Genomic DNA, 60,948 nt, shown 5'->3' on the forward strand with positions numbered 1-60,948 from the left:
AGCTACTTCTCTTTGCCTCTGTTAAAGCCAGCAGACCAGAACAGATCTGTATATGATTGGAAAGAGGTGAGCGGTTTGGGGAGGGTCTGGAACATGTTGCCAGATTCTTTGTCAGTAAATGCAGCCGAACATGACATATATATATATATATTTGCACAGCTCTACACTGCATTAATGGCCTCAAAGCCTTACAGCAGCTGGTAAAACAGTAAATTCAGTTTTTATTGAATGGCACCTTTTGACACTTTAAGATTTCTCTGCAGCTTACATCTAAACAACTTTCTATTTTAAGGAAGGTCAATAAAATTTAGATTTAATATAGCAAGCTGAAAAGGTTTAAGCTAAAAAGAGTTAAAATAAAGACTTTTGTACACCAAGGACACTTACCATTTACATGTTTTTACTCTCAAAATACGAGATGCCTGATTTAGTTTGAAGGATGTTTTTGGTAATACTGAACTTGACTCATCCCAAGATGTCAACTACCACAGTTCTTCCCAATTCCATCATGTGAAATGTAAATCTCTCTTATTTAGACAGAAAAATGTTCTGGATGTTGAAAGCCTGGCAGTACTAAAAGTTACAAGTACATTTTAAACATTTTTAGTTTCACCTTTATTTACAGTTTAGGCACTAAACCTGTTTGGATTTGGATAAACATCATGGTTTGAAAAAAATATTGGGTTATAAAATCAAGAAAACAAATTGTTCTTGCAAGCCATGACATCTTTTAGCTGCAGCCCGGTGAAATCAGCTGATCTCAGTGCCGGTCTACATCAGCTGATATCGATCTATGTCTCAGATAGGCACATCTGCATTAAGCTGTTTTAGCTTGCCCACTGTTGCGCCAATCCATGTCAATTCAAGCTTCTCCTTCTAGCTCTGTCTCTGACTTAATCAGTGTCAGCAATCCATTTTCTTCCAGTTATCTAATTCAGACCATATCCCAGATGCCATAGGACAAGAAGTAAGGTACCTCCTGAACCACCTGGGTATCACAAGGTTAAGACAAAACTCCCACCTCCCAACCCAACATAATGCCCAACACACAGGAAGCTGGAGTACCCAGAGAGAACCCAAGCAGAGAATATGCAAAGAAAGATTCCCGACTGGATTCAAACCCAGGACCTTTTTGCTGTGACAACAATGCTGACCAGTGCACCACCTCACCATCTGTCTGTGACATGTCTGTAGTTAATAATGCCTCTCTTCAGTGTTTGGCTTTTCATGTATGCACATGTTAGAGTAGGGAGTTCCCAGAACCACAGCATAATGCCAAATGCAAATTAGAGACAACACAGATGCCAAAGCACATCTGCATACATTTGAAACACTAGCACCTTTTTAAACAAAAACTACAGTCTTTGACACCCTGGAAATGATAATAGGCTGGAACATACGGAAAGCCTGAATAACCACGGTGAGGTCTGCTTTAGATCAGCTCTGGCAGAAATTAGTCAGGCTTCTAACGTTGCTGCATTTATCAGTCTTAATCCTTTTAAAAAGAAACAATGACTATGTATATATGTTACCCTTTTAGTACTGCATTTAAATGTCATTTATGACTCCACCTTACCTTTGATAAATTGCACACATGGAACACATCTAAACCTGAATCCTGGCTGAAACCCTGCAAGCTTTCTCAAGGATTACAAATACTAATAATGTTCTATAACTTAATGTAGCACTATCCAGGTTTTTAAAGTCATTCGCTGGCCTCAGCCCTGTCCTCACTGACTCAACAGCAGGTCTGCTGCACACCTAGGAATCTCTCTCTCTCATTCTATTACCGTGCAGTAAATAAACTTGCAATTTAAGAAGGGTCACGTGGATAGCATTGAAACACAGCAATGAAATGTTGCACAGGAAGCCTGCCTTTTTCATTCTTATTTCTTCCTTTATTTTACTCTGCTGTAAAAAAAAGTTACATTTACCATTGTTATGCTTTATGCTGGTTGCCCTTAATTTCTAACTGTGTTGTGTTCACACACACACACACACACATTTGATCATTTGCGTGTATGGGATTACAGCAGTGTAAATGTGAGATAGTGTGTACAGTAGAAGGTCAGGTGGCATCATGTGAGGCCCACAGACTGGGCAGACTCAGAGGAATGCTGTTTTTGTGTGTTGTGAGACCACCTGCTCTTTGTTCAGAAACCTGGCTGAGAGGAGTCCTATTGTATCCCCCTACAGATAATAGTGCTGGTTTTAGCAGCTCAACTTTTATATATATGGATTACGTATGGGTTTGATTTTACAAATGCAAAATGAGATAAATTAGCATAGTGTATCCTAGTGTAAAGTCGTCACATTTCGGGCCAATAAGAATTGAACAGAAACTTTGTGTTTGAATGATCTCTGTGAGCACTGGGAACACAAACATCAGGACTCATTAATTATTATGTGCATAGAAATGTTCTTAATTTGTGTATATAACAAGTGGCAAAAGGGATTTCAGAGCAGGTGAGCAAGGCCATCATTGGGTTGAAAAAAAAAAAACATCAAAGAAACTTTAAAAGCTGCTAGTAATGCCAAACTAGCAATCTGGTTCATTCTTAAAAAGAACGACTGTACAGGCCAGCTCAGCAACACCAAAGGTCCTTAAAAACCTGAAGACAATTAAAGTGCGTGATGACAGAATTATTACCGTGGTTACAAAAAAACAACTTCACAGCAAGTGAAGAACACTCTCGAAGAGGTAGTCTTATCATTGTCTACAACATGAGATCAGTGGAAATACAGAAGGTTTAGAAATAGGTGCAAACCACTGGTTACACTAAGTTCTGTAAGATCTACAAGAATCTGCACGGTTAGGAAAAAAACATGGAATCAAGATGTACTTGAACTACAAAAAATTCAAAGAGAAAAATATGGAGAAGAAGAAAAACAGCTCATGATCCAAACATAACACATCTATCAGACATGGTGGAGACAATGTTACGACATGGGTGTGGTATGGCTGCCAGTGATACTGGACCACTGTTGATTATTGATGATGTGAGTGTTGAATGAATTATGAAGTGTTCACCGCTCAGATTCAGCTGATCAGACAGAACCTCACAGTGCAAACAGATAATGACCCAATGCAAGCGTTGAAAGAATTATACAAGGCAAATAAATTGGATATTCCTCAATGGCAAGGTCAGTGATCTGATCTCAGTCCAGTGATTTAAAGTTGTTAAATTCAAAACTGAAGACAGAAGGACCCACAAACAGGCAACGACTGAAGGTGGCTGCCATAAAGGCCTAGCAGACCATCTCAATGGAGGAAACAGCATGTGGTGATGCCCATGAATCTAGACTTCAGGGAGCCATTGACTGGAAAGAATTTTCATCCAAGTGTTGAAAACAGTTATTATTTCAAAAATAATAATAAAAGCATTTTATTTGAAAAACTGCACAAAGTATTTAGACTTAAATATTTTACCTTTATCTTTTCTAATATAGTAAATAAAAGCATCAATAATAGCCATGAACGTTAATCTAGTAACTCTGATGCAATTGAACTTTAAAATAACATTTGACAGTAATTCTACCAAAACAGAAACAAAGCCCAACAAATTGGCAGCTTTTTCAGTGAAACAGAGCGCAGTAATGGTCTTTAAACTGCAAGAAACCTGCTGAAGTTATTGGACAAACACCCCTAAGTGATACAGCCCATTGGTAAGAAATGAGGCTTAAAGCATGACCGGCCATCAATTTCAGGGTTATTTTATATATTTAGCCAATGTGTAAAATCAGCTGTGTTAAATATTGATGTCTTATGTAAGTAAATATTGCTTTAATTTGCTTAGCATTTAATAAATGTATGTATATTTGCATTTTCTGTGAAATCTGGGCTTCGTTATTGGTAAGAAAACATTGGTTTATCCCAGACTTATGGGTTTAGAATTTCTGTATCTTCACAATGTGTGGATGCTCATTGCCCAACAGTGTACTACAGTGCCAGCCCAGTGAAAACTAAACTGTACAGTATTATATAATGATTAAAAAAGTGCAACATGCTGCAACAAAAACCCCACATGAGCCCTGAGCTGTTATAATAAATCATTCTTTACAGATGTAGTAGAATATAATAGAGTGTAATACCTTATGGCTAAAGGGCCATGCAACAGCATGAGAGTTTATGGGATATTGTTTACTTTACATCAACTTCATAGACAGGATTTTTAGATTATAAAGTATACAGGTGATTACCAACTGTCGTAATGCATGGAAAAAGTGCTTTGGGCTGGTGGGCGCTTAAAAGCTTCCTTCATATACTGCAAGTCACATAAACTTTATATTGCAGGGAACACTTTTATAAACAATGTTACTCAGTTTTAATTCTGTCTTTTAGTACAATGTGAAAAAAATAATTAGTGTGCTTTTGAAACTTACATCAGCTGTACAAACCATTACAGTAAATATCCAGTCTGCAGTTTGTCAAATCTTATGTTATTACAAGTGAACACAGTGTCGAGTTTTTAAATCAGCCACTCACAGAGCATTTAGCATCCAACAATGAAGTAATACTGAAAAAAAAAGGAGCGCAGGCTTAATGTTCACGATGATGGATGACACAGCTTAGGCGTGTTTTTAAGAGGCTTGTTGTAACATTGCACAGCAATTACTGAGCGAACGGTTTCCTGTGCATTTGACGAAATACAAGAAAAAAAAAAACGAAAACATGCATTCAAAACAAAAACGTTTGAAAGAAGGGAGCGTATACGTGATTTGCAGATAAGGAGCTAAAGCTTGCAAACACGCAGTCCTTCCAGCGGGAGGTTAAATACATTTTCCAAAATACGCTTCGAAACATCAACACGTTTGCTCTGGTAGAGGAGGAAAGCCATGAGCAAAGCTGTGTGACGCAGAGGTCAGCGGAGGATCTGTTTGTGTTCAACACAGCCCGCTCATATCATGAGTGAGCTGTCTGATGCTATATCAGTTATGCAGGCATCAGCATGCGCACACGCATACACACATACAGTGAGTTTGAAGTTCAGTAGCCATGAAGTCCAGTGTATTATTAAAGTTATCTCTTGACTCTTCCAGGTATATCATTACTGCCCTTAAGTCATAACAAATCAGGCCTTACTGATGCACTGTATATGCACTGTGTATATGTTCAGTCCTGAGTGTCCATGTGAGGATTCAGGGGGAGTTAGCAATCATAGTATATGAAAATATCTAATTTCTCTTGAGTGAATAAGTCCAACATCTAAGTGTTTTTCTGTGTGTGGTTTATTTGTGAAGACTCATCTGAATTTAAGGCCTTGGAAGTGAGTGAGGGCATTTATGGAAAGTATTCTGTATTACTGATTTACTCATAATTTTACTGAATCTTCCATCAGTAATATTTTTTCATGAAGCTGATTCTGGGACACTTCTGACAGGTGCTGTGTTGTGCCTGGGGGAATCACAAGTACCATCTTGTGTAGCCACGACAAGGCAGCATGTTTTAATGCTTTGTTTCTTGTTCTGTTTAATCTCAAAAAGCCCCTAAAAACAGTCGATGATCACTGTCGGCCTCTCTCGGTTTTTATTACCGCTAATCATTTTAAAGCTCAGTTTTTAAAACATGATGCAACTACAGCCCAACCCATGCAGCAGTATATTAATGACTAACCTCATATTATGAATGGATGGATTATGGATTATCTCAGTTGTTCTCCTGACTGAAGTTTGGTCCATTTCCAGCATCCTGCCATGCGATTGCATTTGTCCCTAACCTTCGGGAACCCTCAAGTTAACTTTTATCGAGTGGAAAAAGTTAACGTTCATCCTCCAGCTTCACTGTTTATATTATGCTAACTTAGCTGTGTTGCTAGCGATCACGTAGCAGATCAGCTAGCCAAACCTCAGTAACTCTACAAAAGTCACTGCTGTTTAGTTTTCTGTCTTCATTTATGTCGGAAGTGATAGCAGAGCTGTACGCCTTAACTTTTTTCAGAAATGCCTCAGTCAGAACATGGTATATTATATTTATATGGAAACTAGTGAGCTAACTCCCTGCTAACGTCTAACTCCGTTAAATTTCATAAATTTGGTTTTCATGGATGCTTGTATTTTAAACTTAATTGTTACACCTGGTAGAGCAGCGACATTGATCATTTTATTACAGATGAAAGATTTTAGACAGTTTTTTTTTTTTAAACTCTCAGTGATGCCGCAGTGATTGTGTGACTTAGGGACCTGCAGCAGAGTTTAGGCCCAGGCACAGCTAATGACGTCAGACTTAGGCTACGTCCACACGTACCCGGGTATTTTTGAAAACGCAGATTTTTCTATGCGTTTGCACCTTTCGTCCACACGTAAACGGCGTTTTCGGTCACTGAAAACGGAGATTTTTAAAAACTCCGGCCAGGGTGGATATTTTTGAAAACTCCGTTTTTGCATTTACGTGTGGACGAGAAAAACGGAGAAAACGCAGAAAATGCAGCGTCAAAGGTGTGCGCCTTTTTTGATGTCACACTGTGCGCCACGTTATTGTTTCGGTGAAATGAATTTCTACAATACTGTTACTGTTAATTGTACTCTCTGCAGTGTTTAAATGCTTACATATACACACACAGTTACTGTCCCTCCACACATAGGACTCGGTTCTGCTTCTATGCCCCATCTTTGTTTACTATTTCCCACCGAGGCTTCTAGACTTCTGATTGGCCAATATTTCTACACGGTTAGGAATATATCGCCACCTGTTGCTTTGGCATGTTCCTAGCAGCGTTTTCCTTCATTTCTGCGTTTACGTGTGGACGGGATTATTTTTTAAAACGAAAACGGAAAATCTCAGTTTTCAAAAATACCCGTGTACGTGTGGATGTAGCCTTAAAGACCGGATAGGAATTATTATGGGGCAAACAGAAGTATTTATTAAGGTGGGAGTAAGTGGCTTGAAAATGAAATAAGTTTAAAAGGAATAGTAATACAAATAAATATTCCTCTAGTTTTCTTATTTGCAAGAGAATCTTCCCAGAGTCTTCTAGAGAGCAAGCTAATTTAGAAAAATAGAAAAAGTAGGGTGGTGCTGGTGGACTAGTTTTGGCATTTTAATAATGGATTGCATTTATATAGCGCTTTTCGGGACCCCTCAAAGCGCTTTACAATACCACTATTCATTCACTCTCACATTCACACACTGGTGAAGACAAGCTACAGTTGTAGCCACAGCTGCCCTGGGGCAGACTGCCAGAGGCGAGGCTGCCATATCGCGCCACCGACCCCTCTGGCCATCACCAGTAGGCGGTAGGTGAAGTGTCTTGCCCAAGGACACAACGACCGAGACTGTCCGAGCCGGGGCTCGAACCGGCAACCTTCCAATTACAAGCCAAACACCCAACTCTTGAGCCACGATCGCCCCTGGCATGTTTAGCTGAAAAGAGTAAAGAAAATACATGTAGCTGGACCAACTGATATATGAGCGCAGTATTTCTGTGAAGTGACACACACATGCTTAACAACTTGAGCTAAATGTGTTAGAACAAAACTGCAAAAAGAGACATGCAAATTTCAGACTGTAGACAGTGTGTTTAAAATGACAGAAAAAAGCCTTTAAGACCTTCCATGTGCTAGACTGCTGTACACCGTGACCTTTTGAGAACTTCAGCTATCTGAAGACCTGAGACGTGAGAACAATAACATTCAAGTGTCAAAACAAAACAGGGTCAGGAAGGCAAACGTTGTTACCAAAGACCTGAGACTAGACAAGAGTCTGTCCTAAAAGCATACATTTAACTGAAGAGGCTGATCTTTGACTTGCAGAGAAGATTTTTGAATCGATTTACTTATGACTTGACTTGGATCTAATATTGTGAGCGCTAATGTTGTGATGTAGTGTTTGAGACTCTGTGTGAGGCATTCAACAGAGGAAGCATTTCAGGTCCAAGGAGTTGCCTGATTTCTTTTCAAGCCTCACCTGATCATGGGGTCCATTATGGCTTGGTGAGGCCTCCTTATACGCCATCATCAGGCCTTTGCTTCTGTAAAAGCAGCAAGAATATGCGACTCAACGTCAGCTTGCATTACCTCCTATTAGCTTCAGAAAGTCGGTGTGACACTGAAGGTTGTGAAGTCTGAAACGTCATGGTGGTAGCAGGAGGCATTAGGCTAGACGCACATAGGGGGAGGGTGGATTATGTCTCACCGACCCTGCATTCCGAGGTTAGAGAGCAGAGAGAGGAGGGGGGGAGAAGGTGACGGGTAATGGGGACCAGGGCGGAAAGAAAAGAAGCCGTCGGTAATTAAAGAGGGAGGAAAAGAGACGGAAGATGAAAGGTAGAAAGGAGAGGATCCAAAGAGAAAGGGAATAAAGTTTTTGATGAAATGGCACCTGGCAGGTCTTGGCAGCTACTCGAAAAACTTTTACAGCTACAGTGAACGAGGCAGCTCCCTCTGCTGAATGCACCGAGAATAAACGGACAAAAATAGACGCACTGTGCCTTTAGTCGCCAGAAAATGACCCCCTGTCACCAGGTCATGTGGTCTGTGGCTGCAGGATGGCAACAAGTATCTAGTGTGAAATCAAGAAAGAATACGCAGAACTTTGAACTTTTCTATAATGTGAATAAAAATGTAAACACAGCGCAGTAGTTGCAAATAAGGTGATTCTAGACAAAGATTATAATGTACTCATGCTTTGATATAAATATTAGTGCAACTTTTACTTAGAGTTATGTTTTCTGATAATGGTTACCTTATCTGAGACCTTGTCTACAGGGCATCCTACATGCTTGCAGTGCCACAGTCTTTTCTAAAGATTTTGTTTATTTCTATTAAAAAAGAAATAAAGAAAAAAAAATGTTAGAAAAGTCCACAACGTGTTGGCAAAAACAGACCATCCATTAGCCTCATTATCGTGAATCAGTAGGCACTGTTACTGTTTCTGTGATGTCAGATAGCAGACATGTTTAATAGCATGCGCTTTTAGATACAAGCATCTTCCGCTGTGACATGAAGCGTCTGCAGTGTGAAGATATTTAACCAATAAAAACCTTGAAAGCAGAAAGCAGGGGGATGACAGCTTTTGCTGTGTCCGGGGCTGCTGAGGACATAAATGAACTTAAATTATAACAATAATTTGCATGCATGTGAATAATAACATGCATCGGCCATCAACCTTCAAATGCAAAAGCTGCTAGTTCAGTAACAACATGCTCCTGAAGGGACTGAATAATAGACTTGAATTCATCTATCAAATATAGTGGCTAACCCTGAAACTCTTCTTAGAGTCCGAGGTATGACAGGACCAACACTTCAGCACTAAAAAGCTTTTAAAATGACAAAGAAGCTAAGGAAGGAGAAGTGAAGAATCAATGTGTGCATGGAAACAACTCAGCAGTCATTGCATTTCTATAGCAACCATCAAAAACAGCTTTCCCTCGATCTGCTGATAGAAAGCCTCGGAGCTTCTCCAGATGGTTTCCAGAGCATTAAAAGAGATAAAAGCCTAGACTGGGCTTTTTTTTTTTTGTTGCTTTGTTGTTTTAGTGTGTGCACAAATGTGTGTGTTTGTGCGTGTACAAGTGGTTTGCTCTCCCAAGCCATCCATGAAGCAATTTGGTCATTATGTTGGCTTATTATTATGGGTTTCTGAGGGTGACCTAGTGCAAAATATGCATGGGTCTGTCCGCACACTTATTGCACACGCTGCAAACACTCAGAAAAGACAGAAAGGCTAACAGAGATACAGATGGGAAAGAGTTGTATAGAGAAAAAAACACAGCTAGCAGGAAGGAAACGTGGACAGGCTGACAAAAACAGAGAAAAAAAAACAAGAAAAGAAAACAATCTGTGATTCATCAGCACGTCAGCTGATTGGTAAAGGGAAAAGAAATTGAAAAAAAACCTAAGAGTGGATTGATATATATATACTGCACGCAAGAAAATGTGGTAGAAACATTTTAGGTTATTTCGAGTGCACAGACTGTGATGCAGGGGCACTGTAACCATGTCAAACTCGCATGTGTTGTGATTGCAATATGTAAAGGTAAAACAGTCTCAGCTGCTCTGTAGTGTTCAGTCTACTTTAATTGCCATAAAGCTTTTTGGTTTCTGTTAAAGTTGCACAAGCTTCATAATGATTACAGTGTGCTGAAATGGTGACTTCCAAACTTTCAACCTCCTAGAAGTTTATGATAAGTAAAATACAAATACTGTATTTGGAACAATACTATTATGACTCTGGCTGCATGTTTTTGTTGGATTCCGGCTCTAATTAGGTTGTTTTCTCCTCTCATTTATGTCTCTGACCTCGTGAAGCTTAAAAAGTTCGGGCCAAAACTCTGCACTTGCTCAACATTTTGAAACTTCAGCAAATTACAGTGCAAAGATGAGACATGCATAATTTCTGATATCACATAAAGCTTCCTGTGTTACTTGCTCGATGAGAGCCGGTGTCTCTGCGAAACGCCACAGCCCTGACAGCTCTCGGCATTGTGGGTGAGTAGAGAGCAGCGGCGGCTGATATGAGTTTGGGTCACGGTTTGCGGTTGCTGCAGCAGATAAATCGTGGTTAATTGTTTTAGTGACAGGAAGGCATTAGAGAACCATCTCTCTGCAAAAACTGGTAGCTTTTGCAGAGAGATGCCCTGCAATGCAGCTGCAAGAAGGGAATAACGGGAATAAAGCAGCAAATGCATTGCACTTATCTTTGTTGTGGGGAAGATGTCTGGACCATGCAAGACTTTTTTCACTTTTCTCTGCATTTACCTGACTGAACCAGAGGCAGTGCGCATTAACATGTTGAAAAGCAGAACTGAGGTCAAACTGGACTTGAAATCAATTATTTTTTGATCCCAAACTGACTTAAAAACATAGAAATCATATATAACTCTCTCAGTTACTCAGTTTGACGTAGTTTGACGAAAGCTGTGCATTCACGTCTGCACACATCTATTCTGTATGCCCATTTATCAATACTTCAATCTCATCTCCAGAACGCAATCTGCTACTTCGCTCATATGCATTTCAGCTAGACTTGTAAGAACTTCAGATAAGACTTTTCACATGTGAAGACTAAGACAGTATGACTCTCAATGTGTTGATAACACTCAGTGAGAAACAAAAAGACAGAGATCGAAAACTGAGCTAATTTTAGTTCTGTGCTCATTATCCGATACCACTATTTCTCTTCCACAGTAGTTGGAGCACTGCTATGGCAACAAAGGCTTTAATGACTTAAGTGAATGCTTGCATTTGTCTTTGAGTGTGTGTGTGTGTGTGTGTGTGTGTGTGTGTGTGTGTGTGTGTGTGTGTTTGCCCCTTTATGGTACTCTGCTAAGAAGTAAACAGAACTGTCTGCTAGTTGTGTGACCATCTTAAAAGAATCACAGACAAGCTTTCTCTTTCTCTTTCTCTTCCTCACACACACACACACACACACACACACACACACACACGCATTTGCATGAGACAAAAATTGGTCTTGTGGTGTTGAAGATGATTTGGTGCAAAGCACAAAACCTTCAGCACCATATCAAGCAGGACTGTGCTCAAACCACAATGCATAGCAACACTGTGTTTTAATATCAGCTTCTCAGAACAAAAAGTGAAACAAATGCACTCTTTCTAACACGATAATAACAAAGCCTTCTTTCATATCTCTTCTAAACATTCAGCTGTTCACTGTTAATGAGCCAAAATAGCTTCTGTGTTCTAGTCACACTCCCAGAGGACCAAAACTAAAAAAAACATAGATCCAAATATCAATATTATAAGTGGAAATTCAAAAGGACACACATAAAATCATGCAATATAAATGAGCTGAACAATATTCAGGACTTTTACAAGAGTTCAATTACTTGCTGTGCCCCTTTATGTCTATCAGAACGTGATGAGCAAAAAGATTTGCACACTGTATAAATCATGTGCCTCAGTGCTATTTCTGTCATTGCGACATATTTCCAAATGTGCAATTGAAAGAAAACAGGAATCAGTTAAACAAAAGTTTCTCCACCCAGACCAGAAATGTGGACATCAGACAAAAATGCCTTTGGCTTACTATTAAAAATGCAACTTTGCCCAAGGGTTACCCTGATGTTGCAACATCAAACATCAGCAACTTTATATATCAAGCAAAGTTTTGTTATGTTAAACTATTAAAAGTGTGACAGAGATGTTTATCACTATCCTTATTTTACATTTTAAAAAGTGATAGATAGATAGGAAAATGCATCATGAAAACTAGAATCTGAAAATGGTGCAGATTCTTTTATTTGTTGGATTATATGCTATGATTAAAAAAAATCTAATGAAGAATCGTCAAATTCATTTTACTTTTAGGCTACATACACTACATACACTTTGATATTGCACACTTAATCCCAGGAATATCTGAATATTAGAAAAATATGTTCAGTTTCAACAGTAAATCTCATGTTTTCTGCATAACAGGAAAGTTCAACTCCAGTAAAGGAAAGAAATCTGTCACCACAACTCTCGGGCCTTAAATCTTAGGAAATAAATGTGTAACATTACAGAAATAGTTCTGGTAACTCATTGCTCAGACTGCCCTATTAGTACAAAACATAATTTTTTTTGTCAATTCACAGAAAATGTCCTATTTTTAAATTGCTGTGGACTAAAAAACAACAACAACAATGGAAATTTCTATAGTAGTAAAAAAATAAATAATTCAGGACAATTCCTCTTAATTGTTTTTTGTTTTAGTTTTTTTACTATGGCGTCATATGAGTGTCCGTGTGAAAGGTCGTTATCATGGAAAAAACTGTAAAACTTTTGAAAATACAATTAAAAGTCTAAAAACTATAACCTTCATATTCAACACGTTCTCACTCCCAAAGCGTAACATTTTACGCTCTGTGACAAATCGTCAGTATATCACGCTTTCAGGCACCCAACACGTCCCTTTATTGCGAGATCGGAAAAATGAGGAAACATGAGAACCATTTGGAATGAATCTACACATGTACGTTTATTTTACTTAAATCGCTTTGGAAAACACTAACGTCATTAGAGTGGCGGTTATGGTTAGGGCTGGAATACATGGCTGGAATGTCTATTACTGCAGGACCGTTGTTCTACTGGACTTCATCCACAAACCGGCGCGTAGCATAGGAACGCAGAAGGTCACTTTTTGCGTTCCCATGAAGCGCCTCGGGACGTGACAAATCATCGGTATATAACGAAGTGAGAACGGCCTGTCTTATTTTCCGAAGCTGTCCAGTGGACTTTATTAGAGTCTTTGCAGGGCTGATCTTAGCCCCTGGACCTTATGTTTGACACCCTTGATCAGAGCCATTCAAGCTGAGCTGAAACTGATACAGGACCATTTTTTTGAAGTGGGAAACAGCACGGTGCCAACCAAGCAGAACCATTTTTTATTGATTTTATTAACAGGTGAAACATCACGGAGTGTAAAGGATTCTATTAGAGCTGCTCAGTTATCAGTGCTGATAACTTTTGGTTCATGAGGTTCTCAGTCATGAGGCAGAGCAGGTTAATTGTAAGGTCAGTTTCACATGTCAAAGTATCCTCGAACAAGATACCAAATCCCCAAAACTCCCCTTGACATGCGTTACTTAATGTGTGTGATGTCAAAGTGTCATATAAAAATGCACACTCACTGGTCCACCTGTTTACCATGAAGTACACGTGTTAAATGGACGATTAAACTACTTTTAAAACATTGACGACTGTATTTAAAAATCATACTCTGACATTACTAAGAGCAGTTACATGCTGACGATGAGGTCATCTAATCTTCTTCAGTTTGTCAAAACAGACCCCAGGTTATTACAGTTACTGTACAAAAAATACTCTTCTTCTGTGACTAATTTCCAATTCATTGTCTCAGAGTGAGAGCAGAGCATTGGTAAGGAGGGAGTTGTTAATCATGCATAAAACTCTGTATAGTCCAACAGATGTTGATACAGTGGGGTGGTTGTGTTTCAGGGATCAGTCCAGAGTTCTATCTACAGTGGGATCCTGGCCACATGCACACGTTTCTCTCAGGCTTTGTTTTGACAGAGCACATGACTGAATGTGCAGCAAGAAGCTATTCCAGTGCTTGGGGCTCGCAGCAGCTCCGCTGCCCGCTTAAAAATAGCAACAGGCGTTCCCTGCAAGCAGAAGGGAGAAAGCTCTGTGTGTCTGTCAAAGTCCAACCAACATATTTTTGTGATTGTGTGTAAGTTAGCATGTGACTAATAAGCATCTGTCAGCATAATGTGTGTGTGTGTGTGTGTGTGTGTGTGTGTGTGTGTGTGTGTGTGTGTGTGTGTGTGTGTCTGTGTCTGTGTGCGTTTGAAGAGTGCTCTTAAATTAGGGCGGGTTAATTGTGGCTGGAAACTGGAAAAAGTTCAACATTATAATTCTGGTCCTGATCCTGGTTTATTTCTGGCATTGCATAGCCAAGGCGTGCCATCTAGTCTAATTAAGAAATGCACACACAACCACACACACACACAATCGTGCCTTTTAATAAAATCCAGACCTTGCTTTGCTGGTTATTGCAGGGTTAGTGAAGCCACACTAGGGTGAAATCCCATCAAATTCCAACAGAGATCTACGGAGCCGTTCCTTCTCTGTCCAGTCAAATCGTTTTCCTCACATATAAACTATTATAAAAGTGCTCTGTCTATTCTGTACTTTAGTGTAAATTGTCTGGCTGAGAGTTTGGCAGGGTCTTGGCAGTGTGCTGTTCTTTTTTATTATTTAATAAAGCACATAACAAAAGAGATGAAAAAGAAGACTCAATCCTGCACTTCATTTCCATTTAATTTCAATTCAAATTTATTTGACAGGAACAATTTACAGCCATAACAAAACATTAATCTCCCTTGAGAAAAGGTGCAGATTTAGCTATAAGCTAAATCTAGCAAACAAAAATGAGATGCTGAAATTGTTAATGATGACAAATCTGGTTTATCAAAATTCACCTTTTTACATCACATGAGAAAGAACAAAAGTGTATACTGGATTTCAAATAAGAAGCTTATTATCAGCCATTCCCTGATAGCTTTAAGGGATCTACCTTGCATTGTTTGCAGTGAGTTTATATTTTATAATACTTCTAATCCACTGCAACTTGGAGAAAAATATGGCACTCTCTTTGTGTACTTGACCATTTATTTCATTAGTATAGATACTTTTCAGATAATGCTAATTTGAAAATGTTGCTAACACATTACTGGATTAGTCTAGTTATGCCGTATGACCTATTAGCAAGTCTATATCATAAATATAACACTGTAATCTTACTGTAGCTACAATACTTCAGCTAATACCTTATCGACACTTTCCAAGGTGAAGATTTCAATTCTTCAACCAGTGACTGATTAGCACTTACATAAGCCCTGATTCACATTCATATTCAGCACACAGTCTTTTGCTGTTTTCAGTGACCTTTGACCTGATGTTCCTCAACCTCAAAAGGAAACTCAGTCTGTTATATTTTCCTCTGGGGAACACTTAACTATCCGTAAATGTGAAACTTTCAAGGCCCAGAGGAACCCTCCTCCGATTTCATTTTTCATTATGAGTTTAGGATCCTGGACATAGGAATGCAGACTTTGACCTCCTGACCTTTAACCCCTGCCGAGGCTGATAAGACTCGGCTGGTAGTGATAGGGGCTCACACACTGATCCCGGCTTATGCTGTGAAAGCATGCGCTGATTGACGTGACTCTCACACACAAGCAGTGTGCACAAATCCATCCAAACTCTGGGAGACGGACTTTACAATCTCACACACACACACACACACACACACATACGCCTCTGATGATAAAAGGATGGGGCTGCTGACTGAAGTGTACATAAACACAGTTGAAAGTGTCTGATTGATTAGTGCTTCCTTCTCTGCTGCCTGTCTGACTCCTCCAGCAGAGAGCAACCAGTGTCATGAATCCCTGAGTGACTCTCTGTCTCCTCCTGTCTCCCGGCTGAGCTTCCAGACACATTATTCACAATCTAATGTGAGTCAGCACTGTTCACTGCCCTTCAAAAGAAGATGCTCAGATCTTTTATGCAAATTAGTATCGAGCTGGGTACCAGTTCAGGAATGTTTTCTATCTATTGTTGTTGTTATTAACTCAATTAAAGCATATCAGATGACAATTAAAATCGTTAGAAGTGGAAGGAAATGATGGATACCTGCAGTGTGTATAGTGTTGTATAGTTTCTGCATAAACAGAACACACAGCCGCTGCATTAAAACAATGTGGATGGAGAACTGAAATACAGCAAACAAAGTTGTCAGATTAAAAAAGAAATGACACAAATTGCTGTTAACACTCAAATGTGACCAGAGGAGCTATTATACTGAAGTGAGAGAGATTTTCTAATGAGTTTGTATTATTCGCTCCACCTCATCAAGCTGTCAGACAAGTCGCTGGCAGGGCTGATGGGGTCAGCACTTCAAGTCCTGCTGAGAGGGCTCAGCTGATGGACCGGATGGGAACAGATATTAAATGCCTGATGAGCGACAGTGTTGGCTTGCAGGGGGGTGGGGCAGACTGACTGCAATTCTAGCTGGTAGAATAAGAACGGGTGGTAACCCAAGTTAACTATCTAACTATCCATAGTCTAGCATGCAAAGATAATACATTTTCAGTGGCACAGAGACCCTCACGCTCAAGAATAACTAGCAAATAGGGTTTGACATCAAGTTCTGGACAATTCTGACATGGACAAAGACACGTGCTTGTACATGCTGTTTTCCAGCAGATCTGCCCAAAAAGTTGTTCTGCTTGCTCTTTACTGGCAATCCGCTCGTCATATACAGGTTTTAAGAAAACGTGCAGCAACCTGAAAAAGTCGTGCACTGAATAATCTCATGCACATTATCTCTGGCCAGCTGATCCTCTGCACCAAGGTCAAACTGCTTGAGTGCAATTCTTGCTTTAGGCTCTCATATTTTGGGAGTGCCATAACTTACGGGGGTAAACATGACCACTTTTTTACTTAAACAGTTCACATTTTAGAAATTATCCAGAATCTTATCTGCTGTCTTTGATTGTACATTATCCTTTCTTTGTGTTGCTGTGCAAACGGGTCAAACGTGATCGTGTTTACTTTGGGAAAATATGCTGCTCAGCTGATTTAAGGGTGACCTCTGCGCATACCCGTCATAGTCATTTCCCAGAGGGATTTGTTACTACATTTTTCCCTAAAAAAATACTAAAAAAAGACATGTTGAAGTGATGTTTCCCGTGTCGTTTAGATGACAAAGTTTCAAAACATTACAGTCAGAAACTGCCAAAAATAGATGCAACATTTCTTGGCAGCTTCGTGATATATTGTATCAACAATTCTGAAGTAACTCCTTTTCCTCTTCTTGACTGAGAAAGAAAAGAATCAGATATGGATTTTACACTGAAGCATTTTTTTTCACTGTTTATGGAAGAATATGGCTGCAAAGTGCAGTTAAAAGATTACCTTTGTTTGAAGATGTCATTGCTCAGTGGATGGGGTCGTGAGGGTCAGCCTGCAGGGATCTGAGCCTGTAGCTCCAGTATGTGCTTCCGAAACAGACTGCTGAGTAAGTGCAATGGTTTCATTACTTTAAGAGTGGAAGAGCAGTAATTGATAGAGCTAATATTTTTATTAAACATGTATGATTAAAGTGTTATTGGTTGTATTACTGGTGTGCATCAAACTGTGCAGACCATGAATTTGCAGCGATCCTGGAATAATAAGAACAGTACGGTTTTCCACTCTATGGATTAATCAACACTTTGGAAGCTTCAGTATAACTATCAGACATTTTTATATTACACTGTGAAATGTGTGCAGAGGACAGGCTGTCTCAAGTGAGGATCAAAAGTTCTCCAAGTTCAGTATAATTTATAAATATTTAATCTTTGACCCAGACCGCGGGCGTGAATGTGCACAACTCTCCTACTTTGGAGAAGCCTGTGGAAAGGTTCTGCTGGTGCCTGATGCTGCAAGTATGTAAAACACTCAAATTAAACAGTGCTATAAACATCTGGAAAAAGGTGATTTTTAGCCTCCTTTGGCATTTTAGCCAAAACTGATCATTCACTGCCTACAGGTGGTATCCTGAAGCTGCAATTTAATTGAAAAAATAATGTGTAAAGCACATAAAACTGAAGAGAACAGTGAATTAGAGGCGTGTGGATTGATCCAAATATCCATCAATATCCATGCAGGTATTGGTATCAGAGCTATACCAGCACAATAGGACACAATCATATTTTTTTATCCTCTAATTTTAGCATGTCATCCACAAATTGTGTTAAATTATTTTATTTCTTTAATGAACAAATATAACTCAATCATTCACAATGAAAAGTGTCTGAACCTTTTTGCACTGATCGACACATCTGCGTTTTTATAGCCCCTGTCACATTTATACAACAGGCACTGACCAGTGATGCTTTAGAGACAGACACACAAAAACGACAGTTTTTTTATTTCTCAAATACATGAAAAGCTGAAAGGTGTATTTCTTGTGTTAACTCATTATTGTGGACATAAAAATCACTGTGATTTAATAGTCATTAAAATGTGTTCAGAATGATTCACCTCATAAATTATGGCACTCTGCTGTCCCCTACATGAGCTACCTCTATACGTTAAAAACACATCAGTGTCGGTATTGATATCGGCGATGCTGGAGACTCGGTACCTATAAAAGCAGTTCTGTGTGCGCCTCTGACAGCACAATGCGTGCTGTAATCCGTTCCGATTTTATCCATCATTCAATAAAAAGCGGGTTTTAAAACTTCACCAGCGTTTTGAGGCTATAGTTTGCGTTCTCCAGAGCGAGAATTTTCGAGATGCTAGGAGCAGCAGATGGGTGGGGTGAAACGCGACGTGCAAATTTTCAGGTAGGCTTCATCTGAAACAGCTGCATACCTCGAATAGCTCACACTAGAGAATGTCACTCACACCCTGGAGACGTTTAAAAGAGGAACACACGCGCCTTTTCTAAGTTTGGAGGAATGTGATGAAGCCAACTTACTTAAATTAGCTGACTTTAAGACACAGGTGCACATAGGTAGTGCCCCTTAATACTTGATTTTATAGAAACGGGGGATATCCAGGGATAGGCGCACGTGTGCCACAACATCCCAGTACCACATTGGCTGATCCACAGCGCTAGTGCACAGAGGATCTCTGGCTCTGTAACACAGAAACGTGGTGTGGTTGAATCTGCACCACGCACAACATTTTTTGAGTTCTGATTAAATAACCTAACCCGTGTTGCTGCATCCTTAAGATGTCTGTGGGCGAGCACGCGTAAACACATGTAAGCAAAACGTGCACACTCTCCCATATACGCAGGAAAAAGGAATCCCTTATTATGAGCCAACTCTCAAAAGCTAAATGAGTCCAAATTGCGGAAAATCACACGGAATTGTTGCGCTTGCTGTTTCATACGGTTCATATTTTCCTCATCAAAACATTTTTAAAGTCTTTTATACACATTGGGAGACTATAGGAAATTGAAAAAAACAGTACTATGAGAATTTTATTTATATAAAACTATAAAAATTAAAGCGTAATGAATGTATTCTAAATGGCTTCTTTGTTCTGGATCTGAGTTTAGCTTGATATATTTCGTATTGTTAAGATACTGGATGCAATGCACACTGCAAAGTAAGCGAGTGACATAGTGACAGAGAGTCCATCACAACAACTATAAAGCACAAACCTTCAGTGCGTCAGTAGCATCTTTCACGCTGTAGGGATACTGTGCTAATCAGATTACAAGGGCTAGAGGGTCTGAAGGCAGGAGGGTGTGTGTGTGTGTGTGTGTGTGTGTGTGTGTGTGTGTGTGTGTGTGTGCGCGCGCGCCCCTAACTAGAGAGCAGATGTAGCAGGCCAGCAGCCAGGCTTAGACCGTCTGTTTCTCTGATTTCAGTCTCAGTATCTCTCACTGAGTGAATGACAGTCTGTCTGTCTGTCTGTCTGTTTTTCTCAGACAGCAAAGTTTTAGACAACAGGAGGTTTCACACAATTCAAAATGGCCATTAAAAAATGCATTTTCACACATCCTCCTTGTTTCAACAATCAATTGAAATTGTTTTTTGGGTTGTTTTTGCTTTCTGTCTCAGAGTTTTATGCTTGTTCCCAGGACAGGGCAACAAAATGGATTGTTTGACCTTTTTTAATGTACTGAAAACAGCTTTACAAGTTGGAGAGGCAGTCCTTAGACCCTCTGTTTGCAAAGAGCCGCCAGTAAGAAGAAAGCTGGCTTAAAGGGAGTGAGGCTAAAAATTTTTTATAAATGGCTGCTTCCACAGTCTCTCTACAGCACTCACCATACTTCTACTAGATTAGTTAAACTCTTCCTCTTTTCATTAATAAAGAATAGAGTAGAATAGAACAGAATAGATCTTTATTGTCACTGTTACAAAAACAATGGGTTTGGCATCTCTCCATTAGCAGCATGTAGATTTTTACATGAATGTGCCTTTAGAAGGGGAAAAACAGTTTAAGAGGTGCCTACACAGGGAATGTATGTAATAACGTATAAATAAAGTTGAGCAACTTCTGTTTTTGAAGCTGTACACCGATCAGAGATAGCATTTTGACTACTGACAGGTGACATGAATAAATCTTATTCTCTTATCAAGACACCTGTTGGTTGGTGGGATGTTTTAGGAAGCAAATGAACATTTTATTCTTAAAGTTGGTGTGTTGGAAGCAGGAAAAACAGGCACGTATAAGGATTGGAGCATGTTTGACAAAGGGTTCAATTGCATGTAGGGATGCATAGCTGCAGATCAGTCAGGGTGCTCATCCTGACCCCTGTCCATTGCCAAAAGCACCAACAATAGAAAAGTGAGCATCAGAACTGGAGCACAGAACAATGGGAGAAGGTGGCCTAGTCTGATACACACAGCATGCCTTCAGGGGCCTAGTGGAGTCCATGTCTCGATGGGTCGGGGCTGTTCTGGCAGTAAAAGGGGGACCAACAAAATATTAGGCTTCAGGTTGTAAACTTGGCAGCTCCACCCACCTGCTGGACCAACCTTTCATTTGCAAGAGGCAGCCAATCCGAGAGCTGAAACAATATGTTTAAGACAGTGGATGGAGTGTGAACTGAGGATCTACATCAAGGTCAGTTACTTTGAATTTTACTCTGGTAGAGCCCTTGAACATACACATGTGGCAGAACTGAGAATAACAGCTTTACTCCAAAAGGGAAGAAATGTGACGTATGAACCACAACACCCAAGATAATTATAGAAAGCATAAGTAACTTTTAGAACAATTTCTCCAGGATTATAGGCTGGATATATATATACTATATACTGTCGTATAAACCAGATAATTTTGTGCCGTAATGTGAAAGTGCTATGATTAAAAAACCCTGTCTTTTATCTAGTAAACAGGCAAATAGAAAACCAAAGGAAGTTCTCAGTTTGGCCTGAAACAAAGAAAACAAACAGCATTTTGGTATACAACTTGTGGGGCATAGTCTGCTTTAAAGTGGCCTTAACGTGATTGAGACCTGACTGTTATGTAATTTAAAAAGCTTAAAACCAGCCCTGAAAATGGCGCACCACTTGAGACAGATCTGTTAGAAACAGTTGCCAGCTAACCCACAATTTCCATCTCCAACACAATATTGTTTAGACGTCTTTCTTCGCTCTCCTCCACCTGACTCACTCTCTCACCGCAGGCTTTGTCACAGTCTGTTTCGCCCAGGCCGCCTCCGTCTGTCTCCTCCACATGTCTCCGAGGTCTGATATGCCTCGGCCTCCCCACGCCACAGTGTTTAGACAAACCGAGAGACACAGAGACACGCTGACTATGGCAAAGAGAGATGCTAAAATTTCTTGCCTTCTCTTTCTCTGAAACTAATCCTGATATTGGTCTCAGAGGCTTTAAAGACTGGATGGTTAAATCCCATAGGAGTAAACAGATGATGGGCTCAGTATGGGAAAACCCAAACAATGGAAATGAAAACTAGATTTCACTTTCAGCTGTAGATGAGCTTTCACTATAAAAATATTAGGAATTCCCCCATAAAGGTTTAATCAGAATAGAGTTAGGGGTTTTAAATTCTTCGTGCCTGTCCTCATCTGAAAAAAGAGAGCACAATTTTCTTTTTCAAACACTTAATATACATATTAGCAGGAACACAGAAAGGCCAAACACCAAGAGTGTTGTAACAAAGAAACATGCCTTATGGAAAATGCTGGGTTTGGTTTGGTTTAAATGGTTTGAATCCAGTGTCCTGGCAACATTTATTCTTGTTCCATGAACAACATTTTCCCTGCATAAATGAAGCCGTTTCTTGCCTAACTACTAATACTATGAAATACAGACTGGAGTATCTGTGGGTTGAGCCACTGACCCTCCGACTGATAGATAACCTGTTCTCCTTCCAGAGCTACAGCCAGCCCATAGTACCAACTTTAGTACTAATAATTAGAAATATGTGTTTTCTGTATCACTCTTTATCAGTCCCTCAAACATTAATGTGGAGGAATTTTGGCCCATTGTTCTTAACATTGTTGCTTCAGTTCATTGAGGTTTGTGGGTATTCATTAATGCACAGCTCTCTTAAGGTCCAACCACAGCGTTTTAATCAGGTTTAGGTCGGGACTTTGATTGGACAATTGCAACACTTTGATTCCTTATTTTTTCAGCTATTCTGTTGTAGATTTACTGCTGTGTTTGTGTTGCATGACCCAGTATCAGCCAAGCATTTTAGGACAGATGGCCTCACATTTGACTCTAGAATACTTTGGCATACAGAGGAGTTCATGGTCAGTCACGACTGCAAGGTGCCCAAGGTCCTGTGGCTGCAAAACAAACCCAAATCATCACCCTTTTAACCACATATGTTTTGAGGTCTCTGTGCTGATATGCTGTATTCGGTTTTCACCAAACGTCGTGCTGCACATTATCGTCAAAATTCGTCACTTTGCTCTCGTCTGTCCAAAGGACATTGTTCCTGAAGTCCTTTGGTTTGATCAGGTGCAACTTTGCAGACCTACAGTAAGCTGTGCTACTATGTTCTGTTTAGAGAGAAGAGGTTTTCTGCTGGCAACCCTTTCAAACAAGCCATACTTGTTCAGTATTTTTTTAATTGTACTATTATTAACTTTAACACTTCACATGCTAAATGAGGTCTGCAGAGTCTGAGCTGTAGCTCTTATGTTTTTGTTTTTACAATTTCTATGAGCAATGCACAATCTTTTAAGTCACACCTGAATGTTCCAGAGCAACAAACTGTCAACATTTCTGCTTTTATAGAGGTGCTCACACCTACTGGTAATCAGTTAACTGAGCGCATTTGATTTGCTGCACTTGGCTGCTACTTAATTCCTATAGAAGCTGTAAGGTTTTACTTAGTTTTTCACATAACTGAATAGATTTTTGTGAAAACTTTCCTTTTCAGTAATAATTGATTATTCAAAAAAGATTCCGGCCACGTGGAAGTCTGGCTTTTTAAAGTAGCAGCAGCGACAGTTGCTGCTGCAGTGGCGGTCGAGGCTATGGTGGTGGATGCCGTTTTGGGTCACAGTTACTCCCTGTCTGCCTGAAGTGTCTCCGTCATCTAACACACATCTATCTGTCCCTGAATCCGTCTATCCGTTTATCCACTAGAGCCTGTCATCAACCCCTCCCCGTACACGAGTATGTGTGTTTGTAAGTGCGCTCTTTAAATAGACACTCTGCTATGTGTTTAAAATGCAAAGTGAAAGCCTAACACCATAACCCTCCAAAGACATGAATGAATCCTTCATAAACAGCTCCTGTCAAAACCCTGGACTCTCTCCAGCTCACTGTCTCTCTCAGGAATCTACTGTTTGTTGTCCAAGTCAATACTCTCCTCGCCTTCAGGTTTTCAATAGCCCAGCTTCCTGGGCGTGACAGAGACATTCCCTCTTCCCACACTTCAAAGAAAACGTCAGATGAAATTCTCAAGGACACGTATTGAAGGTCTGTGTTTCATGCCAGGACAGAATCCCTAGAGCAGATTAAGCTCCCAGTCGTTTCTTCTGACCTGAAGCCATTTGGCCAAACTTGGTTCAGCTTGGTTGGAGTTTGGGGCTGCCGTCTGACACAGAGATGCGTGACCCAATTTGGATTTCTGGCACGAATTAAAAGTGTGCTTTTTGAGCTACCGTGCAGAAATGTATTGCTTTGCCATGGTTACCAAAAACAAAATCCAAAGCACACTTTTTATTGGTGCAATCTAAAGTGGAACATTTAGGTGGTAAAAGAAAAAACAGTGCAGTGCAGTGCAGAGGCAGTCATGGTCAACCATTGGTGTTTCCAACCACATTTCTGACACACCCTCAATTTAGTCTAACTTTTTTTCTTTTTGTTTCCTTTTTCTTTCTTTTTTTTTTTGGTGTTTTTTTTTCTTCGTTTTGTTTGTTTTTTGCTTTGGGTCCCTCCAAACAGCAGGAAGCAAAGGCAGTCATTTAACCCCTAAAAAATAGAGTTTAGGTTCAGGGACAAATATGACTTGGCTGCACTCTGTTCTGGAATAAAAGCATTGATTTAGTGGCAGAATAAAGGAATGCAGCTTTTTGTGCATCAAGCTATTTTCTCTAGACAGAATCCAGGTTCCCCGGCTGCTGTCTCACGTAGCTTGTGACGTGATCAAAGAGGATGGTCAAACACTATCAATGTGTTCTTATCATTCGATGCATGCCACTTTTCACAGGACAGATAAGATGGAACAATCACTGCATACCTTTACGTTTGTGCAGAAGAGACAATGGTCTACAGTGGGCCGTTATTGTTCTTTAGCTTTGGAATTTCATAGACAGCAAGGCAAAGAAGAGAAAGAAAGACGACTTGGTACCTACATGTTCTTCCAGGTGAGCCAAACGCTTTTTAAAGCTTTGAAACACACCGCAGTGGCACAAAAATACAGATGTATTCAGATATCATTTATATCAGGTAACACTCATGTTGCTGTTGATTTTATACTCCCTGGTTTCTCCTGTATATGTAAGTCCTAACCGTGAAACCAGTGGACATGTGCAAGAGCTTAAAATTCAGTTCACAGACTCAATAAATCAGTTTAGCTTCAGTGGTGGTGGGTGCTTTTTGATTGCCTTCAGACTTTTAAAAGTAAACACTCTCAATCCACAGAGGAAGGTATCCCACTGAGGTTTACTGTAGCTGCAGCTAAAATTCAAATGAGTCAAGCGTCATGCCTGTGTTAAAAAAAAATAAAAATACTGTGGACATTCCTCCTCATCAGTTATTATTATTATTGGCCCTGGAAGTACATTCTTACACCTGAACTGGATCCTCTGTAAACTGCATTACTGTACTGCAGAAACAGGCGGCCTCTATATGGCACCAACTGCCAAAGAAAACACGGAGGGTGCTTCAAATGAAAACACACTCACATGCATATATACACGGGGGGTTTAAGAGTGAAACTAAAGCATGATTTTAGCAACAGAGCTGGGTCAAAACATGAAGATTAGGCCATGACGGGCAGTCTTCAAAATAAAAGGGCCAAATTTGGCACTCATATGAACAACTTATAATAATTAGATAGAAAGTCTTCATTTGACATCAGTTTTTGTTGCAATACAAAAACTGCACTGAAGTCAATTCAAATGCTTGAAACAAGATTCTTTTATTTTGTTTTTACTGACATGTGTCTGTGGAAGGGACATTGCAAGCAATAATTTACATAATCATAATTTTTAGCGTCCTGGTGCCATCATAGTGTTTTCAGTGTTGTCACTGACATCCACCCTCTCTCATAAATGCATACTTGCTTCTGCCACAAATTTGTTCCTTTTACATCAACCAGTCATCAGTGATGTTGGAGTCACCAGTGGACTGAAACAATTATTCAGGCTACTCTTCTGATTCTGTTCCAGGCCTCTCAGACCAGTTATATTCATATTTTAATGTTTAATGTTTATTGCATTTGTCTTGTTTCTATAGGAAAGTGGAGTCTGTAAGCATAACTGTGCCAAAAAAAAGTCATTATTTAGACACCTTTTCACAGAGCGAGACACAAAGTAAGTTTAACTATCTTAGATTGAAGTATTACACAAAATTGCTCGCACATGTTTCCTGAAAATGAACGAATTGCTTTTTACTCTTTGCTTTTCCTTGTGACAATCGTTTACTTTAGGGAGCTGAAATATTATCAAATGTTGCCTGCCTTGTCTGGACTCTGCACGTGCGCCCTTGTGCGCGTCTTGTGCGCACTGCTTCCAGAGTTTATCTGCCAGAGCAGAGTGTGGCTTGATGTGTGGATTCTGAGAACCCACTGAGAATCTTACTTGTTTATTTTACAGTCGAGCTGACTGTTGACGGTAGGCCAAATGACCCTTTAGCTGCCGGGAAATATCCCGGTACTCCCAGCGGGCAGTCCGCCTCTGCTTTGGAATTTATTAAACCACTTTCAGGCTTCCGGAAGCTGTTTGCTCTCCACAGACATCGAGCTGTTCTCCAACTAGTCTACGCTCACTTTTTGAATTTCTAATTTGAACAAACACTGCAATATTCACCATTCACCACTGCTGTTGTTATTTTTATATCAACTTGTATTTATATATGTTATAGTTTTGTTTTTGATTTATAAAAATGTCTCGTGATATCTTTGGATGGGCTGAAAAGTGACTTTATTTTGAAAAGCACAGGCGGAAGCTGTGTACCTCATTGTCTTTAACTTTGAAGTTCAGAGTGAGCTGAAGTACACCGTAACCGCTGCGCTCAGAGCAAACAGCGCTCAGAGAGAGACACACAGACAGAAGAGAGCAGTCTCACCTCCTTTCATACTTCAGATCAGACCTCTCCATCATGGATTCGTTTCTGGCTCGCTCTCTCTTCTCCGCCGGATAAACTTTTGGACTTACTTACGTATCATGGGAATATACCGTGGGTGCGCTCGGACCCGTGGATTTATACAGCCTTGATGGAAATCATGTCACCGCAGCAGGGGACCATGGGACAGAACAGGTCCGACTCTCTGACGGGAGAGAGCAAGGCGCTTCCCGACAGCAAAAAGGTACATCTGAAGTATTGTAACGTTATCTAGGCGCACTTTCTGTTCATGTGTGCGCGTTTTTGCGCATCGGGTGCGCTTGTTGTGGGTCTTCTTTTACTTTTGAATGACAGTATGAGATGTAAGACACAGAGCAGTATCTGAAAGAGTGAGTTAAAAGACCGAACGCACGTTTCTGTTCCTGGCTTGTTGGCTTCATTGTGTTATTTTCTGATATGTGTCTTTTTTAAATGTATTTTTAAAAATCAGTCTTTCAACCCTCATCTGTGTGCTGCGCATCACGTCTAGAGGATCTGAATTAAGACGCTTGACTGTTCCTCGTCCATTGTCATTGTGATTGTACATAGTATGAGCGTTTATGTGATCACAGTTTTTCACAGGCTTGATCAAGGTTTGTCCTTGAAGACTTGTGTGGATCCACCCTGTGCACGTGGAATAGTGTAATCTTAAGTGTGGAAAAAAGAAAAGCAAAACGAGAGGACTGGATTCTGGTCATTTTTTCCAACTTGTGATATATTATTATTATTATTATTATTCTATAAAAAGTTGAACTTTTTACCCAAGAAAAACTCTTGAAAAACAAAACAGGTCATTACTTTGTTTTTTCATGCTGAGTGCAGAAAGTATCGCTGAAGCCAAACAACAGAAAAAAATATAAAGAGCGATTATTTGTTAATTTCACAGGCAACACGGGCATGGATGTTGCGCTTCGGTTAGTTGCGTGGCTTCTCTTCACTGAGAGCATAGCGTATTTAAACAGAAGAGGGGAAAATAAACACAATTTTGCGTGTCATTCCACATTACCGCCTGTGCTGTAAATCGAGGGCTATGCATTACAATTATTTCATGTAAATATTTCCCTCCAGATCTTCGTCGCTGATAGAGCAGGCGATTCCCAGCGGCTGCTGAACGAACGCGTAGCGCCCCCTCCTCACGCCTGTTTAAAGCAAGTAACTGCAGCTTTCAGCATGGGAGGATGCGAGCGCTAAGTGTGAACATAAAAGTGCCGAAATGCCTCCTGAAAGCAACAACTGGGTTAGAAAAGTTGACCATAGGTTAACAGGATGTGCGTGATGGTTGGCAAATATAATATGTACTCATATGATCTCCACTAGTTACTTCTGCACAGTACACTGGTGTTTTCTAAGTATTTCACCACTTTCCAGGCCTGGAATTTTATAGTGAAATATAGTGTTATGGATTTACAAATGATGTTGCTGTAGCCCACCCCAACCCCTCCTTTCTCTTTCCCTTCTCTGAGCAATTGCTGCTCTTTGGCCTGTCTGCAACACACTGGGCTCTGCTCAGCCTTAGGAAGTTGTGAGAAATGCAATCTGTCAGCCAGAGCCTCACCGAGTGAGAAAATGCTCATGAAAATAGAGTTTCCACATGCATCTCTTTGAGTAGGACTTGTTTTTTCCTCTCGGATATTTCTGTGAGAATGTGCTTTCTTGAATTGTACGTGACAGGCATGACAGGTACATAATGTGTACTTGTCCTGCAGCTTTACAGTCCAGACTTCCTCTTTGGCTTTAGCACACAGACTGCATAATTTAAGACTTGAGGCTTCAGGGTGTCCTGCCTCGTGTCAGTCACCACGGCAGAACAACAAGATGACACCTGTCACCAACGTCGCTGGTGCGTTTGAAAATCTGTGTGGAAACGAGCTGAATTATCAAACTTACACAAAATTAATGGAAAAACCCAACCAGATTTAAAGGGTTTCCACAAAAGTCAATTCAACTAATTTGTAGGTGTCAGATATTCATCTCAGGCAAGACGTGTCACTGTGAATTATTGTTCCTTTTTAAAAAAAAAGAAAATAAGCACATTGAAGCTGCTGCTTCTTTCTTTTTTCCAAATGTCCAATAACTCACAGCATGTTGGGCTGGGCTGTAGCAACTCTGACCTCTATTACTAACAGGAGTTTGTTAAGAGAGGAATGTCACCCTTAAGTAACTCCAAAAAGATTCCAGGAAGCCGAGTCTTATTTAATTTGGGTCGCTACTTTAATTATTTCTTGCCTTCCTCTGATTGAATCACTGTAGTGTACGTCGTGGGGGAGGAGGAGGGGGAGGTATTGTGAGCTAACAAGGTTTTGGCATGCCTTAGGTTTAAATGAAATAGCTGTGGCGGACATAAAGATGCCTGTCATACTTCTGTGAGTGAGCGCACCATTTATCGTGCCACAGTGGAAATATGTGAACCATCATAAACATCACACGACGATGATATATTTCCCAGCTCCGGCCATCTTTTCTGTCTCACTGTCACTTATTTTTCTGTCTGCCTCCATCTCGCTCGTTTCCTCTTTTCCCTCCTTTTTAACTGCCGTCACTTCTCCTATTTCTTTAGTCGCTTTCTTCCCTTCTCTGTATGTCCTGTATTTCCTGCATCGACCACAGCTAAACAGCCAGCTCAGAGCAGTGCTGACTGTGTACTTTGCCTTCCGTCTCTGTAACCATTGCGTGTTGTACCAAACCGAAAACAGTGACGCAAAGTAATGTCTCTGACCCACGTCTCTCACCTCTCTCTCTCTGACTGTGCAGAAGATGAAGACCCTGGCGCAGAGACGACAGTCAGCTCCTTCACTCGTCATCAGCAAAGCACTCACCAGATCAAGAAGCACGTCCAGGTATCAGCAAACACACATACAGCTGCAAGCTGCTGAGGTGCTGTCACCACTGTGTGCCATGTTTCTCCCCTTTTTCTTCATAAACTATTGACCATAGCATGCATGCTTTATAAAGGCTTTATAAACTGAATTTAATGTATTGAAAAAATCATTTTCCTACTTTCTTTGCCCAGTAACCTGTTATTTTTTGCACGTACAGACTTTCTAGATTGCTTAAACATAACTTTTCTAGTTGCTCATGTTTGCAGACTTCATGCATTTTGATGGATATTTGCACTGACTCACAAACTTCCTAGAAAGTACTTACCTGTGGGTTTGATGAGGTGATATGCAGGGGTCTAGACAAGAAAGAAAGTATAGCTACGAGGCTGAGATAAAAATCACTGATTAGAAAATATATGCCTCTGATGAGCAAAAGTGGAAGCCTTTGGTTCCAGGTCTGAGGTGTTTAGTATTTCAGACACACATTAAAGTGTCTAATTTCATCACTTAGATTCAGATATCTCTCCCCTTTTCTGTCACATTCAGTGTCCTCAGACATCAGAATTAAGACTGCCAGGCCTTTCTGACTCATTCATCGAGGGCTTTTAAATCCTCACTTCCATCAGAACTATCGGGCTTTTCATCACCCTCGTATCTCACAAATCCCTTCATCCTCTTTCAACAGTTTCGGAAATAAGCTATTACAAACCCTCCAGGAAGGGTATTTGTTTACTAGAAACTTTGTTTCTGTTATGCACTCTGTTTAATTTTCTGCCAGTGCCAGCTTTTTGGGGTTTTTAGAGGAAAAAACACTTTGAGGCAGGCTGGCTTTTCAAAACACTTTGAGGCTTTAGAAAGTTTTCATGTCGTCATGATTTCACCTACAAGCGAGTGCCTGGTGAATAAACCTGATGCCTTCCCACTGCCAGCATTACATTATAGAGAATTGTTGTTGGCAGCTTTTATGGAGATCAGGATGGGGGGGTAAATCTTCACGATTTAGACAAAATCTTAAATAGGCCAGTGTTGTTGTAGGGTCTGTGTGTGTCTGTGTGTGCATATGTGCTAAACAGAGTTAGAAAGACAACTTAGATGCTCTGTTTGGATGCAGAGTGAGACACCATGAGACCATTTATTGAGTGAAAGACAAACAGAGGCTGCCTGAGAGTCTGTCCAAGTCTGACCTGTGTGTGTGTGTGTGTGTGTGTGTGTGTGTGTGTGTGTGTGTGTGTGTGTGTGTGTGTGTGTGTGTGTGTGTGTGTGTGTGTGTGAGCTGACCTGACGCTCTCAGCTGTCACCCTTAACCCCTGACCTCACATCAGGAGGCTTAGAGGCCGGTGGAGGTCAGCTGGGGTCAGAACCTAACATGTCAGTGAGTGTGTGAAGTAGTTATTAAGGTCCGGATATGTGTGTGCAGGGGTGCTACCAGCAGAGTGCTTAGATGACTGAGAGTAGGTAAAGGCTGATGTGACTTTCATGCAGCAGGTGCTTTTCTTTCTTTCTTTCTTTATTAACTGGGCACTTTTTATTATGAATGCATATTTGTTGTTGTTAAGATTTGCAAACCACATGCAGGCTGTTATAAAACCCCGGAGCCCCAATTAAAGCAGTTAGAATGGGTATATCCATGTGCCAGCAGGTCTTGGCAGTAGGTTGCACATCATTGTATCACTGCTGTGTTCTTTAAAAAGGCTCTACTGCTGTTACAAACTCTCCTTGCACAAATTTTTATTGTAAGCAAGCAGCTTTTTTGTTCTATTTGATAACTTCTTGCCCTTATAGGCTAGGATTTATTGTCAAGTCTTTAACTTTATGCTAAAGAGCTCCTCTCTGAGAATAGCACTGACTTGCTGAGTGTCCTGTTGGTCTGGCATTTTCATCTTGTTCATGAAGCTGTTACTCACTCACAGTCAGTTCATTTTTCAGTATTGAGAACAGCTGAAAAAAAAAAACAGGTTTAAATATTAAACAGTGCGGAGCAGCTAAAGCAGCTACAAAGTGAAACACACCTCAGGCTTTGATTTGAGTTTCTGTTTTGTTTTTTTGTCTCATCTCTGAACTTTTTCCCCCCTTTTTTTCTCTGCTCATGACTCGTGCAGTCAGTGAACAGCGCTGAGTTTTGGCTCCCGTTCACTTTTTAAAATAACAGTGCTACAATGAAACTGAGTTCTGAGGTACCGGGGAAAAAAACAAAAAACAAAACGAAGGATTAAAAAAAATTGGCATGGTGAAGTTTCCATTGTTTGAAGTGTGTCTTTTTTCTTCTTTCCCTCCCCTCTGTCCCTGAGATGCGTCCTTGCCTGTGTTTCCCATCAGCCCTAAGAGGCACCGGAAGGGTCTCTGGACCTTTAGCGCAGCCATTTACATCACCTCCGTGCACAAACTCTCACACTTCATCTCGAAGTATAACGTCATCCCTTTGCCTCCCAACTACAGTGCGGGGGATTAAGGGTCTCCTTCAACCTTCAGGCAATGAAATCTATACACATGGACCCTTCCTGACCTCACACTTTCACGTGCTGTCAGCCACAGTGTCACCGCAACACACACGCACACATAAATGTGACAACCACACAGCTCTTTACTTAATCTTAAATCTAATCTTATTCCTGAGTAATGACTTTTAGAAATGTAAAAAAAATTAAAAACATCTCAGTTTTCAGTTTTTTTCCTGGTTGTTGACATCTGGATCTCAAAATGACAAATTCAAGAACACATACCCACTTGCACATCATGCAAAAATAATTTCCTGGTTGTAATAATGAGCTCTGTTAAGGATATCATGGCTGACAGCCCCTAGGCAATTCTAGCTCCTGATTCTGACCTCATCCCTGTGTGTGTGTGTGTGTGTGTGTGTGTGTGTGTGTGTGTGTGTGCTTCCTCGTCTATATCAGGGCACTGGTGTCAGGATGAACTAACATTATATTTTGCCTATGAACCTATCTGATGCACGCAGAGCATAAAAAGGTCAAGTTTTAATTGTTTTATGTGCAGTAGTGAGTTGTTAGTGAGTTATTGTTAATGGTTATTATAATGTAGCTGAATCAGATGTTGCCTGGCTGTTCAGTTTCCTTCAAATCTGTAGAGCTTTTTTAGCCTTTTTTAGCTTTTGGTTTTGGGTTTCCCATCCTTTTAGGGGTCTAATTAGCAATAGAAAGATGCAAAATAGTCCCCTTTTCAGGTTTTAGGAAGGTTAAGGAGTTGTTCTGTAGAAGGAAAAAGGCACCTATCAAAGCTCCTGACCTAGTTACAACTATAGTAGGAATGTAATTCAGAAATGTGTGAGTAATGAAGTGAGTAATCTCTTTATTGCCAGTCTTACTGCAGCTTTCTGGGTTTTTTATGCCACGATAAACAAATGCTTCCACTGTGATTCGGGCGATGGTGCGGAGTGGAGTGTGTTTATGCAAAAATGATGTCTTCCCAAATCCGCTTGTTAACAGACGGTCTCTTTTCACTGCTTCGTGCACAGAGATGCCAATTGTTGCTTGTCTGAAGATCTTTTATCTGGGACAAAGAGGTCAGGCTGTTGGTGATTCAACCCTCCTCGTACAGAAACATATGCAAAGGTTCAACGGGTGACATCTCTTGTAGTTGGGGGAAGGGGGTCTCCAAATTAAATAACGTTATCTGCACTTCACTAGTCTCTCCTCTGCTCTCTGTTTCACTTTGCGCAGAGCAGAGGAGACAAAAGAAGAAACTAGCTTTGACTGAAGACTGCTGAACTGTGCTGAAATTTAATGAACGGTCACAAAATGAATAAAATATTTAGCTTCTTACATTATTTTCCTTTCGATTTCTTCCCCCTTTAATTTCTTGTGGCTTGGGCTTCCCCTTTAAGGTGGTGAAAGAGGAAACACGGACATCTCTGCCTTTGCTCTTTCATCCTATCTTTATTTTTATTCCCTGTCAGAATTTACACGTTTCATGAGAAATAAGAGCGAGGCTGAAAGTTTGCTCTGAACATATTTCCATTTATTTGCTTCTTCTCGCCATGTGTTGACTTAATACAGGAAAAGCAGATTTGCCACCAAAGACAAATTAGCTGCAGACAAATTAATGACACAGATGATGCACAGAGACACATAAATGACACTCAGAGCTCTTGTCAGGGTTATTATCAAAGCTGAGCAGATGGACAGAGTTATATAAGTGTGTGTCATTTCTGCCCTGAGGGAGTCAGTCTGTTCTGTCTAGGCTGACTGTTTGACAGCTGGGGAGACTTTAAACTGTGCATCAAGACACAGCAATATAAGCAAAGCAGCGCATCTAGCTCCACTAAGGTCCCGATACAATGGGAAATACCTGGAACTGGAAATAAGTGGTAAAAAGAAAGTGGAAACAATGAGTAGAAAGAAAGCTAAGCAACAAACAAGACAAGCATAGAAAGTTCCAGCTGTTTGTCCAGCTGTTTTCCCTCTGGGTATGTAGCACTTACACCTGATGGATCATACTCATGTCCATGACTAAGGCTTTACTTATCTTCCTCATCCTGGCCTTCATGATTTAAATACTTGGTGGACTGCATGTGTGCTTTTGCTGCACGAGGCTGAGGAGATGCCACAGCCACAGGCTTTTCTTTACACATGAAAAAGCTCCATTTCTTTCTGCAGCTGGGTTTTCATTTGGGCCGTTACAATAAGTTAACAGAGTCTGGCTCAGTGATGAGGATGCTTTTCTTTGTGATTCAAATTTGGCCTTTTTATTGAACACCAATTCTGTCTTCTTCATTCTCTGTAACGCTTGCTTTTTATAATTCCATCCCTCGAGCTTTATAACTTCGTAGTTCTCGGTTTCATGGTGCCGTTTTCTTTTCTCGATACGCTCAACTCCTCATCAATCAGGCGTTTAACGATTAGGAGCCATTTTTTCACAAATCTGTCAGTTTTTGCTGTGTAAATGAAACTCACTTGTGACTGTCAGACTGGGTGATTTATGCTTATAAGACTTTTATGCAGAAATGTTTCCCGCTCCTGCTTAAATATTCATGCGGGGACATTAGTATGCGGCGTTGTGCAGCTCATTGTACAACTCCCGCTCCCCCCTCCCATATCGTGTTTTAGAAAGTCAACAGTTCTCCTCACGGAGCCGTGTCTGAACAAAGGTGGCCATGTATGCGCGGGCGGGGTGGACGCTCAATTTATCAACATCACACGATGCACATTGGAGCCATTAGCTGTTCATCCGTCCGATTCAGCTGTCACTCTAACATTTAGGAGGAAGGGATGTGCGGTGAATACGGAAGATGTTGCCCTTTTTGTGGGGAAGTGAGATGTGAAAGAGGCTTTACAGGAAGGTGTTATTGTCCATGTTGATCTGTGTGTGTGTGTGTGTGTGTGTGTGTGTGTGTGTGTGTGTGTGTGTGTGGGCTCTTCTGACAGAAGCATTTCTCAACTACATTTCGGTGTCCCTCTCTGTTTTAGGGGTGTGCGACATTACGTTATGGTGCCATCTTGAAAGATTTAATAAGCGCCAGCTATCAGCTGTGCTTTGGAGAATTTATATTTGTGATATGAGGGCGATGCAAAGAAAGAAATGCATTGGTTATATGACTGGAGGGTAAGGGTAAATAGACAAAAGAAATGAAACTGCGTCACATAGAAAGTATTTATTTTTAAGCTGTGAGTGTGCCCGTGTAGTCGTCCTGGATCCTGGTTCTGCAGGCCAACATCTTCCACTGAATCACTGATGCTCTGCTGGCTAAATTCATTTACTGAGCCCACATTTGAATTTATTTTTGGATGACACACAAAGAGAAATAATATGAAAGCACTCTAGCGTGGCCGTCTGGTTTTTGTTAATTAATTACGTAACCGCTTATGCTGTAGCTGGAAGGACTTTGGCGAATCAGAGATTCATCTTCCCTGGCTTCCAAATATTGGTTCTTTCTCAGATTTTTGCAGCAGAAAAGTGTGTCCTTGCATGTGTCCTGGTAGGCATCGGGGGTGAGAAACTATCCTAAGAAGAGGGCGTGTGCATGCATTAGAGTGTATGTGTTTGTGTTTGCACACGTCTGTTTACATGAAAGAGACTAAGAAAAGCGGAGAAAGATTTCAAATGTGTTTGTAAGTGGATATTTGGGTCTTTTATCAGCCACCTCCAAATAAACAGGAAGGGATGGAGCTCTCAAATGATTTCCTCTTCCTCTAAAAAATGATTTTGTCTCATCTTAAAAAATAGCCCTTCTGTTAACATCTGTCCATCAGTGAGACATAATATTGACATTAAGCGGTTTTATGAAAACAAAATGACAGAAGTGTCCAGCTTTTTCTCTGCGGCGTTTTCAGACGGTTTTAAATCCCCCGAGTTATCTCTGTGGCGAATCTTAAAAAACAAAAATGATGATCTTTTAACAGGTTTTTCCAAATATCTTATGTAACATAATTTATTTTTGTAGCCAAACAATTTCCCTGATGTTCTAAAACTATAATCTTGTCTTTTTTTGTATTAGTTAGATTACGTGCATTGGGAATAAGAGTCGGAATGAGGAGAAAAATGAGGAGGAATGCTCAAGTTTGGAGCTATTTGGAGGGTTGGCTAAGCCTTTTCACAGCTTGGCTCACATGCTACGTGGGATTCCTGCTTTCACTTACACGATTCCTGGTTGTTTCACATTCTGTATAAGTTTGGAGGAAAAAAACCCTCCACAAGAAAACATGCAGGAATAAAGAATAAAGTATTACTCCACCAAACCAAATGTGTGTGGAAATAAAGTCGTAGTCTTGTGGCCAATATAATACATAACGTTCAAGGTTGTTCAGATTTAGCTATACCATGGGTTTTGTTTCAAAACCGCAAAGCATTGGCTCCCAACCTTAAAGTCGTAATAGCTTCCTCAGTGTTTACCAGGATGGAGCTAGTTTCCTCATACAATGCCAGGCAGAAATTTTATGCCTTAACGTCTTCCTGGTGGTAATCCAAATTAAAGGGAGGTAGTGTTTGAATTGCATCCTTCTAAGCTAATAGTCTTTCATTTTGAGTTTCGTGATGGTGGTAGGTATCTCAGGGGCTGGGGGAGCCTGATTTGGATCCATTAGTAAGAAAGGTGCACACTTTCTTAAGTGTCTTGCTCAGACCAGTTACTTAAATCTCCTCTTTCTATCCTCACAGTGGATTACAACTGCTTTGCTCACTTTTTAGGAGTTTCAAGCTCACAATGTTTCTTCACTCTTTTTTATTCTTGTCACTCGGCAGCTTCTGTGAGCTATTCAGGAGCTCTGTGGCAATTTTGCAATAGCTGTTGAGCGAAGCAAAGAGAAATTCAGTCCAACTGTGTTTCCAAACCTGTTGTTTCAGTGCATGCTTCCACATACTCCAAACCACAAATTTCTCCTTTGGGGATCAATAGTGTAAATCATTCCTTGTGTCTGCGTTGTCTCGGTTTTGTCCCCCCAGGGAAAGCTGCTTGACGCCAGTAAGCCCAGAGACTTGTCCTCTAGTCCAGGCCTTCCTGGCTGAGTGTCCAGGCCGTCTGTTCCTGGGTCACGCCCAAACACAGCTAAAGACCGGCTTGCAGATCCAGGAGAGACACCTTTTCCTCTTCACAGACACCCTGCTCGTCACCAAGGCCAAGTAAGTTTTTTTCAGTGTTTTGTGAAATGACAGGGAGATGTTTATACGTGGTTGTGAGCGTGAGAGGGGGCGGAACAGGAAATAGAGACAGAGTGACATAAACAGGGAAAAATATGAACAAAAAGCGGCCGTGCAACATTTCATTGTTCCTAGTTGTTTCTCTGCTGGTCATAGCAAAAGAAAATTTGTGAAGGATGGAGTTTCCCCCTGTCTCTCTTTACATACTCTCCTGCTTCTTTTACTACTCTGTCCCTCATTTTTTCCCCCAGCATATAATTATTTCCCAGCCAATTAAATCCATATGAAGCCTGGCTCAGATCAAAGCCAAACTGGCTCGCCTTGGGCCTAAAGTATGGGGCTTCCCACCCACAAACTACACAACACAAGCACATTCAAATATAGAAAGCAAAGAGCACATAGACAATTTTGAGGTCCACACAAACACACACACACACACTCACACATACACATAAACACACAAGCTCTGCACACTTACAGTATGTACTTACTGTACACACAAACCCCTCAGTGCAGACACAGCAGGATGGCTGCGGTCTGTCCTGGGAGTCATGTGCCAGTGGGCGGAGCTGACCCTCTCAGCGGAGAGAGTGTATGCTATAATTGGCTTTAATACATTGTGGCTGAACCCAGGGTGAGTTAGAGGAATGTGTGTTGGTGTGTATGTGTTTGAAAGATAGCGATAGCAAGAGGGAGGAGGGGAAATTTTTAAAAGTTGAGTGGTGTGTGTGTCTGTGTGCGTGCGCCTTTATATCCATAAAGCAGAGAGTATGTGTTTGTTTGCCAAATGTATGCATTTGGATCATCTCCCTCGATAATTACAGATGCTGTGGCACATAAATACATGTCTACTGAGCATGCCTGTGTTTAACGTCTGAGAATAGCTGAATCTTTTAATATTTTGCTTCTATATTAAGTGGTTTTTTTAGATTGCCATATGCCACAGGAGGTTTATGGACATCAGTTATTTAAAGAAAACTAAGTCCGATTCCACACTTAATGAGAGCCCAAAAAGTTCCTTGTGGAATGCCTTGAAAGTTGATAGATATGACCATTTATCACATTTATCACAAAATACTGTAATATAGCATGCTGTTTTGCTTGTTTGCAGGTCTCCTACTCATTTCAAGGTGAAGGCTCAGGTCCGGGTTTGCGAGATGTGGACGGCTAACTGCATGGAGGAAGTGTGCGAAGGAAGCACGAACCCCGAGAGGAGCTTCGTGTTGGGCTGGCCCACCTGTAACTGTGTAGCCACCTTCAGGTATGTACAAATTGTTCACATTCAAGAATAGGAATTCCTAGAAGGTGAAATGTAGCCGTGTTTTTTCAAATTATCTTGATTCGATCAAACAGGAGAAGCTTGAGGTAACTCAATTTCCTCTAAAGTATTCATTGCCAGCCCGTTAACCGCTTACTCCTGAATATTTCTGGAAGAGTACGCAATGTACTGAGGTGCAGATGTACAGTATAGTAGAGAACCCCACCGCAAAATCCATAAAAAGCTTAAGCACAAAGGCAGCTTTCAGTCATAAAGCTGTTCTCAGTAAAAATAGAGCGAGCAACCACACACAGGCACAAACATGCAGCACGTACAGATGTATTCAGCGCCGTATATTTGCACCTGCCTTAGCAGCATCTACGCCTGTGTACCCATTCACAAACACACCCATTATATTTTCCATCAAGAGGAATCCAGCCATGGCTCCAGGGGGAAGTCTGGTTTTTAACGGCGGGAGTTACATAACAAAGCAAGAGCGACAGTTACTTTCCCTCTGATTGTGTTTTATAACATCACTGATTTCATTTCAGCTCTGAAGAGACTAAGGACAAGTGGCTGGCGCTCGTCAACAGGTAACATATTGATTAAAGGTTCTTTTTCTTTGGCCCGAATGCTTTGTTTAGCTTAAAGTTCTTCCTTGCAAATCAGATTCCCCTCTACGGGCCAGAAAGGATTTGATTTTAAAGAATAAAATGATTAAGCTGAAGCCTCCACAGCATGAATGTTTTGTATTAACAGACAAATTCATAAACTTATACAAAAGTGTTATTCTAAAACAATATTCTCACTATAACACTGACCTCCTTCCCATTCCCTGTTTTCCACCAAACTCAGTCGGATAAGTGAGGGAAAAGAGAAGGACGACCCAAAGACCATTCCTCTGAAAATCTTCGCAAAGGATATTGGAAACTGTGCATATGTAAGTTTCCCTTCATCCCCCGTGAGTTTTTATTGCCTCTGTCAGCACAAAAACAGCTATTTGGGTAATTAATAACATCTCTAGCACCACTATAACTTACGGATCACACAAACATCTACATATTTCCGTGATGTTTACCCAAAAATGTTTCCACCAGGCCAAGACGCTTGCGGTCAGCAACACAGACAGCGCCACTGAAGTCATCCGCATGGCTCTGCTGCAGTTCGGCATATCAGTAAGTAACCAAAGGCCTGTGTTCAGGATCCAGTGATTGATGATCGCTAGATATTAAACTTTGTCGTGCGATGCTACAAAGCTCTCTCGAGGCTCTCAGTAATGGACCTTTTGGGATTCACAAGCTCTATGAAACAGTGCAAAACCTGATGGCTGAAGTGGTGTCAGAGCAGTTTTTACTAAAGGGGTTTCTTTTTGCAATCTCATTAAACGCGATTCTCTTTTTCTCTTCTTAGGGTTGCGTTAAAGACCACCGGCTGTGGGTGAGCTCCATTAAGGATGACCCTCCATATCCACTTATCGGTGAGCCCTATTGACATCACTGTATAAAACAAAATAATAAAAAATAGCTTAAAGCAGTCACATTATACCCCTTTTTAATGAGTTTATGTAAGTCTCACAGGTACCTCGAATTGGTTATGAAACAGAACTTTATTTCAGCCTTCATGAAGACCCCGCAGTTTTATCTGCGTTTTTAAATCCAACAACTCTGTGAATGAATGACTGCAGCAGCCAATTGGCACAGTAATCCATTCATATATCAGATGCAGCCATGATTTTGCTTCTGTCTTTCTCTCTAAGTCAGGGATGTCCAACTCCAGGCCTCGAGGGCCGGTGTCCTGCAGGTTTTAGATGTGCCCTTGATCCAACACAGCTGATTTAAATGGCTAAATTATCCTTCAAGATGTCTTGAAGTTCTCCAGAGGCCTGGTAATGAACTAATTTTCTTCAGGTGTGTTGACCCAGGGTGAGATCTAAAACCTGCAGGACACGTGCGCTTGAGGCCTGGAGTTGGACACCTCTGCTTTAAGTGATCATTTTAGATCTAAATGAGGCCAAATCATTGCACAGCGTAGGCCTCCGTGCGTGTATCATGATTTTATAAAATCAGGTTTTTATCAGTGCAGAGGGGAAGCTTGGAACATGGTTTGCGCGTGCTACTTCATAGGCACGGTGTTGTCTGACAGCAGAAAATGAAAAGCACAGAAACAAGAGGGACCCTGCTGGGATTTCATGGGTTTTAAAATTCAGTACAGAGAAGGGAAGAAGTAAGCAGAGTAAAAATGGAGACAAAAAAAGCAATCTGAGGTCAGTAAGGACCAGAGAACAAAAGAAAACATAAAAAACGCAGTAACTGACACACAGTCTTTTGTTTACTGGTTCCCATAATTTCCTATTCTCCCTCAGCCTTCTGATATCATTAGCTGCGTAATTTGTTAACACTTGCTGGCACGTTGTGCTCGTAGAACAAACAGTTTGGCCCTTGAGTTTGGAGAAGCTGCTCTAGCTAGGAAATAACAATGGCTCACTGTCCTATTTTGGCAGATCTGCTGACCAGCTGGGGTATGTGCTTATCTAGTTTTGATGTCACAACCAGCTGCAAATCTGAGCGCCTCATTCAAAGACACACACTTTCTGATCTGCGGAGAAAAGGAACAAGGAGACAGTCTCTTTCTTGTGTTTTTATGGGTCTCCAGTCACATCGGGGACACAGAATAGATATGGCTGAATTTGATTACCTTAAAATATTTCCCTTTTAAAGGCACCCTTAAAAGAAGTAGTTCAACAGTTGGGTAATGATGTAGGATGTGGTGAATAACAAAACCTACTGACATCTAGAAACACAGCGTCTCTTCCTCAATGAGTATTTAGAAAAAACTCTCCACTTCTCACTTCTATGCATGCATCAGTGGTTCAAAACTCACCATCTGGGAACATTTCAGAGGACGTGGTTTTCTTGTGGGTTTTTTGTGTTACCATAATCTTTTGTTTTGTAGTCCACACAGAATTCCTGACACGCAAACACAGAATTTATGACGCTGTGTTGCAAAATGCAATGCTGTATATGCCCCTTTTTTTTTAAAGCATCATGTGAGGTGCACAGACTGCACACACCAGGCCCTCCAGCGCTAAACTCTGGACTTTGACCTTTCATTCAGGCCACGAGTTTCCCTTCAGCATCAAGATGAGCCACATTCGAGACGGTGGGAGCAATTGTGGAGGACTTGGAGGAGGAGGAGGGAAGGATGTGCTGAGTCCCACAGACTGCCCAGGGGTTCTTCTGTTGGACCAGTGTCTCCCTCCAGACACGCAGTGCCAATTTATACTGAAACCCAACAAGGCTGTCCTTGGGCAGACTCAACTTTTAGGTAAGGGATTTCATAGTCAGTATGTGTCTGGTATTTTGGTTGTGTTTAGTAGTAGTAGGTATTAAAATTACATCCACCATTAAGTATTTAAAGTTAATCGTTTGGGGTTTAAAACGGTAGCATTCTGATGATGGCCCTTCATGCACCACGGAAGATTCATGAAGTGAGAGAAGTAAACATTGTTGTTTTTGTCATTACCGTGGCAGCTTAGGTTTTCTGAGTACATGGTTGGTCACTGTGAAGAATCCATCCATAAATCTAACTCTCTGTGAAACCACAAGAGGAAATATGAGGATACAGAAGTATTAATACAGAACTGAAAGTACTTCCCAGAGCGAGTTCCACTTATATAAAACGTTTCAGTATGTTTGTGCTCGTCTTTGAGGTTACCGTCGTGTTTGTTAGTCCTCAGTTTGAATCAGCAGGTGGACAAGAAGGGGAAAAAAGTGTCATCGACGGTGGGAAGAGCATTTTAATGGAGCGGTGGGTTACAGCAGGGGTTGGAACAGACGCGGTGTCAAAATAAGAAAAACATCGGACAGACAAAGAGGAAGAAACCCCAGAAGGACCGGATAAATGTGGGAATAGGAAGATGGAAAGTAGAAAGAGATGACACAGCTATTGAGTAAGTGTGGAAGGTCAGTAGAGGTGAAGGAAAAAGAAACAGACGACTATGGCAGAGAGAGAAAGGATTTGCAGACCAAAAGACTGAAACTTGGACCTTAAAGCGGAGAGGTACGGATAAATTAGGAGGAAGAAAAACAACATGACGGTGGACAGGAGTGAGGATGAACTGCGGGTACGGAGACCAGGATGGAAAAAGGACATGATGAGGTTTAGTGGCGGGAAGAAGCCGAGGAGAAAAAAATGTGTGTTTTCCAGTCAAGTAGGCTCCAGTTTGCCAACCGCAAGCTTTGCCTCAGATTCCTTTGCTTCAGGCACAACAGGGTCTTACGTAATCTCTCCATAACAGCCCCGCCACCATACATGCCTAATTGCTCACGCCCAACCAGAAAGCTAATGAATATGTGTTTACTGGCTTGTAGCCACGACAAAAGCCTCATTTCAGCCATTTATTCTCAAACAATCACACAGGAAATTGTACATGTTTAACAACTAGCGGGTGTATGACAAATAAAACTCCTCCAGTTGTTCCCCAACATGCTTCATGTCCAGTTTGTGCCAGTCTACTGGGGAGATACTGTAACTGGACAAAAAGCCTTTGAGGTGGCTCATGGCAGCAACAGAGAGTGAGGCTGAACGTGGATAAAGAACCACTGCACACAGCAACACGGATCTATGCTGTATCAGTCTGCTAGCACTTGAAAAATGAGCTAAGATTTTGTACTAGACCTATATAAAAACAGGTATTGTTGTGCATTCAACTGCAAGAAGAGATTTTCTATGTTCCCATTACAATATGAACCAATACTGGCATGTCCACCCCTGGAAGTGGCTTAAAGTCTGCTTGTCAAAGCATTCATTCCCTACAGTTCAGTAGAGCCCAGTGTTGCCAACTCCTCAGTAAGGAAAATCGCTATTGGTTGTCCTAAAAGTCGCTAGAAGTCGCTAAATGACGTCATCGCCTAATTTGCATAATTTGTCATGCTTATGTAATTGTAACCTAACTTGTGGGAGAGATAAATAACATCCTGGAAAAGACGTAAAGTGAGTAAAAAACACCCGAAATGCATTCTGAATATATTTAGAACTACAAATTAAATTCTTTTAGCAATTATTGTTTTTTTTAATCATTCCAACCCTCCTCCTTTATCCGGGCTTGTTACCCGCAAAAGTGACCCAAAACAGGCCCTCTGGCGGAGTTACACACGCACATAGACACACAAAACAGTGTGTGTGTGTGTGTGTGTTTTAAGTAGTTTTAAAGCTTGTGATCCACAAAAAGTAAGAGTAAAAGAAGAACTGACGTCATTACAGTCAGGGCTGGAGCAGCGGCTTCGCTCACTGGAGATTCATTTGCAGGACGCGTAGGGGTGAACGTCTCCTGCTCTGACAGCAGCTGGGGGGGAGTGTTGCGTGAGGACTATCCGCCGCCTGTGAGCGCTTTGGCACGGGCGAGGTGCCCACGGTAGCACCCGCTGCTTGTTGAGAGTAAGAGCGATACGTGCTTTCACGTCAAAAAGTGGTCATACGTCTTCCTAATAACACCAGCAAAAGTCGCCATATTTGTCGTTAGTCGCTTTTTTGGAAAAAAAAAAAAAAAGTCGCTAAGGGGGGTCTGAAAACTCGCTAAGTACAGCGACAAGGTTGCTAAGTTGGCAACGCTGACAGAGCCAGGTTGGCCCATCCTCTGGAGCTAGCTACACCGGCAGTGTTGATTTGGTTAATTTGAAAAACTAAGAATCCAATAGAATTATTGCATTTATGCAAAGATGAAAGATTATTCCATTTGCCTAAAAATTAAATAAGTAAACTACTAACATGTCAGCACCTGTAATCTGGGGTTTCTATTACAGGACACTGACGTCAGTGTGTAGTCATGCCTGTGGTAGTTTCATTGTCAATGAAGAGAAATACAACTTCTAGCACCTGTTTTATAACACAGTAGATGATTAGTGTAAGATGACAGACACTGCCCACCCAGACATGTAGTCTGTGTCTGTTTCCTCATTCCACTGTCTCTAAAACGGTTCCCTGCCTCGAGAGCTGTAATGATGTAACACCTGATTTACACCAAGGTCATGTTTTTTCAGTGATGGCGAAGGCCTGCTGAGAAGTGCCAGAACAGGCCAGTAAATCTGTTACTGTTGAACTTTGTTCCAGAGTGTATTTGGGCATCACGCCACGGCAGATTGTTAAATAATGAATTCTATGTGAGGTATGCCGTGTGTTCTGAGGGCCCTTTCGGGGCCGATGGGTCCCCCGCCCACCGAAAGAATCTTTTGTTTGTTAGGTTGAGTCCCACCCTTGGATACAAATCACCGACGCTTAATAACATAAATGTTATCATTTCAAGATTGTTGGCAATTCAAAGCTGCTACAATTACATTTCACCACAATGGCCCTTTAAGAAATTTAATGCACTGTTTGCACATTTTGCCCGTCTAAAAACCGTCGGCGGTGGCTCAGAAAGGCAGTGCTGCCACAATTAGTGACGAATGAGTCATTATCATAACATTTGTGATATGAATCAAGATTTTTGAAATGCATTTCAGCCCGGAGTGACATTTTATTTAATCAGCAGTCCAAAACACAAAGAAATTAAGTCATTATTAAATATATATTTCTTCTGTTTAGCAGCTAATTCTAATTCTAATGCGCTCCACAAGAGTTAATCATGCTAAAACTAGCTTTTTAAACTGCTTGTTTATTTTAGATGTCTAATTACACGCTAAAGTAAATGTACATTCTTATTTATAGGCACTTCAGTGCACACGTGCTATGCAAAAACATGCTGAGCTGGTGCTTGAACTACACAGGCAGACATTGTGCCTTTGCACTGCTGTGCAAAAACTTAGGAAAGGGAACACGCAGTCACATGCACATGTTCTTTTTAGCCTTTATTGAGACAGGAAAGCAGAGATGTGACCTATATCAGCTCGCTATGAGGTTTTTGTTAAACGCACCCGCATGAGTAAACAGAGTAAACCATCGTCTGTCACATCTGCTTTCACTGGTTTTCATTTCTCAACCATGAGCAGCGCGTTAGCATGATGCATGATGAAAAGCTCCTGCATCTGACGCTGATGAGCAATTCGTAAGCAGTTCTGCCCGAAATTCAAGCCCACAAAAGTAAACATTACGAAACAGTTTCTGAGTCTGCACTTTTGAAGCTATGTGAATCAAACTGTTTGGTTTCCTGAACGTACCTTGGGGCGCATTCGCCATCCATTACTCAACAACAAAAGTTTGATTATATCTCAAACTAAAGTTCTCCTTCCTCTATTTTTATTTTCCTACCCACAGAGCCTGGTCAGCAGAAGTCTTTTAAGAGAAAGAGATCTCTGATCAATTGGCCTTTCTGGAGAGGTTCGAGCACACAGCTGGACGGCGTGCCCCTGTCCCCAACCTTGCTCTCCGCCGCTCACGGTCGGCTGTTCGGACAGCCCTTGAGCTCCATCTGCTCTCCAGAAAACGGCCTGCCTAAACCTGTCATGGTAAGCCGAGTGGAGTTCACATAACAGGGGTCAGGACCCTGACTTGAGGGAACACAGGTTGACTGTTTAGTTAGGGAACGAGAGACTTGAGGGTGTGAGAGAGTAGATTATTTTTAGGAGCATTTTATTTGACTTCTACTGCTGCAATCTTACTATTCTATGACTTTAATACTTAACACCAACCAATAATTGGCAGACCCATTTTCCATTTTAGATTAAATCAGATTTTTTTCCCTGGAAACAGAATATATTTTAATGTACACATTCTTCTTATTGTGAGTGAGTGACCCTCTCACTGAGGTGTCCTCTAAGAGAGACGTCTTTCTTTTGTTCTTTGTAGAAACACTGATTCAGACACGTTCCTCCTGTTGGTCCACAGAAGAATCTGTTAAAGGGAGGTGCCGAATTGAAATCGAGATAAAAATTCTGGCAGGAATTCTTTGCAATTAAGACCTCAGTGGAATGAAATGCCTTCTGCCATTAGGGCCTCTTTCCTAAGCTCCCGCTTGTGTAATCTCTGACATTAAGTTCTCCTGTTTCATCAGATGACATTGTTATTAAACTGAACAAGTTGGTAACCTTCTGTTTCGATGTTCCCCCAAAGCACATGCTGGCATTTCTGTACCTGGAGGGGCCATACACCAGAGGCGTCTTCAGGCGTTCAGCTGGAGCAAAAGCCTGCCGGGAGCTCCGAGACAGGCTGGACAGTGGGAGCGAGGACGCGGAGATCACACACCAGTCTGTGTTCGTCATCGCTGCTGTCCTCAAGGTAACCACACACACACAGCTCTTCCCCCGTCTCTCTTTCTTGTTTGAAACTGAAAACAGGCACGACTGATGTTGGTCCAAAGTCACCTTAGTCCAGACAGGATAATCTGTCTCTGCATAGCCAGGCAGGCGGCCAGTCACACACACAAGGTGCAGCATTGTTCAGGATCCAGGCCAAACGGCTGTCATACAGTCGGGCATCCAGGGAGTAGCTCGGGCCTTCTTCTTCTTCATTTATTTATTTTTTTTAGAGATGGTCCAACTCCCTTTTTAAATTTTGTTTCACTTGTTTTCCACGTAGAGTGCAAGGATTGTCAACCTCCTGTGATATAAAGGGGTGGCTGTAGCCCTTTAAATTGCAGGACGGAGAGGAAGTCATTTACTAGTCTACCGGTTCAATCCCTGGCTGCTCCAGTCTGCATGCTAAAGTACCCTTGAGCAAGATATATCACTGTCAGCAATCATCACAACTCCTACCTGTTGTACCAGTAGCCTAACTTTAATTTCACAAGTAAAAATGCACTAACATAATTGGATTTGTTCAGTGATTATTATTATACGACCACCAAGCTAGGATCGAAAGAACCACAACCACAGATGAAGCCATAAAAAAGTGAGAGCAGCAAAAATCCCTTTGACAGTTGTTTCCAGTCTATAATGCCTGTCTGTCAGTATAAGGCATTCTGCACGTGGTGAATAAAGCCTTGATTGATTGATTGATTCAGCTTCACTTATAAACGTTTTGCATACAGGACTTCCTGCGAAATATCCCAGGCAGCATGCTGTGCGTGGACCTGTATGACCAGTGGATGGAAGCGATGGAAGGAGGAGAGGAGAGGATACCAGCTGTCCAGAGGTAAAAGATCTCTCTTGAAATCCTAAAATATGCGATATCTAAGGCCGTGATCGTCCTGCTAATCTTATAGCTGTCAGTGTCTGACAAGAAGATGCAAATCCTACACGCATTTTACATAAGTCAGCAACACAGGACAGGAAAGATTGAATAAATGGCTGTTCTGGTGGCCTGTGGTAGAGCAACACCTTAGACGCTGTTGGTTTTTTCCTTTAATTACCTACAGTTTATGTTTAGAATGAGAACTAAAAACAGAGAGCAGGGATGCGTGTATTTCCAGTAGCAACAAACGAAATTCCTTCTGCTTAGGAAAAAAAGCAACAGTGGAAATTCTCGTCCAGGCAGAAACAAGCAGCTGTACTGAAAGGAAGAAGCAGGGACCGAGGATGTTTTTTGTAATGTGTTTGATCTCATCTCCTCCCGTCGTTTCCTACCCCACTCCCATTAGGCTCCTCCACCTCCTTCCCAGTGAGAATCTGCTTCTGCTGCGACACGTGATCGCGGTACTCCACTGCATACAGGGCAGTGCCGACGACAACCAGATGAACGCCTTCAACCTGTCTGTCTGCATTGCGCCTAGCATGCTCTGGTCTCCGGCGCCAAGCACCCCTGAGATGGAAGGGGAGGCCACTAAAAAGGTGAGACGGGACAGGCCTATGGACACTTTAGAGCAGGGGTAGGCAACTCCAGGCCTCAAGTGCCGGTGTCCTGCAGGTTTTAGATCTCACCCTGGGTCAACACACCTGAATCAAATGATAAGTTCATTACCAGGCCTCTGGAGAACTTCAAGACATGTTGAGGAGGTAATTTAGCCATTTGAATCACCTGTGTTGGATCAAGGACATCTAAAACCTGCAGAACACCAGCACTCGAGGCCTGGAGTTGCCTACCCCTGCTTTAGAGACTTATCCAAATATAAAATCTTGGCTGGTCACATTTAGTACAATAATGTGACATGTTGGGGAAAAACGCTTATCCAGCCTTCTTGCTGAGAGTTGAGGGAGATGTTTGTTGGAGTAATATGATTCTCAGTGTAACAGCGGAGCAGTTTGCCTGCTCGGGGCCAAGAAATACTTCTGCACAGAACCTCTGGAAAAACCATAAATTTCTACACTTTGGTTTTTGTACATGCAAAATAAACGAGACACAGCACGAAACTTAAAGACTTTCAGAGGTGCTAATAGGAGGATTAAGTTACACAGAGCAAGGAGACCTACTTCCTTTGTTTCCCATCTACATACTACCCTGAGATCTGCTGCCTGCAGCTAAATTTTCTTAATGTATAGAGATTAGAGTAGTATCATTGTTATCATCCCACTCGCAAGAAAATGCATTTCTCAAAAAGCCAAAGTGCTCTGATCTGCTTCCACAGGCAGTTTGCAGAGTGTGAGGAATTTAACATTTGGAGGGAAAAAACAGAAGCAAACTGCTCGTGACCAAGCAAAGACCTGAATTTGACTGACAGTTAAGTTACAGAGGCTTCACTGACACAGGTGTACACGTACACTAAGTGCTCACATGCATACTTCATGTCAGGCCGAGAGCCATTTGTCTGCAGACTGAAGGCTTTCCCCGTGGACGTAACTGCCCACCTCAGATCAGGAGCTGACCCACTGCCACACAGCAGTCACGCACACGCAAAACCCCGTCCCACAGACACGCACTGTCAGTCTCATTCACATGTGATCTTTGACAGTTACTCATAAGCCTCTTGCATTCAGCTAAGCTTCAAATCCCCGAGTTTAGAACAAGACTCGGCAAGTTTAGCTTCTCGTATAGAGAAACATATGTACAGCATCTAGTTTGGTGAGTGTCACCGGGGTTAATTCTCGTTAATTGTAAAGAAAAACAAGAACAAAAACAGGAAATTTAATTTACCTCTCGAACTACTTTGTGACAATGTTGGAGTAGAGTCTGCAGTGATATTCTTGCTGATGCATGAATATCACTGCAGTTTCTCTGTATTTTTGTGTTTATAAAGTGAAGTCTGCAGTGAAGCAACCGTATGTCTTAGCCAGCCATTCTGGCCTGGAATGGCTTAATTCTACAGCCAGAGCCCACATAGGAAGGCCCCTCGCCCACCAGAGCCCATCATATAGTCACTGAAACCCTAAGCATACAAAGTCTGCTGATTTGTGGTCTGTTTGGAAAGTTACAGTTATTTAGTTACACATAATCTCACTGGGTGGCTGTTTTGCTTATCTTTTCCAATCTCTGTGTGTGTGTGTGTGTGTGTGTGTGTGCGCGTGTGTGCATGCACATATGTGTATGTGTTTGTCTAGAAGTGGTTGAGGTTCATTTGAGAAAACACGCAAAGAATTTCCTACAGAATCTGAGGACTGGGATGTTTTTGTGGAAAATTGTGTCACTGAAACACCCTCTTTCTCTCTCTATACACACACACACACACACACACACACACACACACACTCACTCACATAAGTGCTCGTTGGCAAAAAATACCCTCATCACCCACATTTACTTAAATATCAGCTTCACAAATACTCCCCTGATAACACTTTCCCTCTCGCACGCCGCATATTTGTGTGTTCGTCTCGAGCACAGGCAGCTATTTTCTGGGGGGGGGGGACGAATTTTTAACATTCTCACCTTGCAGTCAAAGACAGGGGCCAATTTAAAACTTTTTGGGGGGGATCGTGGATGTGTATTGGCCGGTTTTCAACCTTTTCCGAGGACATGTCTGTGCTCACTGTTGGCCAGTTCAGTTTAGCCTTCGTGTCCCTCCTGCTTTCATGAAGCATATAATTTAAAGGTTTTTGGCTGAACATATCCCTTAAAGAGCATCTGAGGTAAATGCAGTTTGCGTCTAACTTTAAATGGAGACAGGAAGAGATAAATCATTTAGAAGTAAGTTGTTTTTCCTCAGGCTTGGCTCTGGAGAATGCAACTTTTGCTTTTCTTCTGCTTTGTTTTGCTTTTCTATATTATAGTAAAATCACAGAAAAGTGATACCCAGCTCAGAATGCTGCACGGATGGTTTTCCAGCGTGCACAGTTGCGGCTTATTTTTACGCACATACACACCCAAATACTGGAAGATTTCTTCCAAATCTTGCAGTACTATTGTATACTCTGACAGTAGGAATCTGCAGTTCATGCAACAGATACATATTTTGTGAATGATGCGTAGAGTTCGTATTTCCTGGTTTTCTGAATGGTTGAGAGAGTTAAAGATAACATCTCACTGAGGTGAACAAGAGGTTCTGAATGGGCTGCTGATGGATGAATAAGTGAAAGTCTCCTGGATGCCCACAGGCTCCTTTTGTTCAGTGCTTTGCATCACGTAGCAGTGCTCACACTCTCTGAGTGAGAGTGAGGAATGCTGAGTGTCGCCACAGTGGATGGATGCACAGATTTGATTCAGGGTAGATTTTTACACCTTCCTGATGCTAGCCTCCTATTTACGCTGCTGGTTTATATCAGCTAATTATTTGCTTCATTCGAAACACGCGTGTTGCCAACAGGGAAGTTGCCCTCTGGTTGACATACTATGCAAAGTCAACACCCATAACACGGTTGGAGGATCTTTCTCACCTGTTTTCTGTAACATTTAAATTGTATATAGATCCAGTATCTAACGAGAACAAAAAGAAGGAATCCAAGGTCTAGGTGTTTTATCATGGCCATATGGCACCAATTCCTCCTTTCCAAAGAAACCTAGGTTGTCAGTGTTGGGTTATTTAAAAAGTCTTGATCAGATATGTTATATCCAAAATATTGGAGGCGGATCAACTTTAAATACCCGTCTAATGTTAGCTCTGTTTGAAAATCAACAATTACCTTTCTGTTGCCTCCCATGCAGATGTAAAAAGTCAGTGTCAGGGGAGAGATTTGCAACAAGATCTATGTAAATCATTGCCAAGGTCTGGCAGGGACTTGTTTTGTTTTTGGTGGTTGGAACTGCGGCAGGTCCTGTATATTGATCGCAAGTTCCCAAAACTCGCACCCTGTTCACACATGTTTAGTTGTCTTCTTTAAAAACCTGACCCGAGTTTGCTGGAAGAGCAATTTACCCTCCAGGACTTTGCGGCAGCAAACTGTGAGCAACTGCAATATGACTCCTTTTATAGAAAATAGAAATAAAAAAACTAGTTCAACGAGTCATAAATAACCACATCATCCAGTTTTAAATGATGTTTCATTTGTAAACAGACGGCTTTGGGACATAATTCAGATTGACTGGGTGCTGTTGATCACGAACGCCACCGTTTGATTGATAGCGTGCGTGTATGACCTCGGCTAAAGTTGTTTGTGATGATGATTGGCTTCCTGAACACTTCAAAGAAACAGTTGTGGAGTTCATTGCGTTACATAACTCTGAATGTACAGCTCATCATCCATCATCTGCTAGCTTAAATGTAAATAAATAAACTGTGAGTGGTAGTTTAAAAAGCAGATTTTTTTTCAAGCTTTAATAAAACGCTGGGTTTAGAGGAAAGAAAACCATTTTAAACGACTTTTTTGCACAGCCTGATTACTCCTTGTTTGGACAGACGACGTTATTTTGGCGCATATGGACACCGTGCAGACACAGACCAGACAACATCTGGCCCACAAACAAACAAATGAGTGTTTACCGGCGCAGTATTTCCATAGTGTCACAGGCTTATTTATGTACACATCAGGCAGATTTCAGTGGAAATTTCCCAGTGGCCCTGGCGTTTGCCAACTATTTGTGTCACAGGACGTCATGTGTGTAAATTTTGTCTGTTTAGTTTTAAAGGCAGCAGTTTCTGCCAAGTAGTGTGATTTGTTTGAGGATGGATTCCAACTGGGCTGATAAAACTCATAAAGCACAGACAGCGTTACAGTGTTTGAAAACATCAACTGAATGTGCTTAAATTAGTGGTTCAGCTGCGAACGATTGGTATTTGGATCCCTTTCAAAGATTCTTGCCCCTTTGTGACATTTGTTGCCGTGGTTTTGCTGCGAAAAGTCGTGATTGTCTTTAAGTTAAAAAAAAACACACAAGCACACAAAATGGGGAAAAAACTACACCTACATTGTATTCGGTATCAAAGCCAACCAATGATGTCATAGCCAGTATTATCAGGACATTTTCCAGGGCTGGTAAGAAAGAATGGATGGAGGAGAGGGAGTCGATGTTTTCCCGTTCACTGTGGAGGTTGACATCAACGCAAGCAAATGAAAAGAAATGTTTCCCCAAAATGATAATATGGAAAAAAAAAGCTGTTTGAAAACAGTGCCACAAAGTTATTTGGGTCACTATATCATAGAGCAGTGATATCACAAGTCAGTAGCTACAGTATTAACAACCACACACAAGTTTAAGCGCTCTGCTTCTCAGACGTTGTTCTGAGCATCTGCGTGACCCGTTTCCTGCTTTTCTGTCAAGTCAAAGTCAAATTTATTTATGTAGCACATTTAAAACAAAAACCATTGACCAAGGTGCTGTACAATTATGATAATTAAAAGAAATAAAAACATAGGGAGACATGATAAGAGTTAAGAAAAAGAATCATAAAATTAGAAGATTTGAGTAAGAAATAAGATAAAAGTAATACAAACTCATTCTGATTTAAAAGCCAAGGAATAAAAGTGTCTTTTCAGATGGGTTTTAAAAGTGTCCAGTTTTGGGGAGGTCCTGATGTGAAGGGGCCGTTTGTTCCACAGTTTCGAATCAGTTACAGCAAAGGCCGGATCTCCCCTGTGCTTTAATCTGGACCTCGGGACAGCCAGGAGCAATTAATCCGCAGACCTCAGTGATCTTGCAGGAGTGTAGCAATTTAAAAGATCAGAAATGTATGAGGGTGCTGTGAAAATCTACACTTTTAAATGCTATTGGATAAATAGAAACGTGTGAGATCTAAAAATACTTACATGTCTGCAGAATGTGTATCAAGTACAAGTATCAAGTTAAAAATATGACACAGGCCGTTCACACGACCATGGCTGCACAAAACTTCGGTTTTTAGTCTTATTAAAAATGGATTGTGTCAGTAATTTCAAATGAAATCAGCAGTTGGTACCTACACACTGCCTGGGATGTGGTGGCAGCAGGCAGACCTCTACATCGCTTTTATTGGACCGCATGGCAGCTGACTTAGACATAAATGTCTTTGTGCCCCAGGATGGAAAACACAACCCTCTGAGATAATATACAGAGAAAGACCTTTTCTCATATTTTGTGGGTCTCTACACTAACTGGGGACATGGAATTACATTGAAAAAGAATAGAAAAAGTGGGTTTTTCATTATCCTGAGCTGTCGGCTGGTGCAACCTAGTCACGACGCCACGTTTTGTGTTTCACGTTGCAGTTTGTGAGTCCGATCGGTATTGCGCAGACACATAACAGTAAACTTTCTGTGTTGCTAAATGATGGCTGAACTCGCTGTTTCCGTGAGGTCCAGCTTCAGCAAATGAATCTGTAAACACAAACACCTCTTAATCTATAAGAGTGAAAACTAATCGTTTGCCACCGAAGTAGAGCAAAGTGAAGATGTTGGTGACAACATGAAATAATCAGGCGCTGTTTGTTCCTGCAGGTTTGTGAGCTTGTTCGCTTCCTAATAGAGAACTGCAGCACCCTCCTGGGGGACGTCACATCACTCTTCAGAACCTTCAGCCAGAAGAGCAGCAGCAGCGACCATGGATCTGGTAAGAACTGAGATTTAGGCCAGACAATAAAGAAAGGACAGAATATCAGTAGGAATTTAATTTAAAAACAGTTAATTAGGATGTACAGGCTTTTTCTTAACATTTTATGAGCTCATAATCAGGCAGATTTTGTGATCCAGTTTAGTTGTATAAGCTTGTAGGAAAAAACTGTTAAGAATGGCTGAGACAGTGACAAAAAAGCCAAGAGGTATAGAAAATACTGCTCTCTAATAAAGTGCTTAGTATTGAGACTTGATTCCTACATTGTTAAAGAGTCTGATCCCATAAAAAAACAAACAGGCTGCAACTGTAATGGAAACATTTACAGATTTTGCAATTTGGGTTTCTTTTGCTTTCAGTTTTCTGACTTAATAAATGCAAACTGAAACCACACAGCCAGAGCTATTACAGGGAGAGGTGTGGCATTAAAAAAATCTTGAATTGAATCTACTTCATTGACGCAGAAGATGGTAAAATTCCACAATACTCTGCACGCTCGCCGCTACCAGCAACTGAAACTGAAAAAGCCACTAATGTTGTTGCACATGTAGTAAAAAAGAAAGAAAAGCCTGTTAAACCTTATTTTGGGGGCAAAACCACCGAACATTTTGAGCGTTACTATCTAAGATTTAACTGGTTATTCTGAAAATGTATTTTAACCCAAAATAAATGCCTAGAGTTGATGACTCTCTTGTGGCAAAGCTTTGTTCTAGGAGGGTTTTAGCACAGCTAGTCCTGTGAAAAAACATAACAAAAGAAAAAAAGATGCACATGGAGACGATGTTCTCGTGTCAAATTTGTTCTAAAGGTCAAGTGTGTGTGTTTTGTGTGTGTGGGATAAAGGATCCTTTATTTATTATCTGAAAAAGTACTGATAAAGCCTCACTGTGTTGCATCAAGGTGGTTTGGGACTGACTAGCTTGCTCTGTGTGGGTGCAACTGAATTGCCCAGGAGCTTTTAGTCATGTTGAGTGGGGTCAACAAATTGATCTGCAGTAATTTCAATGATTGCCAGGATCACATGATTAAGATAGCACTGAATATCCTCATTCATGCTGTTAGCTCTTCCTCATGCTGTAAGTAACCACCAGGGGTCAAAGAGCACATAGCAGAGATATGCTTTGTCCTCTGTTCTCCTCATGTGCACCAGTGAACTGTGACTTTGTTCATTCAGCTCAGGAAATGCTCTCACTTAATTGAATCTTTTTTTTTTGTCCTCTAGCAATGGCAACCAATCAGTTAAAGCGACTCTTTACAGTGAAAAATGGCACTGTTGCTAATTGCTAATAAAGTGAACCATGTTTTCTCCTTTTCTTCCCAGATGTGTCGTCCTTCCAGATGAACGACTCGTCTTACGACAGTCTGGAGAACGAGCTGAACGATGATCCCGAGTCTCCCTTCCAGGAACAGCTTCCGCTTCGCGACAAAGACAAGCCGGACAGCTGCAGCCGTGACTCTGTCATCACGCTCAGTGATGGCGACCCCGAACCTGACCCCGATTCTAACCTTTTGCTGCAGCTCCCGCCTCTGGCCAGACCCAGTAGGTTCAGTCCCGTGGTTCGACAGCCTCGCGTACGCCACGCCAACGGCTCGTCGCAGGGTCCTAGGAGACTGAGGAGGAGCTCAGAACCGGCCTTAGCCCTGGCTAGCATGCCGACTTCAAGCATGGTGTTGGCTCATGCTGATAACCGCCACCCGTCAGTGAGGAAGGCGAGCTACGATGCTGCCATGGAGGGGGAAGCGGATGTGGATGAGGTTTTTCTTGAACAGGGGCTGAACGGGCTGCAGCTGAAAGAGGAGGGAGAGGATGGCTGTGAGAAGAGAGGAGTCAAAATCCAGAATAGCGGGCGGAGGAAGACGAAGCATGCCCCTCCACCGCCACTGCGACTGGATGCCAGTTGTTCCAGTCTGTCTTCACCGGCAACCTCACCAACCGGCTCCTCCCTCAGCTCCTTAGACTCTGCCTTCTCACAGTACTCCACTGACTACGCCACAAATGTGCCACTTCCGTTAAATGAACCCCTTCCTCTCTCCCCCCTTTTTCCTGGACGCCCACAGCAGTCCTCAAGGAGCTCTCCCCCTCAGAGAGAAGCGCTGGCTCATTGGCCACAAGCCACCCAACCCCATCAAACCTGCCAAAGTGCTTCTCACTCTCATGGCCTCCACCCTAACACGTGGCTTAAAAAGGACCGGTGCCTGACGCTAAGGCAGCCCGATAGTGGACACACTGAGGAGGACCTGCCCGTGGTTAACGGGAAATCCTTCTCAACCACTAACTGCTTCTCTGTCAGTGCCCAGGAGGCCATGGTGACAAATCAAAACTGCAGACATAGATCAAGCAGCCCTCCATCTTACCAGCAGGCTCTGCTGCAGCTGCAGCGCAGCCACTCTCCTTTTTACAGTGCGACAGAGAAGCTTCTGACAGTCAAAGATCTGAGACAGCTCCATGACCAGACCTCTCCTAACAAACTCAAACCAAACCCAGGAGCTGAGATCGCACAGAGGCTGGCTGAAGGTGGCTGCGTGCAGCCCCCAAAAGGTGTTTTCTTTGGACAGAGTGCCACCACTCTGGTGCTCCAAAGACAAAAGTCCCACTCTCTAACTCCTGCCATGGACATCCACAGAGGGAGAAAGACCCTTCCTCGCCGAGCATCTGAGCCTGCTAAGGTCAATGTGAACTCTAACCGCGGCCCCAGCCTTACCTTAGACAGACTTCCTGCTTCTAAAGCCCGGCCCCAAGACGGCAGAGCGTCAGATAACCACGCCAAGCCGCGCCTCTGCTTGTCGCCCTCTGCCACCAGGGCTGTAAGGGACTACTTTTCCTCACAAGGTCAAGAGGATGTGGACGCCTGCCTGCAGAGGAGTCATGAGGTCGCGCTAGCAATTGTGCAGGGTAAGAAGGAATGGCAGAACAGGCGGTGCAGTGACCCGCGGCTGGAGGACTTTGAGCAACTTTTTTTTGCAGAAGAATCGTATGTGTAAAAAGGAACTTTGTAAAGACAAACTGTACAGGGGAGACTGACTTTCATGTGATATTGTAACTTGTACACAACTGTCTTTTTATTGTAATTTTTTTTTCATATACACCTTTAACCTGTTGCTGACTACTGTAATGGTACATCAGCGGTTTAAGACTTTTATGAGGTACAGATGCAGCGTCAGTGTAGCGGCTCGAACACCAAAAATCTGGTTTCTCTGGACAAAATGTTTCTCTCACCGCGTCCTTGTGCACCTTCCAGATCTATTGTTGTTTCTTTTTCAGCATGTGATGAAAGTCTGGAGAGCTTGTCAGCAGTAAGAAAAAGAAACAACAAAGAAATCCTTTTTTTTTCGTGTTCGGGAAGCTTGCAAAATGTTTAGAAAGCAAGCAGAAAATCCATTAGAGCTGATGGGAAACGAAGGCCGTGACAGTACAAACAGTAACATTAAAAACTTGAGCAACATTCGTGCCGCTCGTGACCGATCGCAACCATGAAGTGAACTAATTATTTTCCAGTGACTGAAGTGTTTGTCTGAGTCAGTGAGTCGGTGGGGGCAGTTTTTGTGTTCGTATAAGCATCCTGCAGACACACAGCACAGCGTCGTCCTCAGTAAGTCTGGTTAATATCTCTGACCTGGAAGGAGAAGATATCTGCCTGTGTGTGTGTGTGTGTGTGTGTGTGTGTGTGTGTGTGTGTGTGTGTGTGTGTGTAAAAGAAAGCATTGCTGATTGTCAGCGTGTCCTGAGCCAAAAGAAAATCAGTGCCGCTGAAAGAGAAATCGCTTTTAGTTTTGCTTTCAAAGCACTTAATTATCCTCATCAGGAAGCCCTTTGGGTATCGCAAGGAGACACCTTGTTGAGCAAGTGCATGTTGAGTTGGATGTACCAGTTTGTGTGTTTTGTCCATACATGTATGATCTTTTTGTTCCAGTGCTGCAGTGTTGACTCCATAGTGACACTTAACAGTAAATGGCCTTATTCCACTGTCTATTACCGTGATGAAAAGTATGTAAATACATACCCACAGATAATGTTAGCTATTGTTAGTTTGCACCAGTAATAAACAGTGTTATCTCTTACATAGCTTCTTCACAGGACCACACACAGAAGTAAGGCCATTGTCATGTGCTGCCATTTTAAATGATCTCATAGAGTACTTTGTCCTGTATTATTATTAATATTATTATCTCCTTTACAGAACTGTGTTCAGCCTGTATAGTTCTCCATATTTATGATGCAGATATATATATATGTATAAATCTCTATATAAATATATTATCTTGTTGTTTCGTATGTGGTGTGTGGTGTGAGGAAATCAAATGTGTATTTTTGTACATGCCAATTCTGCTGCTGCTGTCTTTATAGAAAGAGTATTTGCTACCAAATGCACCCTTTGTATATTGTATACATCTGAATTCCAGCAGGAATTCACAAGAACCAAAATATAATTGATTTCAATAAATGTTGCTCTTGTGAAACTACTTTGCCAGTCAAATGTGAAATTTGTTCACAGGGGTGGTTTCGCGTGACAGTTTTGTGGCTCCTGGAAAATATCACCAGGGTGGGATACAGGATTAGGATCATCATTAACATTTATTGCAAACAAATGAACAGCGTGTGGACACGCTCCACCCTTTGATGGCTCTGCTCGGAAATGGGTTGGATCCACTTTTGCCTTCACAACGTCCTTAATTCTTTTTGTAGCTTTAACAAGCTTCTTGGAAGCATCCCCCAGAGATTTTGGTACATCACACAATTACTGAAGATTTGTCTGCTGCACTGCCGTGATGCAGATCTCCTGATCTGGTGACAGTGGAGGCATTTAAGTGCAGTGAACTCCAAGTAAACTAGTTTGGTTCAGGCTCAGATCATCACAATCACCAGCCTGAACTGTTGATACAACGCAGGATGGATCCATGCTTTCATGCTGTTCCTGCCAAATTCGGACACTATCATCCTTATGTTGCAACAGAAATCAAGACTCAGACCAGGCAACATTTATTTTCCAATCTTCTGTTATTGCTGCACACATCTTTCGGCTGACTGTAGATCAAGAGGTACAGCAGATCGGTTGGAAGGTTAACAGTTTGATCCCTGGCTGCGGCACACTGCATGCAAGACTTCTTGTGCAAAATACTGAACCCCAAGTTGCTCTCTGATGCATCAAGTGTTAGAGAGAAAGCTCTTAGAAAAAGCATAGAAAAACATGCTAGCAGGGATCTGTGTGAATGGGTGAATCAGCCCATTTACCACAGCTGAACAGGTGTGTCTAATAAAGTGGCAGGTGAGTGTAAGCAATCCAGAACTGCACCAGAATTTAAAATGTCTTCAAATTTCCTGAAATCCAGCTTGGTAGTCATTACTAATCTTACTACAACACAGGCGAGCATTAAAAAAAGTGTAAGTGTAAATATCCAAATATAAGCTGTAAAATATGTCTCTGTCCTGAGACCTAGTGGAACTGAAATCTGATTAATAAATTCCAAAATATGACAAAAGTGATGTTTAAAAATACTGGTCTATAAAGAGCTCATTACAGCTACATTTAAAGCTAAAAAATAACACTTCTATCCATATTTTAATAAGTCAGCTTGTAAAGGAGGTCAGCTAATCAGAGCACTACTCAAAAGTACAGCTTAACAGAGCAAGAACATAAACATAAGAAAACAATCTGGCCTAATGAGTACGGTTGAATAGTCCAAAAAATGTACCTCATATCATGTTTAGCATTTAGTTTAAAAAGGTACAATTCCCTAAAGCCAACACTTATTCCAGCTGACCCAGAGTCTAAACTGATTCATGATTCTTCATGCATGACAACACCTTGACAAGAAACGGATCGTATTAAGGCAGCGTAATGTTCACAGGCTGTTTTCAAAAATCAAAACATATCAGTGTGCTGTGGCACGAAGTGGAAAGCACATGTTTTATTAACGTTTCCACGATCTCCACCACTTTATCAGTTTTGGTGACAAAAGTTTTGCTGGGGCATATTTACTGATCTTCAGAAGGTGAATCACTATGAATTATGGGATGGCAATATCTTTGTTTCCTTGATAAAGTATGGTGCGATGTATCCCGTGCTAAAGACGGTTTAACAAATCAGTGAAAAAGTAGTGAAAACCAAATGCACTCCTCATCATTTAGAATAAAGTGTTGTGTGACGAAATGTGTTGAAACAAATTACCAAACAAGCTGCACGTGTGCTGTGAAACTCTCATGACTGCAGCAAAAAGGAAATTAAATCTGGCAACGGTGCGGGAGAGGGAGAAACTTTAGACCTGCACGTCTGATTAATGTGAGCGCAGAGAGCGGATGAATATCACCAAACTTGTTTCAAGTGTGTGGTTGTGGATACGGCCATCACAGCAACCGTGACGTCACCTACTGGTTAGTGAAGTCCCTTTGTGAAGGCTGGAGCTGAGCGACTTTGCAAGGGGTGACTCTGACTGAGGAACTAAAGAACACTGCACGCTCAAGGTCGACGTCTTTTGACTTGCTGGAGGTTTTCACAAGAGTTCAAACTCATTACGAGCATCTTAAAACCAAAGATAAAGGGAACAAGTGTCCATGTTTCCATTCCTTTATTGGGTTTTCTCTTACATGTTTTCCAAGTTTTGATCTTTTCCTTTATCACTCCATGAGTTTTTCTTCTCTTTGGATTGAATCTGTTTGATAACTTGAAATGAAGTTTTTTATGAACAATCCCTAGCTACATCATTATATAATCAAGGCTCACAAATCATGGTGGGATTCTTACACAAATCCCCGGGATGATTCCTACACAGCGGCAGAGGAAGAATTAAGTGGGGCTTTGTGATGGTTTCTCTAACCCTTGTTTATGAGTTTTTGTGAAAACCTTCAACACCGGC

The 60,948-nt window shown here is 41.5% G+C and overlaps 1 protein-coding gene across 1 annotated transcript; it reads left to right on the top strand.

The window, feature by feature from the left end:
• The first annotated feature begins 26,619 nt into the window (after positions 1-26,619).
• arhgap20 (Rho GTPase activating protein 20) lies at positions 26,620-58,557 on the top strand. The gene is made up of 15 exons (XM_084907628.1): positions 26,620-26,932; positions 29,479-29,564; positions 36,942-37,118; positions 38,248-38,397; positions 38,946-38,987; positions 39,250-39,334; positions 39,492-39,569; positions 39,805-39,871; positions 41,509-41,718; positions 45,646-45,836; positions 46,441-46,605; positions 47,357-47,460; positions 47,906-48,095; positions 53,985-54,096; positions 55,418-58,557. The coding sequence occupies exons 1-15, from the start codon at positions 26,840-26,842 to the stop codon at positions 57,076-57,078; spliced, it is 3,411 nt and encodes a 1,136-aa protein (XP_084763754.1). The 5' UTR covers positions 26,620-26,839; the 3' UTR covers positions 57,079-58,557.
• The last annotated feature ends 2,391 nt before the right edge of the window (positions 58,558-60,948 follow it).

Source organism: Perissodus microlepis, chromosome 16 (genome assembly GCF_051167445.1).
Source record: "Perissodus microlepis isolate ML-2025 ecotype Zambia chromosome 16, ASM5116744v1, whole genome shotgun sequence".
In the NCBI taxonomy this organism is placed as follows: domain Eukaryota; kingdom Metazoa; phylum Chordata; class Actinopteri; order Cichliformes; family Cichlidae; genus Perissodus; species Perissodus microlepis.

Excerpts from the sequence above, each read along its gene's own strand:
- arhgap20 (XM_084907628.1), top strand. The coding sequence starts at position 26,840 with ATGGAAATCATGTCACCGCAGCAGGGGACCATGGGACAGAACAGGTCC. Across the intron at positions 38,988-39,249 it reads TGGCTGGCGCTCGTCAACAG|TCGGATAAGTGAGGGAAAAG; the intron begins GTAACATATTGA and ends CACCAAACTCAG. Across the intron at positions 46,606-47,356 it reads TCATCGCTGCTGTCCTCAAG|GACTTCCTGCGAAATATCCC; the intron begins GTAACCACACAC and ends TTTTGCATACAG.